Source organism: Ixodes scapularis, unplaced genomic scaffold (assembly GCF_016920785.2).
Source record: "Ixodes scapularis isolate PalLabHiFi unplaced genomic scaffold, ASM1692078v2 PGA_scaffold3__209_contigs__length_174095766, whole genome shotgun sequence".
Lineage (NCBI taxonomy): Eukaryota > Metazoa > Arthropoda > Arachnida > Ixodida > Ixodidae > Ixodes > Ixodes scapularis.
In genome coordinates this window covers 135335600-135407688 of record NW_024609868.1, presented here as the reverse complement: position 1 = coordinate 135407688, position 72089 = coordinate 135335600, and positions in this window count along the sequence as shown.

The window sequence follows — 72089 nt, the reverse complement described above, 5'->3', positions numbered from 1 at the left end:
CACAAACTTGTGTTTGTCCGTCCCTTCTCGTTTTCTTCCTGAAGTTTAAGGAAAATAAATTCAGCTGTTCTTAAACTGAAGGCACTGTGTAACTATAATTAATATGAAATTTTCAGGAGTATGTCACAAGGAGTGATGGTGCTGGGGGCATTTTTTCGCCATTGGCGTACTGGGCCTAAGGTTACATATTCAGTCAGTATTGGACATTTATTAAATTAGCGTGGGCAGATTAGCAATGACAGTGAATGAAATCACGCGGAATGAGGGACTGCAGAGTGTGGTAGGCTGAGCGGGCTTCGAGAGCAGAGAAACAATTAGAAAAATAAAAATCTAAACAATGGTTAACTAAATGAATACTATGCGATAGGGGCGTAAAGTATGCAAGCAATTATTCATGAAAAATGTGAAACACAAAATGAATGACCCGGACTTGAAAGCTCACTTTTAAATACATCCACTTTAGTTGTAGGATTGAGTTTACAATCGCAAAATAGAAAACAAAAATTATTTAAAAACATTTGGGTTCAAATGGTGCACAAAACATAAGTTTAACAACGTACCAATCATAATAACCGGGCATAAGAAGGAAACAGGTGTCTGATCTGTCACGGGGAAGCTCTTTACTGTTTGATGTGAGAACGGGAGTGTGAAAGACAGAGACATACAAGGCTAAAGTTTAAGAGACGGACATAAGTGTCACGTTCTAGCGTCTCGCGGTGTGACAGCTAGACGCTAGAATATTATTGTGGAATTTCTAGGGCCTTCGTTCTGCCCTCCATGAGGGGGTAACGTATTTTCAAAAGTGCTAGATTTTGTGGCGAGGAGGCAAGATCGACGGGCAAAAGATTACCATCACAAAAGAAACTGGTTACAAGATGAGTGAAAGTCTGGAGACGCATGATAATAAACACAATTAGTGGTGCAGATGGTTTAACATGACAGAAACGTTATAGCGACATTTATAGAAGGTGGATTAAATCGTTTCAAGGCCAAGCGACGCAAGCTGCTGCCTGATACAAAAACAATAGCCCATATTATCTCTTCCCTTCTGTGATAGACCATATGATTGCTGGAAGTACATTGGTCGTCCTCAAAATGCTTCGCTAGAAATTTGTGAGGACTAAGAAGGACATCGCTCGAACGCAGCGGCGGGCCACAGGGGCTCAAAGTGTTCGTCGTGTCGATCAGACGCCGGGTAAAATAAAACAGCGTAGGGTAAAGGACAAACAAGCAAGATGTGTCCGTTCTGCCAGGACCAAGGGCTGAGTGAGAGAACGACGACTGTCTTAATTTAATCGGTGGAGTGTGGCCTTCATGACAGAATGGTCTGGATAGTGTCGCATCTCGGGGTGGTCTGCAGAGAAGCACAAGAGAAAGAGCCCGTGTTTCTTATTTTTTTACCAGTTTGTGCTACGATACATAAACAAAAGTAAGAATAATAAAAGCGCATTCCAGTTGAGAGTCAGGCTAAGGCTTAGGGCTCCAGCTGAACATTGGAATTGGTTTCCTAAGCGCCCTCCCTCTTGCGTAGTTGTCAGGGCCACGCAAATTGATGGGAGTCGAGGGGCTGTTCCGTTGCGCAATCCGTGGGACATGCGAAAGTTTTGTCCACAATTGGTTTTCTACAATAATGTATCCGATCTCAATATGAGTAAACAGGAGCATGGCTTTTGACGAAAAGTAATATCGATAGAGACATAAAACGAAACATTTTTTGAAAAAGAAGCTTTTCCAAAAGTTCAAGGGCCTTGTCACGCTGAGGCAAAAGTTGGACAACCGTCTCTGGCCACAGGAGGAAATCGTGTTGCCGGCGACCCTGTCACATCGCGGTAACTAAAGTAGTCGATCCTCAAGTTGACGTCGCCCGGTAACCGTGTTGACAGATTTGTTGTCTGACCACCCTGTCACACCGCGGTGGCGGCGGGTCCAACACGAAGAACACTCCGCAGTTTCGATTGCTTACCTCAGTTCGTGTGCTGCGCGGCGTCGCTGGAAATGGAACTCTACAAAGTACTAGTGCGTTCGAAGGGCTGGATATTAATTACCACGGGACATCAACCAGTGACTGTGATAAAGAGCTTAACGCGGCGGGTATTTTCCACACTTTATTTTATCAAACGATCTTCATACTTGCCGTCGTGCTGCCTCAATGTGACAGGGCCTTAAGAGAACCAGGATGACAATGAGTGGCGAGGGAAATTTGCTATTTGTGTATGCTATGTGTTCGAGGACGCTCTAAATGCGACTGAGTGCATTTAAAGGTTCCTCGCACAAACATTTTATGAGCATTTATTCGAGACAGGTAAATCCAAGATCAACTTTTCCCGACTGCTTGATATTTTAAAACCACCTTTTGACTTCGAACAGCTAACCCACCACCGAATCTCAGATGAACTTTAAGTTGTCATTTGAATATGCATTCGTCCAAACATAACCTAAGCGCATCTTCTTTTAGACTTAAGTATTGATTGTCTTTTGCTTAACTCTCCCCGCCATTCATTTATTAGAGCGGAGCTCTTAGGGGCACGTTCCCGGCTTAAGCGGCGTCGGCGTCGGCGTAACCAAGGTCACCCCAAGGTCACGCGACCCCCAAGGTCACCCCAAGGTCACGTGACCCCCCCCGCCGAGGTCACGTGACCTCCCCGATGACGTCATCGTCACTGATGACGTCACCGGCATCTGCATCGTCATCGTCATCATCACTGATGACGTCATCAGTGACGGCACTGATGACGCCACCGGCATCCGCATCGTCATCGTCATCATCGCTGATGACGTCATCAGTGACGTCACTGATGACCTCACCGGCATCCGCATCGTCATCCTCACTGATGACGTCATCAGTTACGTCACTGATGACGTCACCAGCATCCGCATCGTCATCGTCATCATCACGGATTACGTCATCAGTGACGTCACTGATGACGTCACCGACATCTGCATCGTCATCGTCATCATCGCTGATGACGTCATCGGAGTCCGCATCGTCATCATCACGGATGACGTCATCAGTGACGTCACTGATGACATCATCGGCATCGTCACGTGACCCCCAAGGTCACGTGACCCCCCCCCCCCCGGTCACTTCACCCCCCAGTACCCTTCCCTCCTCCTTCTCAAGAGCTGCGCTCTAATTCGGTGTTACAGGGAGTTGTAAACGGCTTTCACTTTTTTCTTTCATTTATAAAGAGTGTAATGAACGTTAACCAAGCAACACTCTTGAATTGGCCAAACCAAAACCAAATTTGACGTTTGTGCTGATTTAGAATAGGGTCAGTTTGCGTTTCAAGTACGCCGACACTTGATTATGCTGTTGATAACAATTTCAGCCAGTGCAATACGACTATCAACCTTCGGTCTCATACGCAACTCGAAGCACGTGGAGCAAATGCTCGAGCTGCACAACCATGGGATCCTGGATTCCATCCTTGCTAAGTTTAGGACGATATTGGTACTGCCTAACGGCTCATGTGTCTTTTTGTTTCCTTGTGTGCTCGGACTTAGTTTGTCTACTTTTCTATCGCCCATTCTATTTGAAGGAGTCGCTCTCTAGGTGAGGAGTCCTGTAGCGCTTTTGTCTGGCAAGGGGTCCACCGCGCCTCTGTGTTTTTGACTGCTTGGCGGCTCTTGGTGCCTTCCGTCCCCGCGGGGGTTCCACAGCTCGGTGTATTTAGTTATGGTTATTGAGATGGTTACGTTCTTGCAGACGGCCAAAAAATTATTATATTTCGCCCGAGGTGCGGGGCTGTGCGGGGCCCGAGTGTGCAGGGGACTCCACTTGTGTGCTCGGTTCTGTCTGCCGAAGCCAGCTGCGGGGTCGACGAATGTCAGTGTCCATCCTCCTTTAACCATTGGTATTTCAGTATCACATGAGTTGAAAAAGCTTAAAACAATAGGTCGACCCCTTCTCAAGGGCAAGAATGTCGGTGCTTTCAAATGTCCGCATCCAAACCACAGGTATTTTCTTAATAGAACGAGGGATCTTTTAGTGACATGAAATATTCTTTGGTATCATCGATGTGTTTGTAAATACTGTTTTATTTATAACAGAGTTTCTATCTTCCAGAGGACCATATTGGTCGCACTATGCTAACCTGATTGAAAAAGACAAATGATAGAAAACAGCACTTTCCCCATGTACCCACTACCTTCTTCCATCTAGATAAGCATCGTACCGACGTGCGTTTGTGTAATCACTATTGCCTGATGCGCGTGAAATACCCCAAGGTAGTAGTCGTAATGTACTGACTAAATTCCGCATTACCAGTTTGTCACCCAGTTAACCTAACGAAAGGCAACCTAAACTCACGCTCCTTAAATAGGGAATGTTTAATTAGCTTTTCTTTGTTTCTAGATAGTGTAATGAATGTAACCCAAGTGACGCTCTAGCGGTAACAAGCTTAATTGGCGTTGGCGGCGCCCTACCAATTAGATGACAATATCTCGACCTTCATGCCCCGTCGAAAGGCGGGCCCTGACAGTTCGGCTATAACGACCCCACACGAAGCGTGCGTTCGGGAACAAACCGACATGTTGCCTAAAGAGGCCATTAGTATCACAATTATTTGACAGGGACCTTTATCGTCAGAGACCTATGATGCGTGAAATGCTCTATTTAAGGCGCGATAACTAAACTCTTTTTAGGAGACATTAAACAGTCGTTTCGGCGGGTGATTCTTCTATCGCTAAATTTAGAGCAGAAATTGTATGGTGTTTAGGCCTCATGGCGTCAGGTCACGTGAGGTCAATTCTCCCGTCAACTCTAGAGGTAAATTTTGATTTGTAGATGGGTCACGTGGCGTGAATTGTTTCGCTAAATTTAGCGGGGGAAACTAAACCGGCCTGTAGGCCTTTGTCAGGTTTTTTTATTGTGAACTTACTAAGCAAAGGGCTCAGAAATCCGTGTGACCTTTTCTTTCTCAAACAATGTATTTCTGTCACTATTGTAGTTATTTTTTTCACGTCCAGAGAGAGAAAAAACAGGAACAAAAGCTTGATGGATAACAAATGAAAGAAAAGTCATTTTGCGCGAGGCCGACTGGCCGGGACGGGTGTATAATAGAGGTTGAAGAGGTGCTTTTTCTGTACCGCTGGAGCCGGTGCTTTGGGCGGCCCGGCCGCTCCAATCTTATGAGGGTAGCGAGTAGAGCTCGCTCCTTCCTCGAACTCGGGCTTCGCCCGTGTTCTATGGCGACAAGCGTGCCTTAGGGTTCTCTTTCATCGAGCCGCTCTCTTCTTTATTTTTATCGCCTCTTTTTGCGGAGCTCTTCAAGTCATTTTTATCCTTCTTGGCATCCCTTTTTATCTACATCATTACAACACCACACTCCTTGAAATCTAAAAAAAAAAGCAAGAACAGCATTATGAGATGATAGAACTCCTTAGTCTCACAAAAACTTAAAGTAAAAAACTACGAATAGGCTCCTAAGTTTGCAGAGACAAACTCCGATTAAACAGTCTACTATTTAGCTGCATCGTGTTGTCAGCTGAACCATCGGCGCTTCAATTTCAGCTTACCTTGGAATGCAAGTATGGCGACACCCAGTTAAGGTTAATGAGTATCGAACTTTGCTCTTCTTCGGTTGTTTTATACCTCTGATTTTCTCCAGAAAATTACTAGTACAGATGTTTTAGCTCATTTAGCTGCCGGCCAGAAAAAGATCTAGACAACACCGCATCTCCTGGCCCTTGAGTTTTCCGCACTCTTGCAGATAAGAGTTCCTCCCCGCCTTTTCCGTCCTCGATTGCAATGAAGCTGTCCACCTGTTCGTCCTCCTTACCCGTTGGATCACGCTCTTCGTAACGCTTCAACATGTTGATGTGAAACTTTGCAAAAGTGGCCCAGGTTTAGCTTATAAACAACCTTGCTTTTTTTCAGTCACACAGAGGAAGGTCCTCCCCAACGCGTGATCTGTTTGTTGTGCGTGGCGAGCAACAATATCAGTGCCCGATATGCCACCTTTAGTGTTCGGCCTTCCGCTTTAAAGTTTGCAGTCATAATATTTGTTTTGCTGTCTTGCATCGTGGAATTGCTGAGCTAATTCCATTGCCTGTTACAAGATATGTTGTTCTTAGCTCATGACTGGTTGCATCTTCGGTCCAGATTTATGGCAGGGCAGAGAGTCCATACATCAGTTCAAAGAATTAAAATTCCAAGCTTCTCTACGAAGCCTCATGGCGCGAAGAGCAGGTAAGTCATATATTCCTCCCAATATTGGGCCTTTTTTATTACGCCTTCTTCAGCCCTTGTTTTAATGTACCATTTAATGCTTTCACCAGACCATTACACATCGGGTAGTACGGGAAAGATAACAAAGGTTTTATTGAATGCAACTCCTGTGCTTTATTCATCATCCTTGACATAAATTCTATACCTTTGTTTTGTGTAAATATCACGTGGCAGACCCAACCTTCGAACAAATATCTACTAATTTTGCTGCAACTGTTCTTTAATCATCTGGCGGTAGCGCAAAAGCTTCAAGATATCCAATGCGAACTCCAGAAAAGAAAGAATGAACAGATTCCCTTGATCTGACGTGGGACACAGTGGGCCAGTGGAACTGATAGCAACATTTTTAAACGGTGTCTCAGTAATAGGCATACACATCGAAGGCGTTTTCGGCAAAAGTTCTTTAGAGGGGAGGGAGGGGGGGGGGGGGCAATCGGCACACATCACACGAATGTAGAAACCTCTTAATATCTTTCAGAAGAGAGCACCGTTGCTCACATAAAATCTATAAGACTTGACACTTTACGTCATAAAGGTCTCGGTAACCTTTTTTCGACAAACATCAAACTAAGTGTCGTCCATCTGTTATTTTATGAAAGCTTATTGTATTATATCTTTTTTTTATTTGTGAGGATGTAACAGCTCTTTAAAAAATTTGAGTACCTGAATCTTCGACGCAGCACGTACGTCATCGACCGATTATGTGATACTTATCTTCCCATCACTTTCTCTCCTCCAGTTTAAATCAGGATTTAGCACATCTCTTATCACACTAACGGTTCAATAATTACATAATAAAGTAGATTGTCCATACTTTTTACAGTAACCTTTCTAATCAGATGTGGGGAGTCTATGCTAACCTTTGGTTCTGGTAGCACCCTGATGGTAGTGTCCACTAAAAGAACTGGTCACTGTTCGTCGTTAAATGTTGAGGTATGACAAGTTCTTTGCACACAGGGATAGTATTTCAGTTCGCATCTCTATATACCTTAGGGGGGGTTTTCATTTCGTTGGCCATTTTCTACTGGCATTAATATTTTCTGTTGCTGCGCTTTCCGATCGCACAGTGCGCTAACCACTACTGCGTCGGCACTATTCCCATCCCGTGCTTCATAAACTTCTAGGCGAGCTTCTCCAGACTGGATCCGGCCCCCATCTGCCTTCAGGTACCACGAAGCGTGACAACCTCGTTTTGACAGACTTCTCCTAGGCACACGTTCTATCTCTTGTTCCAGCTTAGGTCCATACGCAGGCGAAGCTACGAACTAATGGGACAAATCAAGCAGCGTCCAAAGCGGAAGTCAATAGGCCTTCTATGCGTACATAAGTATAACGAATACCATGATGATGAGCTTTTGACACAGTCTGATTGGTCCCACTAGCTGGTAGCGTCGGCTGCCTCTGAACGTAATGTGAAACAAAGTATAGTTCACCCACTTCGCGACGAATATGACAAAATTAATGTCGCAGTCTAGGTCCGAATGTGCAATCTATAGCTCGATGACCGAGCCTACTACAAAAAAACACACATATTATTTTTACTTTCTGTTTTATACTGAGGGAATCAGATTTTAAATTATTACCTCTCGGGCTAGGCTGCTTTTTGATGTGCGCCAGATTATGTTGTCCGTGAGGCTGAGCACATGAACTTGTTAGATGTCGTCGCAATCAATAGAAAGTTATCGAAACTCCGCTCCTTGAGGAACACAGCAAGCTTCTTAAGATGGCAGCCTTTGAGGATCTGTGTAGCGATCAACAGGTTTCGTAGGTCATCGTAAAGCTTAAGGAATGGACCCGCTTCACCCTGGAGATTGAATAACCCCTCATCTTTAGTGCCGCATTTATTCATTTATTAATTTTCTCACCCCCGTTCCATAGGAATTACAGAGGGAGAGGGCATACAATACCACACAGAAAACAAATGAACAAATGAAAACCGTAAGAATATAAAGTAAGGTAAATAGGCTATTTTGTTAGAAATGATTCGTCTCGTGCATTAGCAATGACGGTTAGTTAACGCGTCTTTAAATAGTTCAGATCATGGCAGGTATACCAGAAGTGCTGGATGGCGGTTCTAATCGGATGACGTTCTTGGTATAAAGAAGTGTATGTATTCTGACATTTGACAAAAATGTATACCGACTTTAAAATTAAGTTCAACTGGTGCAGCAGTGTATGAAAGATTATGGAATAATTTACTGTTTAGAGAACCGTTAGAATGATACATTTTGTAGAGTAGGCGTAAACGGGATATTTCACGGCGTAAGAAAAGGAGCGGAGGGGACGAAGTCACTCTCATACACGAGACACCAGCGGTGCGATGATAGTAACAACACATTAAAAGTGCTCCCCGATTTTACAGAGCTTCAATGTTAGTAACCAGTGTAGCTTGGCTGGGGTCACAGTTTAACGCTGCATATTCAAGCTTTGATCAAACTAGAGTACATGGTGTGCCCAAAAAAAACATTTAGAGTTTTTTTTTTTTTGTTTTTTTTTTTCACCGCAAAAATAAGCTACGGATCGTCCAATGCTCATTCTTTGCCCGAAGGTAGCTTTAGGGCTTGGAGATCCCAACCAGATGCCACAGTTTCAGAACCAGCCAACATTTTACTCCAAAGTTATAAATTATTTCCCGAAAATTTAAATGGTAAAATAGTGGCCGATGGAGCTCTTGTATAAATGGTCCTCTATGGCGACAGAAACCGAAAACGGGCGTGAATTACCTCATTTTCTCATTTAAAGTCTCAGAAAATCGTTTATAACTTTTTAATAAAATATCAGTTCGTGCCTAAACGTTGGCACCTGGTTCGGACACCTACCGCTACCTTTCGGCGGAGAATCAGCGTTCGGCTATGGATAGTTTATTTTTGCGGTGACAAAACCCTGTACATCTTTTTATTTTTTTTTTAACACACTGTATTCCATGGAACTATTTTAATGACATAGGGTTCCAGTTAAAATTTCTTTTACCGAAACATAAAATTAGTGTTAGCAATGGTGTGAACAGCATGAGTTTTTTCATGAGACGTTGCAAGTTGTGAGAAAACCAAGACATTTGTATGATATCACGCACTGTTCGGCTCCATAAATTGAGTACGACGATGACTAATTACGATAAGAAAACCTCATAGCTTCACAGTTGTAAACATTGCGAGAAATTAATATAAGTAAAACCATTCGGATACAAGGAATAGATAGTCTTGAGGAAGCGCGGCATCTGATTCGTTAGTTACTGCAAGATAAGTTACGCAGTCATGAGCAAACAAATTGGTGATGAAATGCACATTGGAGGGTCATTTATATAAGTAAGGAACAAAAGGAGACCTAGAACAGACCCCTGCAAAAACCGAAGGAAACAGGACTGAGAAAAGAGTTACCTTAATTAGCACCAAATTGAGATCGATTAACAAGAAAATATTTAATGCAGGACAAAATGTTATGGTCAATGTTACGTCTGCAAAGTTGAATAAGTTGGGGTTTGTGAGACAGATTATCGAAAGCTTTGCAAAAATCAAGGAAAACAGCAGGGCTGGGCACTATCGCTATACAAATGTATCACGATACTATCCCAGAGATACTTTCGAGTATCTGTATCTCTGTATCGAAATACATGTCAAAATGTATTTGCATCTCAGTAGTGGAATACACTTGCTCTGCATGGGTTGTAACGCGATACTCGGTTAGGCTAAGGTATCTCGTAGCATTCGGGGGGGGGGGGGGAGGCGGGGGGGGGGGGCGGGGGGGGGCAGCGTTTTGGCAGCGTTTTGAAGACGTCACCAAAAGATCGATGAGATTAAAAGGCCCAAACAAAAAGGTAAAAGCCGTTTACAACTCCCTGTAACGCCGAATTAGAGCGCAGCTATTGAGAAGGAGGGGGAAAGGTACTGAGGGGGGGTCACTTGACCTGGGGGAGGGGGTGGCCCGTGACCTCGGGGGGGGGGGGGAGTTACGTGACCTCGGGGAAGGGGGGTCACGTGACCCCCTTTCCCCGAGGTCACCGAGTGTACCCGAGGTCCTCCCGAGGTTTCCCGAATGAACCCGAGGTACTCCCGAGGTCCACCCGAAGGAACCTGAGGTCCTCCCGAAGTCTTCCCGAAGGAACACAAGGTCCTCCCTAGGTCATCCCAAAGGAGCCCGATGTCCTCCCGAGGTCCTCCCGAAGATAACCGAGGCCCTCCCGAGGTCCTCCCGAAGGAACCCGAGGTCTTCCAGAGGCTCTCCCGAAGAAACCCGAGGTCCTCCCGAAGGAACCCGAGGTCCTTCGAGAGGACCTCTGGTTCCTTCGGGAAAATTTACCCATAATGCACCGCGCGGTTACGCCGACGGCGACGGCGACGCCGCTCAAGCCGGAAACGGGAGCCAAAGAGCTGCGCTCTAAAAACCCTATTTTTCGCAGATTGTCAACCTTGACTTTGCTGTCCGCTTTATTTTACAGCGGACAGCCGTTTAATGTGTTGACGGCAATCGTCCGGTTTCCCTCATAGAATGGATGCTGTGAGACGTCTAGGGTTCCCTCCTTTTGTAAAACGATCGTCCTTCTTTGTCTTTTCTGGGGTTCACTGCGGAAGATAATGGTTTCTTATCCGTATCAGGAAAAGCAACTATGGAGGAAGGGGAGTTCGAGACGAAGAGAAAGAGGAGGTATTGCCTCATCATTTTCAAAATGGAAAATGATGAGGCGATACTCGCCACCTGTTCGCACCCCTTCTTCAAACTGCGATGTACATCCAGCGAAGTGGCAAACACTTTCGACTTTGAGAACAGGCTCGTTCGAGCCGCCGAGACTCACGGACCAAACACAAAGGACCCAAGCGATGAGGCGTCTTCATCAACGATGAACCACGGGTTCTACGACTTTGAAGATGGCAACTCTTCGGTTTCGGCACGGTCTGAACAGACTCACGTCAGAGGCGAGGTCTTCCACTATCTTAATGATCCGGGAAAAGATGTTACCATGATCCAGTAATTCCCAGCCATGAAGGCGGTATTTACTCGTTTTAACACGAACTTATGCTCCTCTGCAGCGGTGGAGAGACTTTTCTCGATCGCGAGTCTTTTACTAAAACCGAACCGTCGCTGTCTTGGCGACGAACTGTTTGAGAAGCTTTTCCTACTCAAGTACAATTAATTTAATTTTTCCCTATTCGCGAGAACCTTTCATAAATAAAGAGAGATGTTTTTTTCGCATGAAAATCCAGGTTTGTTCGTTTCTTGCGCCACATTTCGGACTCGCGTTTTATGTGTGATTGCGTAGCTTATAGTGCATTATTAAATATTTTTTACCGTACATAACGTCATTCGAGGAATAAAAGTATTTCAATATCTGTATTTCAGTATCTGTACTTCATTATCTGTATTCTCGGATACATTTTTCCTCTTTTTGCAGAGTATCTCCGAAATATCCCCATACAGCAAAAAGAAATGTATCTCCGTATTTCTATTCCAGAATACTTTGTTAATATATCTCAGTATTTCCATCCCAGAATACTTTTCTGGGTGTCTCTGCCCAGGCCTGGAAGACAATAAGCCTGGGCCCCACGCTAAAAGTGGAAAGTAGGTAAGTCAAGAAAGTGAGAAGTTGAGTTTCGCAGCACAAATTTTTGCGAAACCAATGTTGTGAAGGTGAAATAAAAATTAGTCAAAAATCAACAAGATGTGTGTAAATAATATGTTCGAAATTTGTCAGGGCGTGAAGATTAAGGAAATGGGTTAATTAAGAGGAATATGTTTATCACCTGATTGGCGAAGTGGTGACGCCTTTTGTATTTTATATTCCTCCGGTAAGACAACCAGGTCGAAACGTTTCGAATGAAAATCTAAATTTAATTTTTTTTTGTAGACTTTATATATTAGAAAGTTTTATTGTCAACACCAGACCAGGAATATATACTCAAATTATCAATCAGTTAAACAATTCCATCAGAACAAAAAGAAAATTAGATTCTCAAGAACAATGTCATAATATAGATACGTTGGATTATCAAATTTAATATTATTAACAAACGCTGTAGCAAAAATTCTGTTTAAATTAAATCTGCAGCGCTCTTTTCGAACATCGACACCGTTAACCCCTCTGACATCAAGAACAGTTATTTCGGGTCTGTTTACAACACTAAACATTCCTTACGATTCATAAATACATAGAAGGTAGAGTTATTAAAATAAACTTTGATTAGTTAATCGCTATTTTATAAGCCTCTGCTGCTGATTCGTGAGCTTCCCAACGCGCTGCAAGGCCAGAAAACTTCATGGAACGGAAAATACTTTTTCTTTGTTAGAAAGATACTTGAGGATTTTATTAAACCAGGGGGACAACTCGTTAGAAATAATAATCCTACAGGGAAAAAAAACGAGCATATTTGAAACATTACTTTTTTGTTCTTTTAAATATACTACAATTAACTTGAACTGGATGTCTTGAAAATGCAAACAGAAATGGATCAAGGACGCCAGCTAAGTCACTAATTAGTGCATCTACATTTACCTTGCTATAGTGTAGGAAATGTGTTTTACATTTTTATTCGCTGGACAAACCAAAGTATATAGGTTGAGGTGCAGGGTGCATGACCGCTCATACCCGTTAGATAAGGTATATAAGATGCACAATAAAAGTCCGCGGTAAACCTTAGTTCTGACGCATTCGCAGTAGCATCAATAACTCCAGTAGGAGATGTACCACGATTGAAGAAAACAGCATGATCTGACGAGCTACGAGAAGTAGGGGGTATGCACCAGAACAATCAATAGAAGGAATATTAAAATTACCTAGCAGAAGCATACCAGCAACAGGAAACCTAGAAGATGTGGTGTTTAAAGCATCATGTAAATCTGCGCAAAATGATCAGACATTAAAGGGATGGTGGCGACCGCATAGAATAGGATTTCTATATGCAGGTTGCAGACGTACGCAAATTAATTATAGCGGGGTTGCAATATTCGCGTGGTAGAATTTCATGTTCTCATTCTCTGCCATTAAAACCCCACCCCCACGTCTTTATACACTGTCACATTGGTAAAACGTATAGGCGACATATTATCAAAAAAGTTCTCGATTGCGGAGAAAACTTGAACGCCAGGTTTCAGTCAAAGCAATATAACTTGGTGACGCATCAATAACCCTTGGTTGGTCATCGCGGTTACAAACTACGCTTCTTATTAGTAAAAAGTACGGGCATGTCCTTTAGAATGGACGCGTACCTACGTGTTCGTTATCTTGTATTTTTTATGCCTTTGATGCTACATGTTTATTCGCACTATCTCTAATTTGCTGTAAAATGGCTTCATAAATTTCGCAGATGGCATACTGAAAAAAAATATTGCTTTTCGTCAACATACAGCTTATCATCACGAAGTTTATAACGACTTCCTTAAGCAAGGGCGTATTACAAGAGCTTCTTCAGGGTGAACTGATCATTCTTTGGTTAGTCCTCACTAACTGAAACATACGTATTTATCAGCTTGTAGCCCGACCCTACCATTACTTCTTTGTGTTTAAAAAAAATCTTAATGATAAAATTTTACTTTTTCTTGGATTAGACTTTCCAATATGGTGAGCCCCGTCGACTGTATTGGAATCAATTTCAACACCAAGCTTTTCCCGAGCACACTTCTAAAATCCCATTCTCGAATTCGCCCCACGTTTTTCTATCCGAATCTCATAAGCCAAAAAACAGTAGGTTAGATCGAAGAAAACAGCTTTCTGCGTGATCAAAACACGACTTAACAAGAAATATTTTAGAAATAACAGATTGAAAGTTCCCCTTTACTTCATCAGTTGAGTTTATTTTCGGTTGTCAGCTGTCGACCTCAAGCTACATAATTCCAACATGCGCTGCCAGATCGGTTATTCATCCTTTTGTTCGTTTTTGTTTGTCACTGATGTCTTTCAGCTGGCTTAACAAGTGTGCCCGGCCAGTGTCTAATTGGCAAAACAAACATTGTACGTTTATCAGTCATTCGGCCTCCACTTTAGATATAAGGCCAGCGTCACGTTCTACGCCTCCACTAATGAGCAGCAATGAGTCAAGAGAACGCTTCAGACATCCGTGAGCGCTCCAACAGAAGGAGAAAAACGTTGCTACTTTCAACAAAGCAGGGAATTTCTTGCACATTAATTTCCACAGTAAACAAGAGCTGGATGTTATAGCCGTAATCGTCGGATCCGGTTCGCCATGCCCACCAGATGAAAAATCCCGCGGATAGGTTTTTGAAAGCAATAGGCTTGATGTTGATGCTTGCGGAACTATCGTGTCTTGCGTCACAAACGGCCAACCACGTAGACTCGTCCCAGCGCCGATGTTGTAGTCTCAAGCGGCAAAAAAGATTAACGGGATGTCGTGCGATGTCATAGACGTTGTGCTTGTCCTTGTCGAGTGGGAAGATGAATGGCCGACAACCATTCAACACCAGTATTAGGAGTTGCACACTGAACAGGAGCAGGATGTTAGAGGTCATTGTAGGAGCGTTTTGGCTGTGCCCACCGCGGAGCCAGTCTCTCCAGTCTCGGCGTGATATGGGCTGTTTTGTCTAACTTTCTCCAGACAGCCTTCGGCATCTGAACCGGAATCGCTGCAGGAGCGCTATGTTCGCTTCCACATGATATAATGAGTCGCCGGGAGACATTTTTCCCAAAGGCTTTCAAGGCCTCTTTTACCAAATGCACACATAATAGAGTGGCCAACGTCGCCCTAGGTTAAACCTGCCCCTCTACTAGAACCTCGAATTTTTTTCAGGTATGCGTCCAAGGCGTCTTTTGTCATAAAACGAGGACGTTAACGTGTGAGGACCGAGATACTGAGGTGCAGTAGCTTCTGTCGGCCCTTTATCACCTCCTGCGCTAGAAGCAATACTTTCCGATCCCCCGCCATCAGTCACCCTGAGCTTCAGATATTGCGTTCGTTCTGCTACCTCTTCAGTTAAGTTTTCTGATGGATGACAACTCTCTCCACATTCTTGTTTTCTCTCTACCGGGCTCTTTCCTCATCAACCCTTGCATGTAACGTAGGCCCTGCCAATGATGACATCTCTCCAACTTCCATCAGTACCCTTAAATACATGACTCGACTGGCTGACTAAAAATTGGACGCATATCTGCAGTAATGTCGCGGACGCCACTTATTGGCAGGTAATTCTTTTAAATGACTAAACAGATGTCTCAGATATACGTATGATATCTTCGTTCTCAAGCAATGTATTTATATCTATTGGCGACGTGCGCGACCGAAAACGTCGCAGTGGTCGGCCTTCCACGATTGGCCGAACGCCGACTATGATGTCAGAAAAGGATTAATCATTGACGGAAATAAGAGGAATAAAATAGCTTTAATTTTGACGGTGTTGGCAGTGTTCCTTTGAAAGCGCAATAATTTCAAGCTTCCACCATGCTATTTACAAACACCATCGAACTTTTTGTTCGCAAGGTAATGACGTCACAAGGGGGAACCGTAGGAGGGCGCCACTAAAACATCTCGCCGCTAATATTGTTTTACTCTTACGTCCATAGGAAAGAAAACAGAGGGAATACTTTAAGAAGAAGAAACGAAAGTGATTTTGCGCGAGGCCGACTTTCCGGGTTGGTGTCTGATCGAGGTTGAGTGATTCTTTTGTGGACTGCACGAGAGAGTTCTTTTTGGGGTACCGACTGCTCCCGGATTATGGGGGCGGAGGGTCGGATTGGTTATTTTCTTGAAATCTGGCTTAGCCGGTGATCTACGGCGCCAAGCTTCAGTTTGGGTTTATCTCCTCGAGCCCTTCTCTTCTTTCTTTTCTTCGCTTCTTTTTGCCGTTACTCTTTAACTAACATTTCTTCTTCTTTGCATTGCTTTTTATTCACATAATTTCAGTCCCTTGATGTCAAGTCACATGACAGCATCTTTCACGAAAAAACTAAGACGGGAACTCAATTTCTCTTTAGGTCACGTGATGTCAGTTTTCCCGCTGAATTTAGCGGGAAATCCATGGACAGACGAATGGACGGAAAAATTGGGGGTTGGAGGTTCCATTAAAACGCATTTCATGCTCTAAAACTGAAGTGCCCACATAGAAGTGTTCAACGAAAACCAAGAACGAGAGCAGTTTTGCTATGATGTCGTCACAGTTAGTTTCCTAAGAAGAAAAAAAAAAAAACGGCAATACACTGGCGTAATTCAGATGCCAGTGTCAGCCGTCCTATCTTCGCGTTGCTTCGACACCAGCGCATACGACAGGCCTTTCTCTCCAGCTGAATATGCCCATCGTCCACATTAGCAGGACTTCGGCAAAGCACTTAATTAGGGAAGCGTTCGAACTCGCGCCTGCGGCGTTCCGGCTAGCGCGTTCTGGGACAATGCAGCACTTTTTTATACCCAGTGCTACAAAAAATGTGCAAACTGCCTTGATAAAACGCATACGTAACCAGCCACACTTTCCGCCAAAGAATAAAAAAAAATGACATGAAGAAACATTTACTTCGCGACACATAGTTTCAGTTAAGTGTAACTTTGGAATTTCGGCTCGACAAACCAAAAGAGAAACGTCTTGCGCAATTGCCTCTGTACGCTCTGAACTCCTTAAACCCATTTCAAACGGGTGTATAGCAGTTGTGGGTAACAAGCGAAACAAAAAAAAGCAAAAAAAAAAAAACTGCAAGGTTCGTAAAAAAATAGAGAAGTAGCTGAATATTAACGTTGCGACGATAGTTTTGATTAAGGATGGTTTCAAAAACCTGCTCTTGCTTTTGCACGTCGTCCCAAAATTTAAGTACGGAGCGCAAGCAAGTCGCAATAGTCACAGCGAGCCTCGTAGGTACGAAACTCGCAATGCATACTTTTTCTACGAGGGGGGGGGGGGGGGGGGCTTTTTGCGGGACGTGACGTGTTTATTGCGACATTATTATTTTAGATGCGGAGCATCTCTTGCTCGGGTCTATGTCCCGCGGCGTCGTAGTCCGCACTCACACTACGCATGCGCAACTCTCCTCCTTCCCTCTCTCCAACAGCTGCGCGTTACTCTCTCCGCTCTCTCTCTCTACCAGCTGCGTGCACTTCGCGTGCGTTCGCTTCTACTCACGCCTTGCGCGCATGCGCAACTCTCCTCCTCTAGTCACCTCTCCTTCAAGTGTGAATATAAGCAGCGGTAGCGCGCTGCGCGCGTTCTAGGGGAGGGAGTGGCCGAGTGGGCTAACACGTCTCAGCTCGGAGCGTGGAGCGAAAGCTTGGGCTGGGAACCTCCTGGGTTCGATCCCCGCTGCCCCAGTCCATTTCGATCTGGTTGAGTTTCGTACCGGCACGCGTTTGTGTGATCACTACTGCGTGATGCACGTTAAAAATCTCAGGTTAGCGGTTGTAATGCACTGGCTAAATTTTTCGTCTACAGCTAAGAGACCGATTACCCGTTGAGGCGAATCTCCATCAAGGCTGTATAAACATAAAGAACAAACAATTTGTTTTTTTGCGGGCGTTCAGTTCACCCGCTGTTGACTCCACTGGACTCCGTTCTTCCGATGAAGTGTGATGGAAGCAACAGTCCCGTCAATTAGTGGGTTGGCGCAAGCAAGCGTCAGCACCACCCCACAAACTAACGTAATAACACGTAAGTTAACAACGTTACTAACACCGTTAATAACGATCCGCGATGCTCCGCATCACCCCATGGTACCCCTCGGGAAGATCGTGTAATTTTTTTTTTTCTACGCAAGTGTTTTTTTAGCATCTGCGAAAAATCTGCGGTGCGTGTAACGCGTCTTCCACCTGCGTGTTTAGAGTCTTCTACTGTCCGTGAATAGAAAGTGGACCCGAGGTGATAACAAACTGGCGTTACGGGGTCCGGCTTGTCACGACGTCGAATGTCGCGATCCTGACGGCTGGTAGCTGGAGTCCCGGCGGGAAGTACGAGCGACCGCTAGTATCGTTACCATCGTGGCGTTCCAGCCCCTGGCCGCGGAAGCTTCCGTGTTCTGTCAAGACTAAGAGGAACCTGCAGCTTAATACGCGTCTGCGGCATCCACTACCGGTGCTGTTCCACCACAGGATCTCGGCAGTCAACGCAAGGGCAAAGGGAGACTAGATCGTCGAGAGCGTGCAGCTCAAACCGCGGGGAGCGTTGGCAATTTAATGGCGGAAAGCTCTAGCGGAGATTGATCGCAAGTGCGCATGCTCAGCGTTGTCCGGAAGCGAGGGGAAAAGCGGGCAAAAAGGCTGAAGCGTTTGCCGACGACCAAACCATTCGACACATTTTCCGATAGATCGTATTGCAGACGCGGCCTATAAACCACGTGACCCCCATCGAGCAGTTTGGCACACTCAGTAATACGGGCTCTTTAGCGGAATATTTATATGACGTCATCATGCAGAAATCTAGGGAGCGTATTAAAAGACTTGGTAAGCAGACCAGTCGTGTACGTGTTTCAGGCAACATAAGACATCCCCTAGAAGGCAGCAAAGAAGTCACGACTATTCTTTAGAATTTAGAGCATGTAAGTAGCTTCATTTCGCGGAATCTTTTTAACTGGGCTTGCATGCGGGAAAGAGATGTCGGGACAAATTTTAGCGGAGTTTTGTAAACTAGCGTCGTGTTCAGAAACCGCGTTTGTTCCATCATGGGGGAAGACAAGGATGACACAAATAGCGAAAGCAGAATGTAGGCACCCTCTCCGGGTTTTACTTACGATAATTCTTTTCCCTGCATCTTTACTTCTTTGTTTGCCGGCCTACATAGCGACATTTCATTGTATTTGTATCGATAACACTCATTGAATAGTGATACGAGAAATGAAACAACACTCTAAAACAAGCCCGTGCGTCTGCTTTCCCGCACAACACTCGGATAGCCAATCAGCGCAACTTACGGAGGCAACTCAGCGAATGACGATGCCGAAGCATATGTTTAGACCAAAAACGCAGTCTGAGTTGTGACATTAAGCAATGGAAAACGTCACGCTTGCATTGCTTAATGTCACAACTCAGACTGCGTTTTTTGGTCTAAACATATGTTTCGGCATCGTCATTTGCTGATCTGCCACCGTAAGTTGTGGTGATTGGCTATCCGAGTGTTGTGCGAGAAAGCAGACGCACGGGTTTTTTTTAGAGTGAAGAGGGTACTCGTGGTGTTTCTGCTAATTGTGTCTTGGTTAGAACAAATTGCGGAAATACCTCGTTTTCATTTCATTTAGTCGACATAACCAGCATAGGTGTTGGATGTGTACATCTAAGTGCCTCTTTTTGTGTTCCAGAATTTGTGACACGACTTGCCACAGTAAGGTCACTAGTTGTCCCCGTGATCACATTATCGCCTATTTTAGCCAATTGGTGTTGGACTACACCCGGAACAGTCCTGCTGTGGCAATAGCCGCCAAAGTTTGTTTTGCACCAAGTGAACTAAATCCACGAACGTCGGCCGCTGAGGCATTAACAGATTTAGGTTGCTAAATGCATAGCGCTTTCCCGCCCAACGTTTTCAACGAGTGCAGTCGTCAAAAAGTAATTACATGCTAAACGTGAAAGTGGTACCAAAATATAATCACCATATACGTAAACTCTCCTTCTTACAGTGTACATCATTAGGTGCTGCATTTGACATCTTAGACAATTATTGTTTCAGCCCGAACGTTTTACGGTTATAGTTGTAATTGACCTTGTATGCGGGATGTCACAGCTCCAAACAAACCTTGGCTAGGGATGTCGCTATCGGGGGATGCATGGGACTGAATTTCGTTCCTAAATAATTATTGTTAAAAGATTGCATGGGGACTTCCAAAAGCCCAGAAACAATAGATATAGTTAGCCTAGATTTTACGCTTACACCGAAGGAAGTTTGCCTGTAATTGGTTGTTTCTGAAATACTTGCGATAGCTGATTCCGGTCCTCATGACATCTCGAGGGGCCAGCTCCAGATGATGAACGCTTACGGAATAACTGAAGTATGGCGTTTGAACAGTTTGATTTGTTGGCATAACGGTACAATTTGATCTTGCATTTATGGGCAACGTGGCAGGTCTAAGAAAACTCATCAGGTTTATAAAAACAAATTGTATTTTCGTGCGATACGGAATACTATATGTCTTAAATCATCACACATTTAGAGGTCTGCTAAAAGTACAGCGAGATGACTGTTAATAACATGATGTTAATGTTGCGTCAGGTCCTTTTTTGTATTTTCCATGTGACGCGTGTTGCAATGACGAAGTTTTGTTTTGTTTTGTTTTGTTTTTTTTACACTAACATATCGGTTTGTGATACGAAACTTTATTTTTGAGGCACGAATTCTAGCTGTGCGAACCGCACCTCCTTAAACCAAAAAAACCACCTGCTGATTTTTTTTTCATCTTCAGTAAGAACCCAAATAGCTAAATAGCAGAATAAATACACCAGGTAAGTTACGCTCTGTAGCGGTAAGTTCGATTGGTCACACACATGTGAACTGAAGCGACTTCTGCGCCGTCAGAACTTCTTGAACTTCGACGTCGATACACTCACGTCCTTGCCGTGCGTGATTCGGCCTCACAGTGTATTCGCCCTTCTTAAATATTGAGGAACCTTCATGGGTAGGCGTTCGCCCGCTCGCGCACCTCGAGCATTGATCATAGCTGTGCGTGAGCATTGTTCGCTTCCAATGTCATACAGAAAGTAGGCCAGAGAACAAAAGTTTCGTCGCTTTTCACCAATATATCTTTAGCAGTCGCGTACTTCCCTAGAAAAAAAAAAACCCTGAGCCCGCGAAGCCATTCTGTCTTCTACTAGGATAGCAAAACACGTTGTGTAAGCTGATTACAGGCTTTTATCGTCGCTTTAGGGTACTTCGACAAAACAAAACTATTCTTGATTAGACATTAAAACGACGCGATGCTTACAAAAATTATTCTCTTTGGTAAAATACTAGATTAAACCTCACGGCAAGCCCCCATGCACTTGTCCATGACAGCGGCCCTAGCAACGGTTCGTTTGGAGCACGGCATCATGTTGTGGCGTCATCACTTACGAGGTCAATTGACCAGGTTCCACAGCAAATCCTGCGTGTAATTTGTGTGTGCATCGTCGCCCGCTAAATTTAGTAGGGAAATTCTCCACCCAATTTAACGGTAGCTAGTATCCCGGCATCCCGTGACGTTATGTTGAAGCACGGCGTCACAGTATGCCATGACTTCAAGGCGCCACGTGATGTCGCAGGGTTATACATACACTGTCCACTAAATTAAGCGGGACGCCAATTCCTCTTCGTTTAAACATGGGAGCTATAAGTGCTCTGTAGGCGGTCAAGGGCTCGTCAAGCTGTGTATGCAGCTTTTTCCCTTGGTCGCCACCATCGAGTGTGATGGAAATAAAATATTATTATTATTATTATTATTATAAGTTGCAGAACAGGGCAAGAAACTGGGAAGTTTTCTTTCGGGTCAAACGATACAACTACTGCGACAAACCAGGACGTTCAATAAGATATTACTTCAGAAAAGGAGGAAATGACAAAGCATGAAAAAAAGACGATGGTTTTCCGCGACTTGATACCATTTCAACGGGACTGATATTCCATTGACGTAAATGATGTTGGCCGGGTGTGGTGAATTTTTAAAACGTCTTCCTCCTTATAGCAGTTCAATGCGAGGCGACCGATAAAGTTGTCTGGCAGCAGCCCCTCCTTTCAGCCCAAAGAACCCCGAGATTTCGAGAGCGCTCGCATTAATATGTAACGCTGGGGCGTTCCCTTTCGCGGATATCGAGGGTTCCTTCAGTTCGAGTTCTTGGGCACCGCAGGCTCCCCTTGATAGGTTCGTCGGGGAAGATTAGAACTCAGCGGAAAGGATTTGACGTGAGATGGAAGTCATCGAGGACGGCCTAATTGTTCGCCTCATTATTTCCCCTGCAAGGATATCGGGAGATATCGGTGTCGCATGTGGCTGCCTGAAATTGGTTTCCCCATCGATTGCGAGTGAAATGAACTCCCAGTTTCTTGCCGTGTCTAGCTGTGAATTATATGTGCCGACTGCAGAGACGCTGCTCAATGTTGCACACAATAACGCTCGCGTATTTTACTAGAGCGAACTTGTCCCTCTAAACACAGCGGACAGTGCTAATGTTACACACTGCGCTTCGCGTGACGTCACGTGGCATTGTTAAGTCATATGGGAATAATTCCCTCAAAATTCTGCGAATAAACTTAAAGCTATGCATAGTGGTGAAATTTCTCCGCTAAAGTTTACGGGATTAGTGTGACCTCTAAACTTAGTGGCTTATGACGTACGTACACAAACCTTCGCTGAATACGCTCCAAAACTTCGCCCATAACGGTTATCGCCGTAAAAACAAGGTTTCAAGCCGCCGATCAACACAAGCGCATCTCTTGCGATTCTTGTTCTTATAGGTTAATGGATATAAAAAAATGCATACGCTTAAATCTTCATACTAAACACTTTTCGAAATAATTTGCCATCCGTGACACTTACAGAAGTGACTCTATAGTAGGCGACGAGCAAAAAAGCGCAATAGAAGCTCCGCCTCCTGCATGCGCTCGTTGCCTTCCGCTGGGTTTCGTCTGCGCGTGCTTCGAAGTGCTCTCAAAGGGGGGACGCTAACGCTAAAGTCGGAGATTCTGCCGCATCCTTAACCTGTTACTCACTATAGTCAAACAACACAGACATCACTATATGTCGTCTCCTGCTGTACGCAAAGTAACAATTCAGTTTGCCTTAAATAGAACCTAGCCGCTGTAGCTGACGACTGTAGCAAGAGATCGAACCACGTGCCTCATGCACCAACGCATAAAATGGCAGCCACCGAAATTTCTTGCAGAACAAGTGTTCACTGGGTGCCATGTTCGAGCACGTCCTTCACGTCGCGTACTCAGAGTGAGAACCAAGTTAGCTCCTCTAAAGGTATTTTTTTTTATAAATGCGGCACACCGCTGAGACTTTGCTACCTTTGAATGCCAGTGTGCGTCCCTTAAACTTCGAGCCTGCGAATGGAGCCATACCATGGAAGTCAACGACGCTCTGCCGTGAAAGTCATTTCACTGGCGCTGTACCCAAGGTAAAAGCGATAATATATCATTAATAGCGCCTAACATTGCGGTCCTCGTGACGGAGCCGCCTCTTGGCAGACGGTCCGCTTACCTGTTGGATGGCCAGGAAGTAAATAAAACTATATTGAATTTTACGTCAAGTGTTACCACCAATGATATAACCTCTGTTCGGTTATGTTCACTTGCCCAAAGTTTACTTCTCCATCGCTCTCTTTATACCCTAATGTTTTTGCTAAACCAATTTCGCCTTCGGTAGCTGTAATGTTCAGCACGTAAAAATACAGTAGAAAGTCATATCCTCCCTGTCTCCTCACTCCCCACTAACTATATACTGGATGTTTCACAAACGTCGCGGAATATTTGAAAAGGGAAACTTAAAAGGAAGAAATATGCCTCCATTGGGATAACGCTGTCAACCCAGCTGACATTTCCCTCTTGAGAAGCATTAGGTCATTTTGCGGTGTTGCATATGCAATTCTCAGGCATTCTAACTGAATCGAGCTGACCAGTATTCATTATAATCAATTTCTCACACGGACAGCGATTGAAAACTATGAATGAAAAATAGTCCAAAAGCCGGGAGATGTCATGATTAAAATGAGAACACCGACTTCACATAACAAGAAAAACAACTTCATTAAACGTTTCACCTCCCATGCGGGAGGCATCATCAGTACATACACAGGAATGAGAGAGCTTCGGTCAACGCAGTCCTATTTAGGACTGCGTTGACCGAAGCTCTCTCATTCCTGTGTATGTACTGATGATGCCTCCCGCATGGGAGGTGAAACGTTTAATGAAGTTGTTTTTCTTGTTATGTGAAGTCGGTGTTCTTATTTTAATCATGAAAACTATGAGTTCATCGCCGTACGTTTTCCGATTCGCGTTCGTTGTCAATAAGTACCGCGACGAAAATTCAAAATTCTAGTAATGTTCAGAGCCATTCGACATTTCGCGCGTAGAGAGCTACGAAAGGTAAGACTCGAAAATGTATGGTAAAGGTGTTAAAATGGAGGCAAAACGCTGCAAATTGTAAGCGCTGCCGGACAGTCTTGTGAACACCATAGTCCAGAGAAAAATAGATACAAAGAGAGCGAAAGAACGCTGGAAAAAGAAAGCAGGCAAAATTTTTAACGTGTTTGTTTTTCCCGCGACGAGTTCAAGTTGTTCGAAAGCTCGTCTGACTAGGAACGTGCCTCTAAGCCTACGTTAGTGCCGCGAGGCAGAAGCCTGTCTCGTGCTCTGCTATTGCGTTTTTACTTTTTTTCCACACCGATGGCAGCGATTGCAACAAACGTAAAGAAGACGCGCGGCTAATCCTGCTAAACGTCGCACAGCAGAGAAATTTCCGCTTCCTGCGGAATGCAACGTCGCAACTAGAGACGCGATTCTTCTAAGAAGAATGAACGGCTTAAGAAGAAAACTTTGGTTTTTAGAAAATGTGGAAATTCTTCGCAAAAACTGAATGTAATATCACTGACCTAAAGTAATTGTTTGTTTAGCACCATCTTCAAAGTAAGGGGGACTTCGAAATTTACGAAATTTAATCATAGAACATAAATGTCAACACCCTGAAAAACAAAAGTATTTCGTATCTTGGTAGAGCTAAAATAGCATGATTTACACAGGCTCCAAAGCACTGGGTTGTTTTGAGTGGTTTCGCTGGTGCTGAACAGTGAAATGTTATTCACCTTGCTCAAAGGTTTCGTTTCGTTGAGGTTCCATTGCACATACAGAACTTTATGGTGACCCGCGAGCCCGTTGCGCAGTTGAAGATTCGCCTTTTGAATTGAGACCGGTTATGTTCATACGTGACAAACGACGGGGGAATCTGCAACAGCCAACAAGCCAATTACTGATTAGTATGGAGTCCTTACCACCCATTTGAGGGTTCCAGGTGTTTAGCAGACTCCCAATTTTTTTTTCTTGGGCCGAATTCCTGTGGATGTTTTATGTTCTGCGACATAAAAAGCACATTAGCAAGTCAAGCCCGAGGCTCTCCGCTTGCTCGGCAATCCAATCGAATTTCTCTATAATCTGCGCATCATCCAGATGTTTTTTCTTGTTATCTCGAGAATTAGCAAGTTTTCAATAACGTGGATTGTGCGCAAACAAAACTCTTCGCTTCTCTAAGTAATATCTTCTGCGGGAGCTTGTTCTTCGCGTGGCAAAGTAAGTGTCGCCAGCTTTGTGATCTCCTCGTTTCTTAGAGTAAAGTACTTCGGAAACGTCCGACAACAAGGCTAAGGAAATGCGTGTCACAAGATTCAAAAAAGACGCTCAGGTTTTTCTAGTATCTACTTTCCTCCAAGACGGCATGCCGTGCTTATACGTTTACTTTTAGATCCTCCAGGATTACGGGCACTTGCACTTCTTTGTTTCTGAGCAAACTTTGAAATGAGCGGGTAACACTTCTTCATCTTGGTTTGCTGGACAGCTTGAGATCCGTGGAGTTTTCTTTCCCATAATTTCACTTCTGCTCCTGTAATAAAGTAGTAGAAACGATGTGATGCGGGCTTAACATAATTGATCCCTTTTTGGACGTTTGAGGAACCTTCTCCAGAGGTTTTAGATTCATGAGGTCAATCAGGAGCAGATTTAGCACGTGAGCGGCGCATTCAATTATTTTAGCATATGGACACTTGCTAGTAACCACCTGACATGCTGCTTGCCTGTAAAAGCAACCACTTTTTCTCTTCCAAGCGACTCAATGACATTACAGATCTCGCCGCTTATATACGACGCAGTATGCCGAGTTGTGCATCTTTCGACTGATCTGTAGAATAGAATAGAATAGAATAGTTTATTCCAGGTTTCTTTCAAAAATACATTTTCCAGAATCGTCTCACTTAAGCACATGTGTGCTTGTGTGTGAGAACGGGCAGTCCAACTCTACAAGTCTCCCTCCCCCCCCCCCCAAAACGCATTACTACAGAAAAAAAAAGAAACAACAAGAATAAAACAAAAACTAAATTTCAAGAACCCGTGGGGTGGCGTACTGTGGCTCAATAATCATGAACACTTCGCGGATTGAACTTTGCGTCGTGCAATCATATCCGTTACATTCATCCCGCGTAAAAAGAAGAAACATCGCATGCAGCAGTAACCAAAAACGACAAGTAACGCTCAACACGGAAAATGTCTATCCGAGCGAAAAACAAAAAATAATGAAAAATATATAAATATGTAAAAAAGATACCGTAGACGTTGCTCGTGAATTCCGATAATGAAACGCAAAAGCAACAAGAAAATATTCGAAACTAAATGTTCAACAGCAAAGTCACTACACAAAAACCAACACAAGCAGCGGCCATAAATCAGTAATAAAAAAAAAAAAAAAAAAGAAACGACAAAATTGTTTGACATGAGTGACAAGACGAGATTGTGAATAAAATCCAAGGGCCCACTTCCAAAATCAAATCGAACTGCTTTGACACCATTTCAATATTTCTTTTTTCACAATACGTAACGATTGCATTTCCTGCAAATTGCTAGGAAGTTGGTTAAAGAGATTCGGGACATAATAACTTCTTGATCGTGTTCCATAATTCGTATATACTCTAGGAATATCATATTTCTCGGTCCTCGTAAGCTGTTTTTGTCTGGTTGACTTTGTCTTGTAATCGGTCGTGAAGTAGTTTGACGTGATGATTGTATAGTTCCTCAGATTACCTATCGCCAGAAGATTAAGTTCGATAAGCTGTTCTTCGAATGGGATGTGCTCGAGCCGGGTTCCATAAGTGACGTTCTTTACCATTCTTTTTATCATGTTATCAATTTTTTGCTTTTTGGTGCTCGAACAGAATGCGTAGATTGTTATACCATACCTCAATTTTGATTCACCTAACATTTGGCAAACTGTTTTCCTTAATGTGACGTCCGCGTGACTACGAAGTCTGTATAAGTAAGATGAAATCATCCTCAACTGCTTTATTAGGTTATCCGTATGCAAATTCGAGGATAAATGTTCGTCAAAGTAAATTCCTAGGTATTTAGTTGCTGTTGCGTATGGTAGTGGTGGACAGCAACAATTCGTGCATTCCGCAGAATGTAAAAATATGGGTTTGGTGAGGTGAATACGCTTTTGATGGGTTCTGAAGCACATTAAAGTAGTCTTGTTTTCATTTACAAAAATGTAGTTTTTTACAAACCAGTTCATTATTTGTTTGATGTCTTCTTGTAAAGCGGACGCCGCAGAACTATAATTTTCGTTTGCTAGAACTAAAGCGGTATCGTCTGCATATTGATATATATTTGATATTAAAGGCAAAGAAGCAAAGTCATTCATGTATATATTAAATAGCATTGGGCCTAATACCGATCCCTGGGGTACACCGCAGGTGAGGTTGATGGTGTCACTTATACTATTGCTAATTCTTACTTTCTGTGTTCGGCTGGTAAAGTAATTTTTGAAAAATCTAAGGAACGGTCCTCGGAATCCCATACTTTCTAGTTTATCTAGTAGAATATCATGATCTATTGTATCGAACGCTTTAGTTAAGTCTAAAAATAAGGCAAGTACAATTTTATTATTGTCTATCTTCTCATTAATAAAATCCGCTACGTCTTCGAGTAGAAGTGACGTATTTTTATTTTTCCGGAACCCATACTGACAGTTACTTATTAACGAGAATTTGTCGCAGAACGAGGTCATAGTTTTTAAAATAAATCTTTCCATTATCTGATGAATGACTGACAATAAAGCTATGGGCCTGTAATTGGAAACATCTTTTTTGTTCCCCTTTTTATAAATTTGCCGCACTATCGACACCTTCATCTTATTAGGTATATCTCCTGTTTCAAAAATTCCGTTTAATATCGCCAAAAGAACATTTTGTAGACTGTCAAAATGAGCGCGCAGATCTCTGGGCCTTATTTGGTCGTATCCGGGCGGTTTTGACGTTACTATATTGCTAACTATATGTTGTAGATCTACTTCTGTTATTTGCGGCATGTACGCGGAGTTTTGTGTACGGCTCCGTAAATTAGGTTTTGTGGTAGATTTGTTTGCGTGCTTACGTAGGTCTTGCACCTGCTTAACAAAAGCGCGATTGAAGTTATCACTTAGTGTATCGAAATTGGTTGTTGCAAAATTTTTCTTTAGAGATTCGTCCGCGTTATCTTTGGGGGGTTTGCCTATGATTTGATTAACAGTATTCCACGTTTCCCTGATGTTCTTCCCGCACTGTTTGAGCTGTGCTGTACGGAACTTCTTTTTGGATAACCTTATTTTTGCTGTTACCCTGTTCCTTATTCGCCTATACTCTTCCTTAAGTGATTTATCTTGCGGATTTTGCCTACATCTGTTCCATAATTTATTTTTCTCAAAACTTAACTCAACTATTTCATTATCAATCCACCGGTTGCTACAATTCCTTTTTCTTAATTTGATCGTCTTTTTTGAAGTTTCGTATATGCTCCCAAGTTTCTCGACCACCGCTTCATAAAGGGCTACATGTTCAAGATGTAAAAGAGAGTTCCAGTTGTACTTCTTTATACTGTAATCTACTTTTCTGTTTTCAATAATTTGTTTGTATTGAATTTCTTGCATCTGTTGTGTACAGTTTTCCTCAAATATCCGTAGAGCAACGAAGTAATGATCTGCTACTTTCTGTTTAATTATGCCACATATAAAGAATAAATTGCTTGTTCGGGCTATTATATGATCAATGCTGCTTCTTGTGATTTTATCTGCGAGGTGCTCTTCTCTAGTGTAACCATTGATCACATATTCTAGCCCGTAACTGGACAATATGTTCAGGTAATCCGAGACTCCGTATTTATCTTGACTCGAAACGTCAATGTTTAAGTCGCCTGCTATAACTATATAATCGTTGTTGTTAAATCTGTTTATCAGTTTATCAAATTCTTCATAGAATAAATGTAGATTTCCACTGGGTGGTCTATAGATGGCACATATAGTGAACGATATAGCGGCTTTATGTATATTCATCACAAGAGCTTCGGCATGCTGCAAAGATACCTCAATACGGTCGAAAAGCCAGCCATTTTTAACGTATATCAGAATCCCCCCTCCTTTCCTCCCTTCGCGCCGTACAGACATTTCATGGTACCCATGTATGGGGAAGTGGAGCGGTTCGTTTATCTCAACAATTATTTCGGTAAGTATAAGCACATCGATATCAACCAGTGCATGTGCTATGTAAACATTCAATTCATCGCTGTGCTTCTTAAGGCTTCTAACATTTATTTGAACGATATGTAGGATCTGGTCTTCTTTCCTTTTTCCCTCTTCAGTTAGAACTTTTTTGGTATGATTATCCCATTCTTCAAATGTTTCGAAAGACATTATTGAATTTTGTTCAGGTCACTTTCGTCATTAATTCGAATTGCAGCCGCTCCGTCCCTCTTTCTCACAAAAATTTTTCCGTTCTTCATCCAGACGTAATTATAACTCATCTCCCTCGCACAATCCTTTGTATTCCAAAACAACCACCGCTGTAGCCTGGTCAAGTTGTCGTTGATGTACACCTGTTCGTCCTTCAAGGCTGTACGTTTGGAGGCCCATTTGTCTCGTTCCGATCTGTCCTTGAAGCGTACAATGATAGGAGGTATCTTACCATCCTTCGCTTTAAGTCTGTGCATAGACTCTATCTTATCGGGCTGAGGCACTGATAAGTTCAGTTTTGTTGCCAGGTTCTTTATGACTGCTGTCAGGTCTTCGCGATCGTGCTCTGTAATTCCATGAATTTCTATGTTCTTTCTTCTGGAGTATTGTTCCGCGTTTTCCACTGCCCGTTCAAGATCTTTAATCCTTGCATCCCTTTCATACCCGAGCTGTTCGATCTCATTCGTCCTTTTTTTTAGTTCGGTCGTGACACGTGTTAATGAGTCTACTTTTTTTATAAGGTCATCATATTGCTTGGAAAGCATGGTTATCGAGGTTTCTATCGCTTGAGTAGTTTTTTCTTGTTTATCAAGCTTTTCAATCGTGGTGTCATGCTTTAGAGACTGGATGTTTAGGTTCTGTTCGATTTTCTCGATTCTAGATAGGACTTCCCCTAGCTTCTGGTTTGTTTTCAATATCTGCTCCATCATAGCTGTGTGTTTTTGTTCGTCAGTTTCGCTTGCCATTGCTGTTCCCTGGCTATCTTTTTGGGGAGCTTGCCGTTGAGAATGCACTCTACAGGTGACACAGTTCCAAGACGGGAGTCCCTCTGTTTCCATGGCTTTTAACTTTGCTTTTGTGATGCCTGCGCACTTCCCGATGTGGTAGGTGTTCCCACACTATGAGCATTTTAGCGCTTGGCTGTCTGCTGCGATTGATTTTAAGCATGCCAAACATTCGTCTGACTCTCCCGCGTTGTACATAACGACAGTGCAAAGGGAAGGCAGTCCAGCGGAGTAACAAGTACAACAAACTGCTAGGCAAATGCCTGCACCCACCTGGGGGTCAAAACGGAGAAGTTATGACCGTGCTGTGCACTCCGCTGGACTGCGTCCTTCCTTCGCCTGGCGCCGCTTATATGCCGTGTGTGTGCGCCGCCTGGTAGATGTTGTTGGGCGGCGACGAAGTGACGTCGTTCTTGATAGTGGCCTGTTGTCGGCCCATGCACTGCCTTGCTGTGGCTGCGATGACGATGTAGTTGCAGATTATCCCAGCTTCGTTTCCTGGGGGTCAAAACGGAGAAGTTATGACCGTGCTGTGCACTCCGCTGGACTGCGTCCTTCCTTCGCCTGGCGCCGCTTATATGCCGTGTGTGTGCGCCGCCTGGTAGATGTTGTTGGGCGGCGACGAAGTGACGTCGTTCTTGATAGTGGCCTGTTGTCGGCCCATGCACTGCCTTGCTGTGGCTGCGATGACGATGTAGTTGCAGATTATCCCAGCTTCGTTTCCTGGGGGTCAAAACGGAGAAGTTATGACCGTGCTGTGCACTCCGCTGGACTGCCTGTGCACTCCGCTGGACTGACATGGCAACCAGTACAAGACTGATTGCCATGTAGCCGAAACGACGTCTGTCAGTGCGTTGCTTCGAATGTTGATGCACACACTAGTAGGCAGTGTAACACATGGGGTGCTGTTGAAAGTTTGTCCCATGTGATATTCAACGCGCTCATATTTAATATCAGACAGAGGCCCATTCAGGACGTATCGACTGGGCGAGTATATCACGGTCGAAGTATCTTGAAAACTGCGGATCAATAATCGTATTCAAACAGAAAAACAGAGAGTTCAATTAACAAGTCAGTCTAAAAAAAAAGAAAATTATTTCGGCTTGATATTCAAGCGTGATTATATCAAGAACCGAAGAAACACTCGTTCATTTATTAGACGACGAAAAGTCCCCTACGCTTAGGCCAGCTTCTGACTCACTTGATTCGGGTCCCGATTGACTTCCAGACGACTTTATTCTGTGTTTCTTAACATAGAGTTCCTTAACACAGAGTTCCTTAACATCTTGAGGACATTTTCTGTAGCCCAAGAGATTCATCGCAAGGCGCCTGGAATTCGGAAACTTGTTCGGTACCTTACAGTACTTACAAATTCATTCTCAACCAGACAAAAGCAGAGTTCCATTAGTACATCGCTCTAGACAAAGAAATATAATTTCGGCTTTCAATTCAGGCGTGATGACATCAACAACCAAACAAACTATTGTGCTTTTTTTTTCAATCGACGTGGAGTCTTTTGCATTTGGGCCCGCTTATGATTTACTTGATTTGGGTTGTGACTGAATTCCAGACGACTTTATTCCGTGTTCCTTAAAACAGAGTTCCTTAACATTTTGAGGACACTTTTTGTAGCCCAGGAGATTTACCGCAAGGCGCCTGGCATTCGAAAACCGTCGCGGTGCCTTACAGTATATACAAACAACCTTTTTGCTTGCCTTCAGCGATTAGAACTGCAGTATTATCACACGGTTAGACTGCAATGAAATCAACGTTCCTAAAACAATTAGTTGTGAAGCTCACCCTTGAAACCCAGACCGCTCGTGTCCACCGAGACCAAACTAAATGCTAAGACAGCGCCACCCTTTAGCGACTAGACAAGACATGAAAGATCATTTATATTGCTACAGCGAAATGGCACTCCGAGATGGCACCACCTGACCTTGGACAACTCGACCTGAACCGATACGTGCAGACATGCAGTTCCCAGAGGGGGGGAAATGGCGGAGTTGCGATCGCAATTAGTTCGATTCTCGAGTACGGATCGAAGCCACTGTTTCAAAGAAGGCTCTATGGCAGTTTTTTAGTTGAGTCGGTGAAACCCTTTTCCAACGTTACTAAAACTACTCAGTTGAGAAACTGACATAGAGCCCGTCTGAAAACGTGGCAGCGATCCGTACTCGAGAACCGAGCTAATGGCGATCGCACCACCGCCATTTTTCCCGCAGTGGCCACACGGAGAACTGTACGGCTGCTTCTTTTGGTTCGGGAGTATCGCATTCGATAGGGTCGACTATAATTTTCCTATTTAAACTTTAAGCGTCAATTTTTGCGCCGAAACATATACTTGAAGATAAAGTAAGTAGGCAGGCGAGCTGGTTGATGTTACACATTTTTTAAAAACCGGAGACGACGGACGAAGAAGGGGACAACACACAAAACGTCTCAAAACGCAGCTACTAAATTTTATTTGAACAGTAGTTTGTATAGCATCTCTCCCACACGTCTTCCGGAACTGCCCTCGTCACTGCAACTTTTAGCCAGAGTACATCTCGTATTGACTTTTTTTTTTTTTCGGTGTTGCAACACTGAAGGGAGTTCGGAGGTTTGAATTGTTATCAGACTAAACGAAGCGACCCAAAAGATATTGTGCTGTTATCACTTTTTTTTTTGTTAGTTAGGCTAGGTGGAGTGTGAAGATGTGGTTCCTTGGGTCCGACTTTAGGGGGTGTGACGATGGGGCTTGTATTGCAATGATTTGTACAAACTAAGTGGGGTGATTAGAGAAAAAAAAAGTGAAAGCCGTTTACAACTCCCTGTAACACCGAATTAGAGCGCAGCTCTTGAGGAGGAGGAGGAGGGAAGGGTAGTGGGGGGTGAAGTGACCTGGGGGGGTCACGTGACCTTGGGGGTCACGTGACAATGCCGATGATGTCATCAGTGCGTCACTGATGACATCATCAGTGACGATGACGATACGGACTCCGATGACGTCATCAACGACGATGACGATGACGATGCGGATGCCGGTGACGTCATCAGTGACGTCACTGATGACGTCATTCGTGATGATGACGATGACGATGGGGATGCCGGTGACGTCATCAGTGACGTCACTGATGACGTCATCAGCGATGATGACGATGACGATGCGGATGCCGATGAGGTAATCAGTGACGTCACTGATGACGTCATCAGTGATGATGACGATGACGATGCGGACGCCGGTGACGTCATCAGTGACGTCATTGATGACGTCATCAGCGATGATGACGATGACGATGCGGATGCCGGTGAGGTAATCAGTGATGTCACTGACGACGTCATCAGCGATGATGACGATGACGATGCGGATGCCGGTGAGGTAATCAGAGATGTCACTGATGACGTCATCAGTGATGATGACGATGACGATGCGGATGCCGGTGAGGTAATCAGTGTCGTCACTGATGACGTCATCAGTGATGATGACGATGACGATGCGGAAGCCGGTGACGTCATCAGTAACGTCACTGATGACGTCATCAGCAATGATGACGATGACGATGCGGATGCCGGTGAGGTAATCAGTGACGTCAGTGATGACGTCATCAGTGATGATGACGATGACGATGCGGGTGCCGGTGACGCCATCAGTGACGTCACTGATGACGTCATCAGTGATGATGACGATGACGATGTGGATGCCGGTGACGTCATCAGTGACGTCACTGGTGACGTCATCAGTGATGACGACGATGGCGATGCGGATGCCGGTGAGGTCATCAGTGACGTCACTGATGACGTCATCAGTGATGATGACGACGATGCGGATGCCGGTGACGTCATCTGGGAGGTCACGTGACCCTGCGGGTGGTCACGTGACCTCGGGGGTCACGTGACCTCGGGGGGTGTCACGTGACTTCGGGGGGTCACGTGACCTCAAGGGGTCACGTGACCTAAGGGGGGGTCACGTGACCTCAGGGGGTCACGTGACCTCAGGGGGTCACGTGACTTGGGGGTCACGTGACCTCTGGGGAGGGGTCACGTGACCTTGGGGTGACCTTGGGGGTCGCGTGACCTTGGGGTGACCTTGGGGGTCGTGTGACCTTGGGGTGGGCTTGGTTACGCCGACGCCGACGGCGACGGCGACGCCGCTCAAGCCGGGAACGTGCCCCTAAGAGCTGCGCTCTAAAAGAGAAATGTGAAATTTGAGCGCAAAAAAAAATTTGTCTGACATAAAACTTCAGTCATACCTTCATAGAATAGCGTATGGCTGAACATGATGCAGTCAGTTAAGCGGGTTGTTGTTTGATGTTTCCGCACGTGGGCTCATCAATCTTTTTTTTAATAGAGAGGAATAGGCTCAAAGTACATCGTACGGCCCGACCGCGTATCTTATGTGGTACGAGTCCTTGTAAAATATGAACGCTTGTCATGGTGTTCAATGCCGTGTGAGCGTCTCCGAGTGTACCGACTGTAGTATTTACAGAACTTCTCTCACGATCAATCGTTATGATAAAGTCAAGATCCGAGTCTATTGTGTGTCTGCTGAGACAACATTTAGTTAATTATTCCAGCACTAAGCATGACGCTTCCAAGCAGCATTGTAGTCAGGAGTGCAATATTTTTGCTTTGAAAACGTTTTTTTTTCTATTTTTTCAAAGGTATGCTTGCTGTGTCGACTGAAAACAGTAGCATATAGTTTTTTTGTTTGCCTGCTTGTTTTGTTAAAAAAATAAAAACATTCAGCAATATTTGAAGGTATTGACGATCACCACAAAATATTGGTGATGGTTTCTGGAACGAGATTGGAAAATTAGCCAAAAGCACAAACCTTGTGCGTTACAGTAACCCCTAAAGCAAAATGTAAATAAAAAAAAGATAATTTATCTACACTGCGCAATTCTTTTTTCGTGCCTTGTGCCACAAAGGCCACCTAAGACTTAAAGGGGAATATGAGAAACATCGCAGTATTGTAAACAAGTTTCTCTCTGTGGCCACGCTCAATACCATCCCGCCCCGCCCCCCCCCCCCCCCCCCCCCCCCCACAAACGAAGGCACGCAATAAAACTACCGGCAAGCTTACACAAAACGAATGAAAAAAGCAAATAGTGCGGCCCCCATACTCCACGTCTTTTTTGTACGTAACTCGGCTTGAGCTCCCCAAAATACAGAAACTGTCTCCGACAGCGGTTGTACAAATATTTTGCTTCATCGAGTCTGAGCACACCTCTCCACGAGGACACCGGTTGTTCATTGTTTGTGGTTGTTTCTTTTTTGTGTGTGTATGTGTGCGTGTGCGTGTTTTGTATCGTTTTCGTGCGACGTCGATGGAAATAAGGTGACGTCCTTGGAAGGCCCAAACACTTGAGCCATCCGAGGAAGCGGGGCTTCGTCCCTCGATTCGATATGCCGGGCGACCGGTCTTTTTACCAATCACACGGACGGCTGAAGAAGTATCCCCTTGGGGCGTGCTCGAGGGGATCGGTCCTTCCCACTTTCACAGGCAGGCGCCTGTCTAAAGTGACGACGTCTTCGGCATTCTACTTAAGTTTGCACTGATGGTATTCCATGCATCGAGGAATGTCTACAACCAAAAGGGAGGCAAACGTCCACAAACCCTAGCTTCAGGGCTCCGTCGGGATTTTCTTGCTCCCGTAAATGACGAGCACCAGGTAGTCAAAGGTGACACGAATATGAGGTGTATAAGTTTCGTGACATTTTCTGTCAGTCTAATGTGTAATTTCTAACAACTAACAAGAATTAGCAGGGTTTATTTTCTAAATGGTTTTTATGGCTGCTATTTTGGTTTTGGTAATATTTATGGTGTTTCCCGCACATCTCGCCCCCCCCTCCCCCCCCCCCCCCACACACACACACACACACTTCCTCCCTGAATGCTGTCGTAATAGCCGCGAGAAGTGATCGTTAGTAGTCTTGCGGCGAATTCAGGGGCCAGACAGACTCCCAGATTTGGCAGGTCCGGGCCGAGGAGAGGGCATGATGGGGTTTTCAGTCTGAGATGGTTCAACTTAAATTCTTGGTTTGCGAGGAGTAAGCTCACTCGGTGGTCGTGAGAGGGATGGGACTTGACTTGCCGTGAGTGCCCTTTGACTTCCCCTTGCAGAACCTGCGCTGCCGAGTACTAGTGTCAAAGGAAGTTAGGACGGCGTGCGGCTTCTTTAATAAGGAGAACGTAGCTCTCTCAGAGGTATTTATTAGTTACCTTTACGCTCTGTCCTACATGTTTTTTTATTATAGAGAGGAGATGTAACAAAAATTGGCACGGGGGACGGTGTCGAAGCAATACGCAGCACGGTCGCGTAGCCGACGTGAGCCCTGCGGTAAACATCTTGTATCGCATCCCCTGCCAGTATTAATCTGCAGATTGATATTGGCAGGGGCTGAGATCCAAGATGTTTGCCGCTATGCCCACGTCGGCTACGTGACCGTGCTGCGTATGGCTTCGAGATCGTCCCCCGTGCCAATTCTTGTTACATCTCTCTCAGATAAAAAAAAAAGGACAGCAACGCACGCCGGAGCGATGCTTATCTACGGATGAGCATCGCTCCGGCGTGCGTTTCTGTGTCACTAATGACAGGTGCAATTCAAGTGCCCCAAGCTACCAGGCGTACTGCGCTGACTAACTGTATCATGCACAGGGCAAACTAGCATCGCAGCCATGCCTCAAAATCAGACCTGCCTCACGCTGCCTAAACAAACCGTCTTTATAAAATCAAAGAACCTAGACGAAAAAAGATCATAGGGCTACAACGGCTCAAAATCGCTGCTGTCCTGTCTTTTTTTTTTCTTTTCGGGGGGGAGGGGGGGGGGGGGGGGGGGAGGGGGGAAGAGGGTTGTTGCGTGTTTCCGCCTTTTTTTTTGTTACTTATGTATTACCAGCTGACTTGCGTGTTACCTCCAATTTCTCGAACACCTAACTTTTATTACATGTTGGGTTGTATTATTATAGACTAGGTATCCTTTGATTGATACTTTCAATGACCCCTTAACTTAAGCTTTCGCATTTTCTTATAAAACAACAATCAATGGGATTTATCCGATACAAATTCATTAGCATTGCTTATTTACCACCCCCATTTCACCTTTTTTTCATTCGTTTAGGAACCATTTTGCTGATTGATATATACCATTAGCTTGGTTCCTCGCCAATGTAAACTCAGCACGAAGTTTATCTTTTTTGGTGCTCGCCGACTTTGTGCCCATAGGAGTTATTTTGTTCCTAAGACAGCAAATATCTACTTGTCTAGCCATGCATAATTCGGTCTTCGTGTTTTAATAGTTATTTTTTGTTTGGATTTCCCGATTAACGATTTAACGATTAGCACAAACTCCGTATGATGATTAGAGTTTGATGAAGACTTACAAAACGAAACCCAATCAAACGTCAAAATGAAGCGTTCTAATAAGGAGTTATCGATAATAATAATAATAATAACAATAATAATAATTTAATAATAATAATAAAAATTTAATGCACAAATATAAATACAATATATACAAATGCGGGTCCGTCAAAAGCCAATAGCGGCTTGTGGGACTGGACCCGGCAGCGGCGTAGAAAATACCAAAACTATTCACATGAAAACAAAACGAAAGCCATGAATTATTTAAAATGCAAAAAAGAAAAAAATATATTAAAAAATCTAAAAAAAAAGTGAAAGCCGTTTACAAATCCCTGTAACGCCGAATTGGAGCGCAGCTCTTGAGGAGGAGGAGTGAAGGGTACTGAGGGGAGGGTAGACCCCTCCCCCTTCTCCTCCTCCTCCCCTCATTCTTTAATATGCTCCGGGGGGGGGGGTGTCACGTGACTTCGGGGAGGGGGTCACGTGACCTCGGGGAGGCGTGACCTGGGGGTGACCTCAAGGCCACGTGACCCCAAAGGTGACCCCCACGTGACCTTGGGGTCACGTGACCTCGGGGGGTCACGTGACCTCAGAGGGGTCACGTGACCTCAGAGGGGTCACGTGACCTGGGGGTCACGTGGGGTCACGTGACCTTGAGATGACCTTGGAAGGGGTCACGTGACCTTGGGGGTCACGTGACCTTGGGGAGGCGACCACGTGACCTCGGGGGTCACGTGACCTCAGAGGGGTCACGTGGCTTGGGGGTCACGTGACCTTCAAAGGGTCACGTGGGGTCATCTTGGGGTCACGTGACCTTGAGATGACCTTGGAAGGGGTCACGTGACCTCGAGGGGTCACGTGACCTTCAGGGGGTCACGTGGGGTCACGTGACCTTGAGATGACCTTGGGAGGGGTCACGTGACCTTGGGATGACCTTGGTTACGCCGACGCCGACGGCGACGGCGACGGCGACGCCGACGCCGACGGCGACGCCGCTCAAGCCGGGAACGGGCCCCTAAGAGCTGCGCTCTAAAATAAGAATACAAGCGAAGAAAACCGAACACCAAGATGGATCTCTTAAAACAAAACAAGGTCACTATAACACTGAAATAACAACTATAACACTACAATACTGAATGATACAAATAAAGAAAACCGTACATCGTCTTGTATGTCTTAGAGCTACAAAGACAAGGCCAATCAAAAAAGCAAAAACACGACAAAAAGAAAAATAGTATTTAACAATCACTTGAAGGAGCTAATGTAGGGACAAGAATAAGTATTTAAAAGTTTAGCATATTGCTAAACTTTTAATGTCTCTTTAATTGACGTTTTGAGTTCAACTCTAAAAAGGAATCAGGAAGGGCATTAAAAAGTTCAGGCACATAAAACGAGCGTAATCGTTTTCCGTACTTGGTATAAACACGAGGAATGATAAAGCGTTCACAGTTCCTTAGAATACGCTCGGAAACACGGGGGGTCTTAAAGGTGATTATCCAATAATGCTTCATAATGACACTTCTTTTAAAAAGAGCTGAAAAACGCGGCAAGCGCAAAGATAAAAACAGTTCGTCACAATCAACCAATCAATCAATCAATGTTTATTAAAGTGTCCAGGAACAACCAATCGGTCTTAGTGCTGGCACACTAAAAAAAAATGAGCAAAAACACACACATACAAACACGCATACACACGAGTGCAGAAGGAGAACGTAGTTCTCCAGTCTGAGAATAAAAATATTAACAAGTATGAAAAACACTCAGATTAACAAGGGAAATCAAAAGCACAAAACAGAGACATCACCAGGTGTGAGAGCAAAAAGCAAATACTACATCAGCGCTTCAACTGATCAGCCCTTTTCCTGCAAGAGGAAGATTTGAACAGCATTTCCGAACTTGCTCCCGCATGAGTTAAAAATATCAATTGTGTCAGAGTAGCGATTATAACACTCCGCCGATCTTTGGATCGGGTTTAGGTTGCTAAAATGTCGAGCTATATAAAAAGATGATTGGAGCCGTGTAGGCACACGTGGAACTCTGAGGCTCACTTCGGACAGAAGGCTGGGAGAGTTAATCGAGCCGTGCAGGGTCTTAAACAAAAACAACAAATCTGCCTTCACCCGACGCTGCTGGAGGCTCAACAAGTTGACAAGTTGCGAGTTACACACACCGTTCAGACAAGGATCACCATTCTCAAGGTAACGATATTTAAAGATAGAAATAAATTTGTTTTGGACTCGCTCGACAGATGAACTGTTAGTTTTGGAAATGCCGTTCCAAACAACCGAGGCGTACTCTAGCTGGGATCTAACTAAGGAACAATACAGCGTAAAAAAAGCGGACGGGCTTTTGAACTCCTTCGTTATGCGAGACACGGCACCTAACGTGCGCAAGGCCGATTGAACCACTTTGATGACGTGAGTGTCAAATCTCAAGGTTGAATCAAAGACAACTCCAAGGTCCCTCAGTTCACTTACACGTGACAGCAGTTCGCCATGATAACTATATGGAAAGAATATATCATGGGTCTTGCGAGAATATGTCATTATTTTTGTTTTAGAATGATTCAAACGGAGGTCATTGTCTAAACACCAACGACCGAAGGAATATGCGTCATTCTGAAGCGCGATGCAATCCTCTAAGGTCGATATTTTTTTGTAAAGTTTTATATCATCAGCGTACTACAGAAATGAAGAATTTAATATAACTCGAGAGACATCATTTACAAAAATATTAAAAAGGAGGGGGCCCAAGACAGATCCCTGAGGCACTCCAGAGCTTGCCTTGTACAAGGACGAGGTAGTATTGTTGACGCGGACGTAGGCATGCCTATCAGACAAATAGCTTTTTAACAAATTGTATACCGAACCACATACTCCGTACGAAGAAAGCTTGTATAAGAGGATGTTGTGGTTGACTACGTCGAATGCCTTACTCAGGTCGAAATAAAAAACGTCAAGCTGACCTCTATTACAAACTACTTCAGAGGCAGCAGACATAAAAGATACGAGATTGGTGGATGTCGATCTGCCGGACATGAAACCATGCTGATTAGGAATGACTATACTACGAAACTTGAAGGAGAGAAATTGATGGATTACCATTTCAAAGAGTTTGGAAAAAGAAGAGAGAAGAGAAATCGGTCTGTAATTAAGAACATCACCACTATTTCCAGATTTCAGTACCGGAACAACCACTGCCAGTTTCCAGTCGTCAGGGAATATCCCTGACGTCAAGGAGTTATTGAAAATTGTGCACAGTATAGGCGTAAGTAATTCATGATAAGCCTTAACAATTGCAGCGGGTATCCCGTCATGACCTGCAGACAATGTGGGTTTCATTTTCTTAATACATAGCCTAACACATTCCTCATCGACAACCACAGAACCTAATGAGTCGCCAAAAACGTTCGAGTGAGGCAAAATAGATGAGGAGCAGTTATTATTATTAATGTAAACTGACGCAAAGTGATCAGCAAACAACTCAGACATGCCCTTCGCACTGTCGCTATGCTGATTCAAGACGATTTCGGACTCAATATTCTTCCCCAAGCGCGATTTAGCGTACCTCCAAAATTTCTTGGGATTTTTAACAAGATCTGATTCCACCGAGTCAGAATGCGCCTGGCGATCACGGTTTAAAATTTTCTTACATCGCTTTCTGCAAATTTTAAATTCAACTTCCCACTTTGGAAGACCACTTTTCTTAAACCTCCTGTGCAAAAAATCTTTCCGTTTTAAAAGCGTTCTGAGTTCACGAGAGAACCATATAGGGAAGCGAGATTTTTTAGACGTTTTAAGAGGGATATACATGTCCATAGCCTCCTGAACAACAGTTGTGAGGAGATATACTTGGCCGTTGATATCAGACGACTCCAGGATAGAACCCCAGTCAACACCCGAAAGATGGTAATACATTCCAGTGTAGTCCCCCGCTGAATACTTATATGATGTGTGTGGGGAAGGACCATTAGAGGGACTGAGGACCGGAGGATCAAAAATAGAAAGAACTACATCAAGAGCAGGGTGATAGCTATCCTCAGGAACCATAGAAAGTTCACTTCGAGCCACATGTATACCGTCCGTGTTTGAAAAGCATAAATCTAAAGCATTACCTTGGTCGTTTAGAATGTTATTGTGCTGTCTAAGATCTAAAAAGGAAGTAAAGTTGAGGAGATAGTTGCACTTTTGTTTACAATAAAAGTTGCCAGTAAGGACATTGAATTGTGTCCAGTTAATCCCTGGAGCGTTAAAATCCCCCAAGATTAAGATATTGCTCCCCTGTGAATCATTAATAGTATTTTCAATGTCAGCAAGACATCTTTGGAAATCATCTGGTGTCGTCTGAGGAGGAAGGTAAAACAGACCTATTAAAATACGTTCTCTGCTAGAACACTCAATTTCAACCCACAGAGACTCAGGAAATCTCTCCAGATCCTCACGTCTTCGTGAACTATATTGTTTGTTAACCGCGACCAATACACCGCCTCCTACTCGGCCCCGGGAAGAGAAATCACGATCATGACGGTAGACTTCAAAACAAGGCGGAAAGTAGTCGGAGGAACTAACACTAGGACATAACCAAGTTTCCGTTAAGCAAACAATTGAGTAATTAGATAGAGTAATGTTGGCAAAGAAACATTCAGCTTTCGTCCGCAGGCCACGGACATTCTGGTAAAACAAATCGACGTTACTCATCTTTGTATTTAGTGTTGGGCTTGTGGGCTTCTTCAGACGAGTGAAGGAGTTCTTGACGAAGAGCGCCTCTGAAAGGTTTAAAAAGACAATCCTTCGGCCACAAACCAAGGTCAGAGAGTTTCTCAAAGTCTTCGGCTGCTACAGAGACGTGAAAAGAGGCGTAAGTGTTGTAGCGAGTCTTCAGTCGGTGGCACTTCAAGTTTTCCACATCGAGGGAACACAGATGCCCAACGACGTCAGTGGAGGTGGTGACCGGATCCAGCTTGGTCACAAACAATGCCCTCCGGCGGGAAGATGAGGGGGCAACGCTCAGCTTGCACGCCACGGACGCTCCGGCTTGCGCGGGGATTCGAGACTTTAATCAATCAATCAATCAATCAATGTTTTTATTCGTGCCCGGGAACAACCTTGCGGTCTTGGTACAGGTGCACTGTGTTAACATGTAAGGCAGAACAGGGTATAAAGCAATAGTACGGATAACACAAACAACGGACAAGCCCTAGAAAAATACACTTAAAAATTATAAAAAGTAAACACAAAGTCACAACATACGATAAGCTTAAGGGTACTACCGCCAACACCAATTGCTAGAAAGAAAGAAAAAAAAATGCATTCAAAGTGGGGAATTTCGGCGTGAACGCCGCAAGTTAGTGCATACAGTTCTAATTTAAGTGATGGCCTTTAACGTTTTTACAAACTGCAGCGTGTTATTGTTAAATATGTCGAGTGTTTCAGAAAAAGAAGAATTATAAGTATGCCCAAGTCTGGACACAGGATCGTGGAGGTTGAGTAGACGCCTGTTGCAGAAGGACGCATTTTGCCTTGTTGTTTTTAGAGGAATTTTTAAGAGTACTCTTGACGTCAATACCGTGCAATCAGTGACGGCGTGGACAAGTTTGTATAAAAATAAGATATCGGCAAGTTCTCTCCTACGAAGCAGGGTAGGTAGTGCCACGCTACGCTGAACAGGGACAGGGACATCAGTAGTGGTGGGTACAATGCGCGCTGAGCAACGATGTCTATAGATGGAAAGAAACTTGTTCTGAACCCGTTCTATTTTCAAGGAATTTGTGGCACAAATTCCATTCCATACAACAGAAGCGTATTCAAGCTGTGGTCGACACAATGCACTGTAGAGTATAAGAAATGTGCAGGGGTTAATAAACTCTTTAGTGATGCGGCACGCACTACCGAGCGTGCGCAGAGCTGCGTTCACGATGTGATCCACATGACTGGAGAAGATTAAGGTGCTGTCAAACACTACGCCAAGATCTTTGATTCTGTTCATACGTTCCAAAAGGTCTGTCTGAATAACATATGGGAATACAATGTTATGTGTCTTACGAGTGTACGACACGACTTTCGTTTTAGAGCTATTTATCTTTAGGTCATTCCCCCGGCACCATTCTTCAAAAGCATCAACATCTCTCTGTAGCAAAACACAGTCTCGGTCTTCTCGTACCTCCATAAACATCTTAATATCATCTGCGTACTGAAGAAATGAAGAGTGACGAATCACAGTCGAAACATCATTAACAAAAACTGAAAACAGAAGAGGGCCGAGAACGGAGCCCTGAGGCACACCCGTTGTCGCCTCATAAGTAGCAGAAAAATTATTATTCGAGCTAACAAAGCACTTCCGGTCACGCAAATAACTTTCGAGCAATGAAAGCAATGAGTTGTGAATATCTAGCTTTGACAGTTTAGCCAGTAACATTTCATGATTAACAATGTCAAACGCTTTACTCAAGTCAAAGTAAATCACATCAAGCTGGCCTCTGTTAGCGACGGCGTGAGCAGCGGTTGACATAAAACAGGCGAGATTAGTTGTGGTCGAGCGACCCGCCATAAATCCATGTTGGTTAGGGATAAGATAACGCTTGAGATTGAATGACAATATTTTGTGTAGTGCCACTTCGAGGAGCTTCGAAAATGTGCAAAGAAGAGATATAGGTCTGTAGTTCGACACATTTGTTTTTGGACCGGACTTATGCACAGGTACAACAAGTGCCGTTTTCCACATGGCGGGAAAGACCTCATTCTTTAGGCAGTTGTTAAAAATCTGTACTAGAACAGGAATAAATATGGCACTGTATGCCTTCAAGAGGACTGACGGAATACCATCATGGCCAGAAGACAATGATGGTTTCATTTTTTTTACACACTCATGCAGTAGCTCCTCGTCAAAGAGTGCAATACAGGATGCATTCCCAGAGACAGCTGGCGCGGCAGTAGTTGAAGGGATTGGATGATGCTTAAAAACAGACTGGAAGTGGCGTGCAAAAATTTCACAAACATCTGTCGTCGAGTTTCCCTGTGAGTCCAGCAGGGTGATCTCTCCTCTACCTTTTTTCTGGGACCGAGAGCGAACATACTTCCAGAATTCTTTGGGATTTTTAGTTAGCTGCAACTCGACGGAATCAGTGTACGCCTGACGATCACGTTAAAAAACTTCCTTGCAGAGAGACCTAAAGTGCCCAAATTCTGATTTTAATTCGGGGGTATCGTTCTTTTTAAACTTTCGATGAGCGCGCAATTTCTTATTCATTAAAGTACGTAATTCGTGCGAGAACCAGAAGGGAAACTTTGAGCCTGATGTTTTACGAAGCGGGATGAATTGATCCATTCCTTCTCGGACGATTCGAGTGAAATCGCGAACCTGTTGATCAACGTCAGAACACAGGATAATTGAGGACCAGTCGTAATTGGAGAAATGATCGTACAAACTAACATAATCTCCAGCGCAAAAATTGTGTCTATTCCCTTCAGGATGTTTCCGTGAACAACGTCTCATGCCCTGTCGGACAGGTATACTAATCTCCAAAGGGGGGTGATATCCGTCGGGGGGAACCAAGCCTGACGCACCCTCAGTTACATCTATGCAGTCAAGATCCGAGAAGCAAAGATCAAGCATGTTGCCCTGGGTGTTCGGGATACAGTTATATTGTCTTAAGTTCGTAAATGATGCGAAATTAAGCAAAAGATGAGATTTTTGAATAATATAGTAATGTTTTGAGGACGCAGAGGCTGTTTCCCAACATATGTTGGGGACATTAAAATCGCCAAGAACCATAAATTTAAATTTTTCAAGGGCGTTGGTTGTGCGCTCAATGCCTAGTAGACATTGGCTAAAATCATCAGGAGAGGTATCAGGGGGCAAGTAATAAGAGCCGAGAAGGATACGCTCGCCATTAGCGCATTGTAGCTCTACCCACACTGACTCAAATGATGTCTCGAGATCTGGACGCCTAACGCATTGTAACGACGTATCAATTGCTATCAGCACCCCACCCCCTGTCTTTTTCAATGTAGAGAATGTGCGATCGCGTCGAAATACTGTGAAATTTGGTGGGAAGAGATCAGATGAAGAAATATTCGAACAGAGCCAGGTCTCGGTTAGCACAATAATAGATGCATGAGTTAGGGTTACGTTAGAAAAAAATTCATTAGCTTTTGTGCGGAGACCTCGGACATTTTGATAATAAATGTCTAGTTTAGGTATCTGTTTCGGCATTATTGGAGAAAGGTGTTGGAGATACCGCTTGATAGGTACGGCTGTCAGTCAGCTGGCCTGTGAACTCCTTGAAGAGGCTTCCCTCTGGCCAGAGGAGGGGATCGAAAAGTTTCTCCATTTCGTCTTCCGCAGCCGTCACGTGGAAGGACGAGTAGCCCTCATACCGTGTCTTGAGCCGGGTGCATACGAGCTCACGAACAGGGCCCCGCCCTTGGATGTGAGCCTGAAGGCCTGCAGGATCACAAGATGAGCCTAGACGCGTCACGAACACAGCGCGTTGGTGACGTGGACGAGGGGGTGGCAGTGCCACAGGTATACAGCTGGCTGCCGCACCTCCCCTCAACAACGGACGCCTTGCCGTGGGGAACTTGTGTCCCGCCCCGCGGAACCCAGCCCCGTTAAAGTTGGATGGGTCCCGACGGCGTGGGTGCCCCGAAGGCTGGACAGGTTCAGCGAGGTCGGTGCGCGACCCGTTCAAGGTCGCAGAGAGACCGTCGACCGGCGCGCTCGAAGAGGCCCCCCCTGCGAGAAGAGGGGTGCCTCCTCCCCCTCGCGCCGGAGATAGCGGATGATGGGGGCTCGTCACCGCGGCGTAGGAAAATGGCAGCTGTCTTCCGCCGGCCGGCCCCATTTGGCTCCGAGTCTCGCGCACAGCTCTGAGTTCCGTCCGCAAAGACTGTATGGCACTCGCCTGCAGCTGGGAAGACTGCCTGTACTCGCGGCGAAGCTGAGCGTTCTCGTCCCGAAGAGCAGCAACCTCGTCCGTGAGGAAGGAGATCCCCTTGAGGGAGTCGAGGAGGAGGGCCCGTAAGGATTCCATGTCTGCGTTGGGACCGCCGGGGGAGGAGGAAGCTGGCCCCTCCGGGCGGTTGGAAGCGGTCGGGGAGGGCGGTGAGGAGTGGTGGCTGAGCGATGCTTCGTCGAGGCCGGCCTGGCTATCGCCATTAGGCCTAGTATCCCCGCTGATCTTTTCGCAACTCTTGCAGATAAAGGAGCTCACCCCAGATTGAAGAAAGGTGGTCTCATTCTCCGGCCAGCAGATGCACTTGGTGTGGGCACGTAACTGGCACCCAGAACAGCGTAGAAACCTCTGTCTTCCGTAGAAGCAGCGGGAGCAGATAATACATGAATAATAATAATAATAATAATAATAATAATAATAATTTTATTGCACAGACTTCAATACAATACAGAAAAAGCGGGCGCGTCGAAAGCCAATAGCGGCTTGGGGGACTGGACCAAGCAGCGGCGTAAAGGAAAAAACAAACTATAGTGCACAAAACAAATATCAGCAATCACAAAACATTTGCGAAGTAGCTAAACACAGAGATATCAAATACAACCTATAAACAATCGAAGTTGAAATAAGCTAAACAACAAAACAAAAGCACGAAAGAAAGTGCATGACACTATACAAGTCCAAACTCAACCGAAAAATATCGGCGAAAACCAAGAAACGAAGACCAAGAAAATGCAGAGACTTTTCAGCGCTGTCGACGTATACAGAGTAAAAAAAAAAATAATGATAATAATAATAATAATATTATTATTATTATTATTATTATTATTATTATTATTATTATTATTATTATTATTATTATTATTATTATTACTTTACTTACCCAGCAGGACTAGATAAGTAGAAGTTAAATTCGGGCACATCAAAGCCAATGAAGGTACGTGCGATGAACCTACAAAAAAGAACGCGCCTGTCGCTTCACAATGATATTTTCGTTTGCAAAAATTGAGTGCAGGCGGTTGCCAAGTCCTTACGGGTCCGACTCAGGAAAGGATGAATCGATATGATGAGTGTAAACAAAGCTGAAAAGATTAGCAAGCATTTCTTGTGCATTTTTTGCGGCGACACCATGTAGAACAATTGTTTTTGGTTTATTCGTTCTTGGTGTACAAGAAAGGATGTACTGCCAAAATGTTTGGGGATTTCTAGTCAAATAGGATTCCATCGCTTCCTGATACGCCTCGCGATCCCGATTTAATAATATTTTTAATTTTTTCATGCACTGCTGGACTTCAATTTCCCATTTGAGAAGACCGCTTTTCCTCAACTTTCAGGACAGAAATTTTTTTCTTCTCAAGCGAAACCAGAAACTGAAAACCAGTAAGAAAATTCAGCTCTGAGGTTTGTTTTTAATGGAACATATTTGTCAATATCCTCTTGAATTACTTTAGTGAATTTGGTGACCTGATCATTGACGTCCTGACATTGTAAGGTTGAGCACCAGTAGACTTCTGAGAATGGTGATGAAGTCTAACATAGTCTCCCTTGGGAAAGGCATGGCTCTTGCACGATAGGACATTGCATCTGGAAACGCGGGTTAGGGCTGATAAAAATGGAAACACTATATTTACAGCGGGGTGATATTTATCTAACGCAACCACTGGTGCTTCACTAGAGGTTACACAAGTGCAATCTGATGAACATATTGCACTGGCGCGAGTCATAAAAGTCGTTTGACAAATTGCGCAGAACAAAACGTTGTTTGAAAAATAATAATAATAATAATAATAATAATAATAATAATAATAATAATATTACCCATCGCAGCACAGTGAGTTATTGTATATGAGTACATCAATTCCGACAGTGGTCTTGTATGATGACACCCTAAGAAAAACAGAAATCTTCACAGCAATGCTGAAGTAAAAAAAACACGAGAAACAGGAAAATTAGCACATAATAATACAGCTATGTCATCAAGAGTATTAGGGAAAAGTTTAATTGAGGTAGAGAAATTAATCAAGGAAAAAAATGGAAAAGGAATGAAGCAATACATAAAGAAAAACTAAACACAGGAAAAAATGGCAAATTCGAAACCAAAGAATAAGAAAGAGAGAACATGCAAACAATAAAAGCACAGAAATGTCATCAGACATACCAGGGAAAGCAAAACGACGCAACGACGCAGAAAAAATGTAATGCAAAGAAAAGTATATGTGGTTGCACTAAAACATAGTAAGAAAGAATCATTAAAGAAAATGCCTACAATAATGTAAAAAAGGAAACAAAATACGAGACAAAAAACGTAAGCTAAACTAGGAAAGGAATATCACTTCAAATTCTCCACTCACATACCGGTATCAGAATAAGGTTTTCTTTCAATGGTATCAATGTCAGTACATTTTAGCCTTTTCTTGAGTGTCTTCAGGGAGGTTATGTCCAGCATTGAATACGAGAGAGCTCTGAATAGACTTGGAATGTAGTAGTAGCGCGTGCATTTTCCATAGTGAGTCGAACAACCTGGAACAACAAAACGAGCGGTGCGTCGCAATATGCGAGATTCAATAGTGGTGTTTTGAAATCGTTACTCCAAAACCTGCGAATTACAACGGTCTCACGATAAAGTGAAGGGAGGTTTGGTAATGGGAAAGTTTTAAAAACATCGTAATTGGTTCATTACTGAGAACTATATACGACGCTAGTAGTACTCGCTTAAGTAGAGCATTAACTTTGACCAACCAGTGACCATAACAATTTCCGAAACGTGTTTTCCCGTAGCGAAAGACACTGTATGCTAGCGCATGCGTTATTACCAGCCGTACACCAACTGCCATAAACATTATACTGTTATAAAGCATACAAAATACTGTTCGCAGTTTGCTAAATATGTATGACATGTTGATGTTCTATGGCATATCGAAATCAAACTAAATGCCCAAATATTTAACATGATTTACATTTTCGATCGGTGCTCAGTAAAAAAATCAAGAACAGAGGGGTGAAGAAGGAAAATGACGTTAGCAATGTGGGTTTTGAGAGGGTTATGAAAGCTAAGCAGCTTCTTTTTGTATCTATTTTGTCTAGCATGTTGTCACCAGACCAATCTATTATACGAGTAACGTTTTTTCGCAGCATGTTGACCGAACCATGGAGGGTAATATGACGCGAGACAAGAAGCGTGTCATCGGCATATTGGTAGATCCAGTGCTGTACCAAATGGCGTTCCTGTAACGCGTTCGTTTCAGGAGGAACAAAGGAATGCCGTCATTGCATTTGCATCGGTGGAACTGAAACCGGAACTTGTTACATTTTTACTGGAACTGAAAGAGGAACGGCGTTTATTTTCCTTTTTTCATTGGGGTATTTTTTTCCTTCTAAAAGAAAAATTCTTGAAGCACAAAAACAATAACTTTACGAAGTTCAGAATCTCGTTAAGTTTTTGGTTACTTATCCTAGGGATTATTTTGTGTGGTCTTCGCTTGGTAACAGTCGGGTGCAGAAAAGCTAGTGGACATTGATGTTTTTTTCAGTGCCCGAGACTGCGGTACAAAAAGCAAAAATTTTAGTAAAAGGAAAAGACACAGAAAGAGGGATGTTTAAAACTCAGCTACTTTCTTTGCTTCCACAAGTCCTCATACACCCATCAATCTAAGGCCGACTACAGCCATCACAGAACTTCCACCAGGAGACCTACAGTTGCAACAAAAGAACCAGTTACCAGACATGGAGCACACCCTTGTATCGCAAACATCGGTCACTTAAGATAGAGACAAAAAATGTACCTTTATTCCTTTTTCCCATTTTTTCCCAACTTCAAAATGAATGAGGAATGCCACCTTTAAAAAGAAGGACCTTTTACATTTCAAGACTGACCTTCCAAAAGCCCTTTCTTCTTATTCACTTGCTCGTCTTGGGGACAACAACATCGAGAAGCAACTGTTGTTAAGTTCGAATAAGGGACATTGGGAGATTGATGCGTGTGAGGTTTTTGTAAAACGCTCATGCAATGTGGGGTAAGTGTGTATTTGGCTCGTATCAAACGCCCACCTCAAACATGATGATGGTTAAAAGCTGAGGTTTTTAAATGTGAATATATCAACAAATGAAACTCTGCTTCCACGTGTTTTTATTAACGGTACAGTGCCGGGTTCCTCTCTCTTGTCGGAGGGAAGACGCCACACAGAAAAAAACACCCGGTTGAAAGTGGGGTAGGTCGATCTTCAAGGCTAGGTCGCAAAGAATCACAGCCAAGTTTTTTTTTAAGTTCGGCAAACTGCGTTGTCGGCTGGGCTGATTCAGTTCTGCCTGAAACAGACAGATGGAAGAAGCTTGCTTCTTTATTGTGCTATTAACTGCCTCAATTTTGGTCCCCATGCTCTTTGTTAGTTGGTTTTGATTGTTTAGGTCCTCTACTGCGGTGTCATATTGGGCCTTAAGAAAAGTGACTAATTTCTCACTAGCTTCGACGGCTGTCCGCAGCTATTCCACCGTGGGTTTTATGGCTAGGAGGGCGTCAACTTTTGCTAGGAGCGTAAGAAGTGTGTGAACACTTCCTTTCAAAAAGAGAAACATTTCCAGCTGAAAGATGTGGTTGTGTTGTCCCTGTTTTAATTGTTTTATTTTTTCTTCATTCATGATCCAGCTCATCGTTGACGGATATGACCTGCACCGAGAAGGCGGTTGAGCTCTCTTGAGAGATAGCGTCTGCGATCTTTGCGCTGAAGCGGTTGTCACAACGTCGACAAAAACTTACATCGCCAGTTCTCTCGTTTTGATTAACCCATTGTCGTGAAGGTAGCGTCGGCGACACCGGCACACTGTCCAAAATGAATGACGTTATGATCATTATATTTTTAACATGCAATTATAGATAATTTTAATTATAATAGTTATAACATAATATTATTAACAGCAAACAATATTCATAGTAATAATATTTTTATATTGATTCAGGATTGTTTATGCGGCAGACTTTACGTCGGAGTGATCAAAGCCATTCAGGTCTTGAAAGATCAGGTCCAGCATTATAGCAGAAAAAGTAAGTTGCATAATACGAAGCAGAAAATAGATACAAATAAAAAGTTAACATGCATACAAATGTTCCTCCCAGAATAAAACAGGACAGTTTTTTTTTACCAAAGTTGGAGAAGAGTTACCATTACGAGAAAGTAACTAAATAAAACGTACACAGGCACGCGCATTATCACATGCACTGCATTACGATGAAGACAAGCGTGCTTGTCGAAGATGTGGACAAGATAAATTCGCTTTCGCTTCTGGAAAACACACACACACAAGCACGCACACGCAGATATGCTCACATTCTACAACGATACAAGCTTGAAAAGAAAAAAATTACTTACAGGCTCGCATCCTACTACGATACAGGTTTGGAAGTTCGGAGATGCCTGCCATGGGTAGATATATTTCGATGAGAAAAAATGCAAAATTACGTTTCTAGGAAAAATACACAAATTTGCGCATTCATCAAAACAAAAAAGACAGTACGGGAACAGAACCAAGCTAAGATAGTTCTTTTGAAATTCAGACCACGTTGGCGTCATTCAATATGCTCGTGTACTAGAAAACAAAATAGAAAAGGTGAAAATAACTGTCCAGGCAGGATTCCCGTTGTGATGAAGATTGCTGCCACAACACGTAAGAAAACAGAATTTTAAAACTTTTCCTCAAAGTTTTTCTTAATTTTTTTAAGTGGGGAATGTTACGAGTCCAGATTAGTATTGAATTGTTTGGAACATAGAATGCGCGTAGACATTCACTCTATCGAATTCTTGCTCTTGGCATTTGAAAACGTGAAATTGCTCGAAGCACACAAAGTGGGGCGGATGTTACTTTAAACTCGCTGTCCTAGGAGTGTTTCGAGATGACGGTTTGTATGAATAAAGCGAATAACAACGGTAATATTAGTGAGGCAATCACGTTATCACTCTACAAATACTCTTTGCAGCAAGCGACATTTCATTTTTTTAATATCTCTCAAATGGGTTGATCTTTGTATGCCAGAAGAAAGGACCATTGAAAACGACGGTAATGCCATAGTTCAGTACGCTTTACACTAGAGCTTTCATAGGTGTTCATCTTATAAATAAAGGTACAAAACAATTTATGCTAGGCAGCAGACAATAAACAGTTACCAAGCCTTGGCATAAGTGAGACATATATGTGCTTCACGATAAATCGCAATGTGAAGGCCTATGTGATTTGTGGACCTAGCATAGTTGACGGGTTCACAATAAACCTTACGCTAAATTACCCATGCCTCAAAGAAAATGTTGGGAACTTCGGTGCACTCGCAGCACATGTTCACCTTTCCTATGAAAAGGTCGAAGTAAATGACCAAAATATATTGTCTGTGGAAAGCGCATGCGAAGGGCCCTTTGTTTTAGGTTTTGTGCATTCAAAAAGTTACAAATGAAAATGGCAGCAGGCTCAAAGCATGTTCCTAGGCTCCTGGCATTTTTTTTTTTGTTGCTTGGGCAGTTTAGCAAAAGGTATATTACCGGATAGACGAGCGGGGTTATGAATAAGAAGTGAAGAACATAAGCTCATGCATTTTAGAGAATTGCAGAAACATACATGCTTTAGCAAAAAAGCGTTCACTCGCAACTTATTTGCCTGGAAGCGGCTTATCAGTTTTATCGCGTTTGCCTCAAGTATTTCAACCACACGCTGGCATACCAGATGTCGAAAAAATTAAACAAAACAATGTCGTCAACATATTGCAGTATCGACCGTATAACGTGTGATGGCAGTTTGAAGAACCAACAACGCTTCTTTTAATTCGTCTGGAATAATAAACTCTTCTAAACTAGTTTTGTGTAGAGGATAAAATCACATTTTTATCGAGTTATAGTTTGGTATAAACCTCAAACTGTCATGCTGTCAACGGCCATAGATCTAGATGTCTTGCACGCGAAAAACATTATGTATTCGGATCATGCTCAGTAAGTAAAAAAAGGAAAAGGAGACTTCAAGAAAGGCAGAGTTCCGGGTGTCAAAGCGCCTTTGCTCGTCGTGGGGATGGCAGTAGATTTTGCGAAACAATTGTTAAATACCTCTGCTGCAGAAGCCACATCTCTGTTAAAGTGTTTATAAAGAGTTTCGGTTACGCACATGACCGCGAAGCTCAGTGGTGACAGACCAAGTTTTTCTAGAGTAAGAGCGGGCGTCACGAATAATTAAAAACAAAATATGAACACTTGCTGAGCGAATACCATTGACGCGGTTTGTTTGTATCTCACACCCTAGTTTAAGTGCTGCGTTTCTAGGAAAAGACCGACCTTTCTTCTGCAATTGTTTTTTCAGTGTTATAGCGTTAAGAATATCTGGAGTTAGAATGGTAGTGAAGATTTTGGTTTTGGCATTTAGAACTTTTTTTACGAGTTTAAAAAATTGTTAAAGAGGACGATGAGCATTGGATATACGTTTTTTGCTGTTCAATGAAAACAAAAAAAAAACCTTCCCAGTCGTAATCCTTAATTTGTTGATCAAAATGAGTCACGTTTTGCAATCTTGCCGATAAAATCCTTTAACCTCGTGTGATGTTGTAGAAATAAAGACACACTCACATGCGACAAATATTTGGCCAGATAGCTTGTGCGAAATTACTGCTGAATGGATAGAAGCATCCGATATTCGAAAGTTGATGTGGTCAAGATATGCGTACACACGGTTTGCATTCAGCACTTCCCCTTTACTTAAACTTTGGGTAGTTGATGTTATTACATGTTCGGCAATTAAAGATAAATAATCACGAATATTTCAATATTTTAGAGTGACAATATTAGTAGCTCCTACCAAGCAAAACTGGGTTTCATTAGTTAATCTAAGGTTCCTCTCAGCTCTTCCATAACGTGAATGCAGCTGGACAAGGGAGGTCTGTACGGTGCCAAAAAGCAAACTTTATGGTTTTGAATTAGAAAGCTTAATAGTCAGGTTTTTGAGTGCCTATACATGACGTAAACCTGAGTTCTAAACCAGGGACTTCTCTGAAATATGCCGATTCCACCTTTTCGGCGGTTCTGACGGGAGTGAAAAAAGTTCTGGAACCCAGACAATCTCAACTGCGGCAAAAAGTCGAAACTTACATTGGCTTCTGTTTAAATAAAGGCAGCAATTTTACCATAAAGTTCGTCAACAACCGGCCCAAGTTCACTCCAGTATTTCCGGATGCTGCGAATGTTTACATGATCTACAGTGAAGCTAGCCATTTCCACCTAATGAGGTCGAGGTCACCCCGCTGCAGTATCCGCACTAGAGTCGCATCCTCTTATTTTTTTGCGAAAGTTCAAGCGTTTTTGACCCAGACAGATAATGATACTAATTATTAGGATGATGATTAATATTATTCATAATGTTTTATATTTATTTCATCTGTTTTTGTTATTATATATTTTTTTTATATTATCTTCATCTCTATTTCTTTCGTGTCAGAAACGTGAAACAAGGACAAAACAATGCATGAGCAGCTTAAAAATGTTCCAGCCCCCCCTTCCCTCTCCCTCCCCTTTACACCATGTTACGCTCAAGGTGAACATCCATTTTCTTGGCACCGACCGCCGCGCCTTTTGGAATCGTCGTTTCCTCAATTTTAGTTTATTTCCCTGCGATGACACCGAGAATTCACAGACTGAGGCGACGAAGCATCGTGTGGGGTGACTTGTAGCGTGTCGTCAACACGCGCAGTCGGTTCTCGTCACAGAACTAGAAGAATAACTGCTGACCAACTGCCAAGCATCCTTTTAAAATGCGCCAAACGCAAAGAAAAATATTGTGAATATAGAGAACTTTATACTTAAAGAGGAATGGACGAAGAGTACGGTGTAATTTATTCAAAATGAGAGCAGTAAAACGCTCGAAGTAGAAAGACGTTGCTCTCTGACATCACTTCACAGCGGTGGAGCTGCTGTGGACACCGCGCATGTGCAGACGGTTCATCTCACGCCGTTCTGGTTGCTGCGCAGTCGGAGTGGCCATTCCTTATGTGGGCAGACGCGAACTTGTTTAAAGACAGCGCGTTGGTGTATATACTCTCTGCATAGACCACATATCTTGGCCTTCGACACTCTTCGAAGGAAACGCATACCGACAGGAATTATCGTAGGAGAATGACGCGTACGGGTGTCGGCCACCACACGACACCAGATGTCGTCTTGCATCTCTTTACGTGAACGACCGGAGATCTGATTGCACGCGGTCATTAGTTTTAAAAACGCCCGTATCACGACTAAGTATACCCAGTTCGATGTCGTACAAAACAATCCTTTCACTAGGCACAACGGAAAGAAAGAAAGCGAACCTCCCAACCTTCTATTCCTCCGTGCCGGTACTAACTCCCCGACCGCATACCGAGTAGCCGGGCTCCACAATCCCAAGCGGAACGCGCGAAAGCTAATCAGACCCAAGGCCCCCCGAGGCACGGACCCACCTCAGAACAGAGGTGCACGTCGACAATCTATCGGAACGACTTTCGCGTACACGTACCCAGGCGACTGAGACCAGGATCCCGAGGGATTCGCCCGTTCCGTGCGTAAGTCTCAACCAGGAACAAAAAAAAAAATCGAATAGAAAATACCAATCATGGCCGATCGCGTTGAAGGCCTGTTTCCGGGCCAGGGCCAATTTATATTCCGCGTTTTCTTGTTTTGTCTTATCTGCGGGGGGAAAAGAACCCCGCCCTGCGTGCGCACGGGATCGTCACATAGAATACGAAAGGGAATATGGTCCCTTCTTGGCGAAGGTAGCTCCGTAGCAGGTTATTCACATTGAAGGGCGCCCGATCCATCAGCTCGTAACTGGGAAAGGAAAGCGCGTAGCATCACGTCCTCCCTCACCCTCTTCCTTTCCCAACCTCGATTTTGTCCCCCGAGACCGAGGTTAGTTTGAGCGTGCACTTTGTTTAATCGTCCGTTCCCCAAAAGGGATATTAGATGAAAGGTCAGTAGTATATTTTTTTTTGTTTTTTTCGTTTTTGGGGTTTTCGGGTTTGCTAATGGCGAGCGCGTTGCACGTTATCTGGATCACGAGTTTACGCGCGTGCGGTAAAGGGCGTGAAATTAATGGAGGGTAGAGTTTAAATACGCATGTGAAAATTTCTGACCGGAATATTTTGTGTGTGGACATTCAAAACTTTCGAACATGTGATATTGTTTCACTACGAGAAAATGTGTATGCGCCTATTGTGCGTTCGGCACTCATGTAAATTCACACAGACAGGCAACCGAAAGTCGTAACTTTATATGTTTAGTTTGAGGGAAAAAAATTGCAAGGTCCAACCGTGACCCAGCCGGACGATGTGAATTTAAACTATTCATGATAGCAAGAATTTTGACAACTGTGTATTAGTCCTGGTTGGTCTGAACTCACTTAAGAGTTTTTTTTTATTTCACTCCCTAACCTACTGTGCTAAAGACTGTAACCGTTGCCTGCCCAATGTGCCGGAATCATACTTACTAATCACATCATATCTCTATTCAGGAAAGGCTGTTTAAAGTAGAAAGAATTTGTCATCGATTGCTGACGTCTGTTCTTAGGTACATTCACCTGCAATACCTCGCGCAATTAGACTTTTCGTAGTTTTCCAAAAATCTATCCAACGTCGGGGTATACCATTGCCGTGCGCCGGTGTTGTCGTCAAATGCCGCCCTCAATCATCTACGACGGCATGCGGTAAGTAGTTCACCGGTAGCGGGAGTGCATTGCCGCCAGTGGGGACTATAATAATAGTAAAAAAATGTGTTCCTGGGAAAGAGCAGATTCCAAACTTGCATTTGAATGTAACATCTTTCAATTCCATAACTGAGTAAAAAAGTTACAACCTAGGAAGTAAATGATATTGATTACGCCTCGTACCTTCACCCTACCTAGTGGCTGGGAGTAAAACCGCCACAAGTTATCACCTTGGATTACCAAACTTGTGCCAAGTTAGGTTTGTTTCCTTGAGTGCTGCCGGCATGTGGGCAATACAATGTTTTTATAAATTGCATATACTACATAAACGACTCGGCGCAGCCACGCCTCTGAATATTTCTTTGGCTCGAGTTTAGAAACACACATATATTAGAAAGCGTGCCGGAATTCGAGTTTCAAAACTAACGATTGTTGATCGTCACTACAGAACTGACTATTTAGGAAAATTACGTTTCACCCTAACTAGTGAAGAATACGGCAGTGTTAAATCGACATAATAAGACTCGGTTCTTTGGGCAGCATACCTAACCCACGAATCACAAAAATTTGAAACTCCTTGACAATGTGACTCTGGCAATCGTAATGAAATAGGAAAGTTTGAGCAAATGACACCATCTAAATCAAAATGTAAAAAAAAAATAACAATTTCTTTATGGGCCGACGTCAGCCTAAGTTTAATATCCATAAACCAAAATATGCGGTTGTAGGCGCCTGTAGCGTTAATTGAAATAAAAATTCGTCTCAGCAAAAAATAAAAGAAACAATATCGTCTTTTTGAGACAATATCGTAACTGAGATAGAAGGACCAGCCGCCCTGGACCTGAAATTTTATTTTGATAGAATTTAGGCATCGATGGCCGACGAATCATAGAGCAAGTTTGTTTTTCAGTTCCATCTTTTTATTCATGTTATGCGATGTTCTCTAGCATTCGCATTTTGTCACCACCCCTAGCGTCACCATGTCCAGCGATGTGTAGTTTATTTATCTGGGCACAAAAAGAGAGATTTTGTAGTTTCGATCTAGCCGACTGACTGTTTTTGTGAATGCCTCGCCTAATTCTTCACCTAATCAAGCATTTTTGTTTGACAAGCAGAGTTACCTTTGAACTTAATATTCCTGTATCTTATAGTTTATGTTTAGTTTGCCTTCTGGTATAATGTTGTATTATGTGCGTCCTCTCATGCCTTGCCTTGCAAATGAAGACGGCATCTGTAAATATCTAAATTATTGAACCAAATAACACCTTTTCCGGCCACTGCATTGACATCCCCTTTCTTCCTATAGGGAATATTCACTGGAGGCCATATGTGAGGTAACTGCTCACAGCGCATGCTCGGGAGGAGTTTCCCGTCAGCTCTCGGGCAATCGCAAGAGAAGAAGGGAAGGAGAAACTCCCTTTTCACCGGGACTTTCCTTTGTATGTCCCAGGGTTACCCAGACGTCGCTATTCTCCCTCTAGAAGGTTACAGAAGATTAACTTTAACTCCCAATTCGTGCAAAAGCAGCTTTCCCCTCTCTCTCTTCTCCGGTGCTTCGAAAGCGAAAGCAGCAACGAGCTCAGCTATGACCGCCAGTGAATACACACCATAGTATAGATTAATTTATCATATGCCACACAATTTACAAAAAAAAACAAGGTGGTAAATGTTTGGTTTTATGTTTTTTCGCTTCCATTTAGAATCTACCTATTTATTTTTTTTAGATGGAAGGACATATAGATCGTGCGTAAGACCATTTCGAAGAACTTCCTAGAAGAGGACACATGTACCTTAGCGAAGTTCTCTCGCTGTTCGCGTACATCGTCGTAGCCGCGCCATTTTCTAAAAAGCGACGCTAGAAAACACTGTTGTTCATTTCGAGATTCTTAAAACAGTCAACCGCACAGTATAAATCGCCGCAAATTATAATATAATTGGAAACACGAGGGTGAGCAATGGCAATATCTTGGCGAAGTGAGACAATAGCTTCCTTGGACGCCCGTTTGCTCGAGGTTGGTCCAGGCTAGCGGTGGTATTACACTGGCTAAATTTTTGACCTACAGCTGAGATACCAGACGGCCATTGGGGCTGACTATCTTCCGGTTGTATAAAGCTGCGGACAACAAAATAACCTCAGTGCTAGCACCCCAACTGTCTTGCACAACACTTAAAACATGCTAGCGAGCACCCTAAAAATAGGTTGCAGACGGTCTTAGTATCATCCAATGGGTGTTTCTTTTGGGAGCAGCAAGTTGGCAAGCATCATGCACCACACGCAGTTGTTACATGTAAAAAAAAACGAATGTAATGAATCACTCAGGAGAGGGGAGGAACCAATACTCTGGTAACTTTTCCATCCCCTTATGTAGTCAATAATTTAAATTTTTCATCCGCAGCTGACTACCTCCACGCTTACGAAGGTTACATTTATGTTGCTTTGTTCTTCTCAATATTTCGGGAATGCAGGATATATCTATGTTCAAGGAATATATATCCAAGTAAAAAACATTTGTACATGTAATACATTTTTTTTATATTGCACCTAAAAAACAATGTTTGCCTCGCTTCACCATAGCACCCTTTCGAACGCCCTTTTTCCCGCCCTTTAAAAAAGTGGTGTTCATTGCACCACCACCATGTTTTACGATTAAAGTGTGTTTATTGGGTCAACATATTGGTGTTGAAGGAAGGAAGGCACGGATGTCTCGGAAGTGGCGCTTTTCCACCTTTACAATTGTAACATCAATGTAGTGTGCTGCTTTTGAAAGTGGCTTATATGCGCTAGTCACCGTTCAAACAAAACACTTCAATGTGCTTGGCTCTCGCGCCCGTGACATTCATTACCCGTAGAGTAGACATTCGTGAACCATATCTATTTTAAATGGTCGACTGGAGAGAATGATAATAGTGGCAGGGTAATTTCAGTCACGCATTAAGCGCAGCTATAGTCGGCATGCTCAAAGCAAGACCACGTTGCATTACAATTCTAAAATAAAAACAAATATATAACAAAAATCGACAGATTGATCATGGTGTCCCACTCTCCAGAGGTATTGTTCAGACGTACGGAAAGGCGAGCCGTTATCATTTTTGTGCGTTATTTGCCCTCTCTATTTCATTTAAATCCAATTTTATAAAAATATTGCCTTGTTTTTGCCGTTGCGACGCTGTCGCCAGCTTACAGATGCTACCATCGTAATTGTGATACGTCAGCCATAAAGCGTGGGACCACTCTCCGCCCCTGGGACAAGCACGGGATCTCCACACCTTTCTTTCTTGCCCACCGGTATAAGTCAAAATTGCGAAAGCGCTTTCGCTGAGTTTGCCTAGTTCGTGGTTACGCGAATTCGAGATACACTGCTACACTCAAGAAATGACGCCGACGAAGCAGCGAGACTCCGGAATCCTTCCAGAATGCTTCTCGCGCTATCTTCTTGTACATGCCGCTCCCGCAATCAGCTCGTATCCGTGATTGTGATAAAAGCCGGTTGATACCCCTCTATCATGTTTAATAAAGTAAAACAATCCCTTGTTTTCCAGTTTCAAGGACTATGATCGCTAACATCATTAATAGTAACTTTAATGTATTCAACATATTAAGTACACAAACTACCTGAAGCATTGATTCATCAAAAGGTATGCAAGCATATTGACATGTCGAGGTGAAAATAAGAAAACTGACATTGATTGTGATAGTGGCGTGAGCATCGCCCTTGACAATTTTTTAAACTTCAGAAGTTCTCAGTTTCTCGGCTTCCACCCAGATGTCTCAACAAATCATAAAAACACTTTCTCTTGTTCTTCCTTTTTTAGCGTTGTCTAAGCTCTATATAAATTAGGCAACCGGGTGCCAACCACGAAATAAGTATAAAATAGTGTATATATTTAATTTCATTTCATTTATTATGTCTCTCAGGGCCCGAAGACATTACTCAGGGCCCGAAGGCATGTATTAAATAAAACCCGCTTCGTTTCATTAAGTTAATTTTATATTATGTTTATAAAGCAGATGCGTTAAAACAGAAACGTTTCAGTGATTGCTAAAGTATTAATTATTAGAAACAAAAAATAAAGCCACGTCCACTTCTTAGAATACCTACGGAGTTTCAGACTTTGCGAAAACCTTCCCTGTAGTGTAATTATTCGCTCAACAAAATCGGAACGGCCATCAAATGATGCATAAGTTATTTCTATGTTTACAATTAAATAATTCATTAACAACATGGCACCTATGTTTCAAAAGTAACGTGATCGTAAATATAAAAATTTAAGAAATAAATGTGTAGAAATGTTTAAAAGTATAGTGTATATAACCAAACACATGACCGTGATGAAATTCTGTGATTTTCGGACATTATTTGTTAAGTGCAGACAATGAAATAATACGACATTCAAAAATAACCCTCATCCACATCTGGTCCCATATCATCTTAGCAAAAGAGCATCATTATTATTTTGTTACCTTTCATGCTCCATTCACAAAATGAAAATTAGCGGAGTAAGTGATAGGTCGCGCTTCCGTATTTGCGGCACATCAACTACCCACGAACAACCTAAACCATAACGTGAGCTATGTCATAGGAAAATTGAGTATATTAACTTTCAAATAAAACCATTAATTTAAGAAAGTATTGTGAATGACGAATGGCGAGCGGCCGAAGATCACATAAATTGCCAAAATCAGTGGGACCTTGGTCTTAAAAAATTATAAGAAGTAGTTTCGGATATATATTTTTGTTTTCTCGGAAGCAAATTATCATGTGACACTGCCCGTAGGTCGCGTGTGGAAATGAGCAAAGAAAGCAAAGTTATCCCGCTCGCTGCCGCCTCGGCCGTTTCCTCAATGCAAGGTGGACGGCGTTCGCATTTTGTTTTCTTTGTCAGTCTCCCTGAGGTTTTTCCGGTGGGTTAGACGTATCGTTTGGCAGTAGAGTATGATAAAGGACCGCGCTTACGCCGATTAGTAGTGACTGCATGTTTACCCCTTATTTTCTGTCGTATTATTACTACTACGGGAGGGAAGGAAAGAATAAGAGGGCAGTGGGATATTTTAGGCCCTCAAACTACATATATAAATATATTTCGCACACGAGTGTTTGCCGTACTCTCTCACTCTCTCACACACACACACACTCGAGTAGGAACACATCGCTCCAGCAGCTGAGGCGTCCTGTCCAAAGCAAAATACTTGGGTAGGGGCTCGCGAGTTACAGTCTTGGACAATCCACTATAAAGACGGACAAAACAAGAGCTTCGCGCGATGTTCAAAGTGCATGAATCGCGCTGCAGTTCTGACATCCTGAAGCATCAAAGTGTTGAATGTTCGTGCAAAGGGACATGGGTCACATCGAAATTCTGCTCTGCATACCTTGCCACTGACCTTGCATATTTTCAGTGTAAAGAGTTTGAGGACGGATATTTACTACAGGCCTTATTTTTGTCCACTAGCGTGTACGCTTTCATCTCTTAGGAATTTTATGTTTCCGTACAATGCTGCCACGGACAAAAAAAAAATTCACACATTTAAAAAAAAAATTGTACATTCTTCGCACGAACAGCGAAGTAACTTTAATAAAATATTTGTGGTGAGTTATTTGGACATGGTAATAAAAAATCGGGTCCTCTTTCGCTGCAGCACGGAGTTTTCTCACTATGGGAAAGTATGATATTTGTTGCAGCTTTAAGACTAAAAGAAATTGTAAAACGCCTAACGTCATAAACGGCTTCGAAATGTTCATGCCACTCTATTTTAATATCACGTGCAATAAATATTTGGTTACCTCTAAAGTGCAGATCAGTTCTATACTTGCCCAAAATGATACTATACTAATTTTCTCGGGTATTTTTATATCATGACCTATTTTTCTCCATTTTTTTCTCGTGTTTTGTTTCACTGGGCGGCACGCGTTGTCTAAACCGTCCCGGAAGATTGTCATTTCAAAGAAAAGGGTTACCGAAAAATAAAATGTTTATATTCACTGGAACACTGTCTGATATCATTTGAGCCGTCATTGATCAGATTTTCTTTAGAGATCTGCCTGATGCGGCAGAGATTAATATAAATGTGTTTATATAAATCTGTTTATGTAACTCAACATACATTCGTCAATGTATGTTGAGTACAAAATTGTGTATGGGAAATGAGGGCTATTTTTGGCGGCTATTTTAAAGATGCGTTAATGCCACTTCAGTATTTAACCGATTTTGATATACTTAGGAAAGTCCCGCTGTCGCTTCTTCCCGCTTAACAACAAAAACAAAAAACACAAATACGGGATTGGGTGTTTATCGACAAGGTGTATATCCTCAATAATTGTCAAATAACTTACTTCAGTTTGTTGCTACATGTTCCGTCTATTTAAAAATAACTTAACGTGAAATTAAAGTGCATTCTAATTGCATTAATAGAACACTCAATGAAGTGTACGATTACTATATGTTAAGGGTCTATCTTTAGTACATTGATAAAACAGTTTCAATACAATAAATCCGTGCTCAAGCAGAAATGAATTTTTTGTCCTTATAAGTGCACCTACATTACAGTTTTTAAGTGCACGTTTTGTACACCTACAAATTTTTAGATTATGCCTTACTAAAAAGAGACTTCGAGTGCGCTAAGTATACTTGTATTGCTTTTTACCAAGGTGTCGTATATAGGAGAAGGGGTGTAAGGATATACTTTTTTTTCCTAAGAGTGTACCTTGAACACGTGTGTACTCCCGAGATACCTGAACAGGTGTGTGCTATCGAACTATCTATGTACATGAGAAAAACACAAAACTCGGAATCTCATGAATGCTTCAGGCTTGCGTGTTCCGGGCAGACTTTTATCCCACATCGGGTCCGCTATATTAAAATATCACGCCGTTGCGACATTTTTGTACTCCACGCAAAGTTATGCAGGAAGTGAACAGATTTCTTAACAACATCAACGCTATAGGCCGGCAGGTGATAAACAACAACTCTAACAAATTTATTGAATCACTAATAAAATTTGCATCATAACAAATCAAAGTAGCGTGGATCCCCAATCACCGGGAGCTTTGTTATTTTATAAAAAACAATATAACCACATCACCGCCTCGACTCCTAATTGCAGAAGTGTTGAAAGTTGGGCGAGTTGTCCACTGTTCTCTTCACCATGTCGACTCCTAATGTCGTTTTTATCCCGTTATATCCAGGCTGACAATTCTCTGGGTCGAGGATAGCGTAATGAAGGTCAGTTTTTCCCTGTACAGCCACACCTTTTTCTTCTAGTAAACATGTTGTACGCTGAACTTGGCATCGGCGACAAAACACAATGATATAGAAAACCTCAGGAGAGACCAAGGAAATCCGGGTTGTGTTCCCACGCGAAGTCAGTCCGAAAACACCCACGTTACCGTAAGAAAAACAAAACCCAACTTCCTTAGATGACCCGAAACCGACGCGAAACCTTGAGAAAAAAAGAAAGCCCAGAATAACACCGCCTCAACGAATGGTCTGTCTCCGACCAGAGACCGGGAGGCGGCCGGCCGCGTAGAAGGGTCTTCAATAGATGAACACGCCGTACTCGTTTCGCCCTTATGAAGACAGTGGAGCGGTGGCCCACTCATCGGCTGGACCACACAAAAGTCAACTTTATATCACGTGACCGAATTTCGGGCGCGCATGCATAGAACAGATCGGTCGCGCGACCTAAACCCGGCGGTTGGGTCCTCGCAACGGATACGCAGCTTTCACTTTACTGTCAGCGTGCACATGTCTGTGGGGTATATCTTTCGCTTCAGGCTACGATGGTCGGCAGCAGACACTACCAGCCATCTCGCAACCAATCTAGAACTGCGATCGAGTCAGGTGTCGTCTGCGCGTCCCATGTGTCGCTACGCCATTCCCGATGGCCACGTGACTCACGCGGCATCGGATTGGCTACGATGACTAGTAGCGTCCGCTGCGGTCCATCGTAAGCTGAAACAGAGTGTAGAGGTGCACGTGGAGACCGAAGACAAAATGAACTGGCTTTACGATAGGGCTCCATCACAGCGGCGAATTCATCGGCGTCGGCGTCTCGATGGCCGTTCCATTCTGAAGGGGCTCCCCCTCACTTTGTGCGCTTCGTCGCGTTTACTGTCCGAGCACTCGCTAATGCGTTCCGTAGGATTGGAGTGCTTGTCTCGGCTTCCATACACGGCACTTCGACTGGGAGAATCCTTTGTTGAAATGAGACGTCTACGAACGCAATATCGTAATGCTAGAATTTTACGTTACCTTTTTTTTTCGCCTGGAGTTTGCGCTTTTGTTTAAGTAATTTATGCAATCTAGATGTGTTTTTCTTTGATACGATTTTTTTTTCTTGTTGGAGTTGTTTATGGCAGTGGGGTATCGTTTTATTGCGGCCTCCACGGGTGTCCCGATTCCCATTGTCCGAAAATGGCGCGAAGGACTCTAGCGTCGTTTTCGCGCAGGCATTGCAGAATTACTGAGCGACCGGTCGAGCTTTATTTGAGCTGGAAATTGAGCAGAAGTGCTGAAGAGACCTTTATAGAATTGAACCGAGTATGCCGTAAAACAAAAAGGGCCAGAAGGGTATGTGATGTGTCGGTGGTTGAGGTTTTATACTGTACGCTGTAGTCCCTGAGAGCCTACGAAGCGCAAGCTGAGGCCTATTGTGTTCACGCATCTCCGTTCCACCTCTGGCCTCTTTATCGAGGCAATTTCATCGGCTGCGAAGCTATAAGAAGATACTCGGGGGCCTGCCACGCCCATCGTTTTTTGTTTTTTTTTTCGGCTGTCGATCAGTATAAAACTTCAGCTGGCTCTAGTGCGGATCTTGTCAAATTGAAGCAGACCTCAACCGGTCGACAATTGATTTACGATTGTGCATTTCCATCAAAAAAGATCAGATGCATTTTCTTTCTAAGCATTGTTTAAAAGGAATCATTGTGAAACATCCTAATGCAATAAATATTTTTGATCGTTTTCAAGTATTTTGACGAAATATTTGACATTTTCTAAACTATTGGTCATTTCTACGGTATTTATTTTACATTCTTGACACAAAAACGTGGGCAAGATAGCTCCACAAATGGTTTAGGAACGAGCTTACTGCAGCAGACTGCGTATTTGACTTAAAATAACCATTAAAACGATACCGCAAACTGACGGCAACGTTCCGACTGAGGATAATGTTTCCAATCACAACATACGGCCAGAACCGTCCAGATACAACAGATCAGTAATTACCCTACAGATGTTTGTGATGATATTAAAATAAAAGCTACTTACTCCTTTTTGAAATAATAACGTTTTGTTTTATTATATCTTCACGCGCACAGTTACGGAAATAGTTCTGTTGTAGCGTCCAGAGCTTGTCATTGTTGAAAATCTTTAAAAATTAAAGAAAGCCAAAAAACAATGTGTGGATTCCGCTAATAGTGGCCAGGTATATGAAATATCCAAGAGATAAACTACATTGTCTAGTCTACTTTCACTATAGTGCGCGTTTGAACTGCATGGAACATTTTGAGACGGGTTCATTCTCGCAAAGTGACGTTGATCTCGCTGATTATGACTATTGCCATCATCGAACTGTGACGCACTTTGTGCAAACCCTGCCCCCTTTCGTTTAACATTTTTACTCAGATTCATCGCGAGTTTGCGCTCATGGTAAGAATCATCGGCTTTGTCCTAAACTATTGCTAATTTTCACGTGGTCCACTCATCAATCAAATATTATTAATATTATTTTAATATTATTATAATTAAAATACTTGCATTTGTATAACGTTCATAAAGTGCCTAATATTGTCGACACAAGGAAAAAAATACTGTAATTTCTCGTATCGTCCTTTGGAGAGACTAAATTCTCGCCAAGGTTTCTCATATGTGTCCAGCAACACAGCCAAAAAAGACCGGTTGCTATTTATTTTGAAACCACGGAAGTTGTGTGGACACTAGCACCAGCAAAGTCTCTAGCATGAATTATAATTAGGGTTCTGTGTTTTCGGTGCTCATTTTTCTCCAAATTCAGGTCTCTTTTGGGGGCATTTATTATCTTCCCAAAAATCTTTTTTTTTTTTGTTTATCTTCCCAAAATTCTTTTTTTTTTTGTCGAATTTAAGGGTCGGCGGCAAATTTCAGTTTATCGGGGTTATTATTAAACAAAGTAGGACACGGGCATCTAATTTTCCTACCACAAGGGAAGATGCGCGTGACCAGGATACCTAGGAAACGCCCCGCAATCGATAAAAGAAACATTAATGGGTGTGGTTCTCAAATGGAAGCCTACAGGGCAGTAGTGTTGTGGCTAAGCACATAACAAATTGTAGATAAAGGTTTTATTTTTGCAGTTTGATTTTTTTTTTCTTTTCGAGGATAACAACACATCGACCTTTTTAGATTTTCTCTGATTTCGGTAACGTTGTTTCGGAGGTTATTATTCGGGGATTATCGATCTTTATCGAAAACACAAAGCCTTCATTCAAATAACTGTTTTATAATGTCAGTGGTGGGTAAGCAACCATAAATTGTGTTCCGTCGTCATTTATTTATCTTAAATATTAGGAAGCGAGGAAAAAAACAATGCGAAAATTCTTTGTAAGGGCAAAGTATACAATTTGTTCTTATAAATACTGGCGTAGCTCTGAAGACGATAATAATGTCTAATATTTGAGTCTTACTTTATCCGCGGTACCCATTTTAGTTCAAAGGTATATTGCGCAAATGATGTGAGTGCATGAGAACTTGCTCTTTGAGGAGAGCTATCAAACTTAAGATACTTTATTTATATTGGTATGTAAGTAAAACAAATATGCTAACATGACTGATACAAAGTCGTCTTCCTATAAATTTCCTCTTCGGCTACAGAAGCAACATGCCTCTTTACACAATACTTAGTCCAAACACCAGCAGCCTTTTCCTTGAATTGTGTTTGTGCAGTCTTGGCTGTTGAACAGATCGTAATATTTTGTATGAATATAAAGAAAATCGTAGCAGCACTACGAGTACAATTTCCTTACTGCTCTCACGCATTCTAAACTAAAGATAAGTAGAATTTAAGATGGACGTTGACGGGGAAATATAGACTATGACGTTTTGAAAATTAATACCAAGTCAAAAACCAAAGCACAGCTGTCAGGAAAGGTGAGTCTTTCAACTGTCGCCACGCCAGTGCATGCGAGCATGGAGGCAAAATGCAATATAATTTAACTCAAATGCCAGACTTTTACACTGCGTTTATGGCTGCTCGTAACTTGCTTGTCTCGTCCCAATAAATATGATTGAATATTGCAATCGTAGCTTCCTTTGCCCTGAAAATGTGTTGAAATATATCTTATTGTTCCAGGTCTGATCATTCGGCTTATAACTTTCGCCTAACCTGCAGTGGTATCGTTACGTAAATATTTTCATTTGCCACAGTGATACACTGAATATTCTTTTATTATAAAGAGGTTTCGTTATAGACGCGAACATCTTTTTTTCTTTTAATCGACAAATTCCGTTACTACGCGAAAATGCATTTAGATGTAGAATACCTAAGACAAGACCTTTGAGGCAAATATCTAGCGATTGAATTGTATATTCATCAAAAAGATTTAAAAAATTGGGACGCCAAGAGTCAATAGCCTGTTAATTACTTGTTTAGGATTATTTAACATATCTAGATCACCCTGGTCATAAAATGCTGCACATTTAGCGGGTGTGAGCGAGAAGCGAGTTCCACGTTCATGGTCAAATAACACTTCCTGTTGAGCTCGAATATGAAAAGGGGAGCGACCCTAAGGGTCCGTCCAAAGCAAACGACACTTGCGGGTGCGGCTACCGGAGACCGCGAAGTCTTTACGACTTCCGGTAACTACTGTGACAGGCATGACCTCTAGTTTGGACAGGGCAAAAAAGTTAGCGTCTGGAGCGTGTGCGAGGTGAGAGGGAGGGCGGGATGCGAAAGGGTAGCCCGTTGAGCTGACTTCAGCAATGATCTTTGCCAGTCGCACGTTACACTACGCCTAAAGTTTTGTGCTTTCGGATGAATATGAAAACCTCGGAAATACACTGGCCGGTGAAATTTCCTTCAGTTCGGAGTTACCCAAAAAAGCTCGAATTTCGAGGACAGGATGGAAAGATAAAAAGTAAAAAGGACGGCATTTTACGTATCAAGCTCATCAGAGCAAAATTTTAGTACTCCTGAAAAGACGCCACTTCAAATTGTTTTTCATTTATTTTTTTTTTTAATTGGGCTCTTAGCAAAACGGAGTTTCCCGCTTATGTCGTCATGGATCGTTCAGTAAAACACGCCATCGTACTCTTGGGCCAAGACAAGAACCACTGTTCCGACTTCCACTTTTCACCCTCCATTTTTGTTTCTTAAAAAAACGGGTGTGGTGTTTTCTTATATATACTACCGTGCAACACGTGAACGTGTAGATTTCATGAAAGGTGGAGGCAAATTGAGGCTTTTATACTTCCGATTGACACAGTTCAGGAATGTGGCTATTTTTAATTATCCACGTTTATTGAAGTAACGCTCGCTTGCATGAGTTGTCGTGGGATACTTAGTATCTTAGTGCTAATAATCGCACGGGCGCCAACGCCAAATGCAGCACTAGAAATATATATGCATACCTGTGATATTCAGCAAAAAAATCAACTCAGAAAAAGAACTTCTGTATTTCGAGAAACAAAATTAAGAGAAGATCCATCGGTGGATCCTTAAGGAATGCGTTTGCATGACCCTTGGGAAACGCCACACACGTTTCCCTTTCTCAAACCCCTTGAATTTTCTCTTTGGGAATTCTTTATTGCTTCCTCTATTTTTGCTGCCTACTTCTGGCTTTGTTACTGAATCAGTGTTAGCGTTTCCCAAAGGAGGACATGTGTAGCGTTTCACTAGTGTCATGCTAACCCATTCCCTAAGGATCCACCAATGAATCTTCCTTTGACTTTTTCGCCGTCCACGTGTACCATCGCTAGTACTTGGTTCATACTCCCTTTTCTACCACAATCCAAGGTATACGCGCTCCGCACACCTGCAAGTTCAGAGTCACTCGCTCGAGCAACCGCGCGCGAATCGGCTTTCTCCCTGTCACGTCGCCTCCCTCTCGTCATTGGCCTTCACTACTCTCCTCTCCTCTACGTGGCGAGCTTCCTTTTTCACTCTTTTGTCCAGGGGCGAACGCCGTCAGCTTTTTCTTGTCATGTGGGTACTAATGTTGGCGCATTAATAATCTACCAAAACACGGAATCCTAACTATACACTATCTGAGAAGTTCGGCGCAGCGCTGTGGAGGCTACGGGCTGGGGAGGAGAAAGAGGTATTTTTCTGGGAAATTCGAGCGACAGATACTTCCCAAAGGGGACAAAAGCGACGTTTCGGGTCCACGAGGGCGACAGATGCGACTGCTCCTTACGCCTTCCTCTATCTCTGGTAAGGTTCGCGAGAACCGTTCCCTCTCCAGCTCCCCTCCACACTTAGCGGAACCCGGAAAGATGAAAGGATATTCAACTTGGGGTGTAGTTAAAGGGACACTGAAAGGCTATTTATGCTCACCGAGGTTTTTAGTTGTGCGTGACATATGAGAGCCCAACCACCCAGAACAGAATTTTGCGGCTGGAAATTCGTTTTTTTTCCGCCCGAAAACCGCCGATCGAGAACTGGCCCGTTTGAGTCTCGCTCACTCTCTTTTCCGTGGTCACGGGCCGTTTTCTAGCGTTTAGACACAACCATCAAATTTAATCAAAGGCATGAGTTATTGAAAGCCCACACTCAATAAAACAAAAAAAATACGAAACTCATTTTTTGAGGCTTCCAAAAAACAGAAAATACGTTGATTAAAAAAAAAGTTGCACAGAGAACCGGAAGTATTCTGTACGTTCACTGCGTAATTCTCAGCATTGCTTCGTATCGCATGTCGGGGGTCTCGTGGGCTGGAGGGCGATGGGAGCGGACGACGGACGTAGGACCTCTACTTCAGAACTGTCGTTCGCTGTACCGGCGAATCTATCTTCCTTCGAAAGAGAAATCTTGGACCGATCAAAAGGATTGGTATGCATCCCGTTCAACACGCCCGACCACCAAGCTGATTTGCACGAAGACGTCGCCGAGCCGTTGCCCCTTCTCGTGGCTGAAGACATCGCTCATGCAGACATCAAGCACGAAGTGTGTACTTCGAGTTGAATATGCACGCGTACGATTTCTTTACTAGGTGCGAATGTGGGCCATGCGTGGTGCTGCCCGACTTCGAACCGGGAGTGCCTTTGGGAAGAGAAATTGGCAGCAAACTTTCCGACCTACAGTAAACCGTCTGGTTTACCACGAAGAGTTCCTCCAGTAGCTCGGTGGAAAGACGTCCGCTTCACAAGCAGCGGGCTCAGGTTCAATCCTTAATGTGGGCGTACTTTTTTTTTTTTGTCACACATTTTGCAATATTTACATACGTTTATTTTCTTCTTTTTTTTCTAATTAGCACTAAAAAAATATTGTGGACGATACGTCGATGAACTAAATGGTATGGGATTTCCTTTTTGACACCTGCGAACTCAATTGAATCACTTTCCACAAAATGCAAGGAACATATAAATCGTGTAGCGTCCGCTTTCCGAGGTGCCCGTAAATGTTCTACAGGAATTGAAGCCGGCCATTGGTCCCGATACCGTTGATCTTTCGGAAACTTGTGCAGCCTCAGTCGCACAGTGCCACTTTCAGATGCAGCACCTGTGAGGCAGATCTTAGCGCAACATCTTGGGCGTATTCCTTTCGGAGCCAATCAAGGGAATTCAC